This window comes from Enoplosus armatus, chromosome 3, assembly GCF_043641665.1.
Source record: "Enoplosus armatus isolate fEnoArm2 chromosome 3, fEnoArm2.hap1, whole genome shotgun sequence".
NCBI classification, from domain to species: domain Eukaryota; kingdom Metazoa; phylum Chordata; class Actinopteri; order Centrarchiformes; family Enoplosidae; genus Enoplosus; species Enoplosus armatus.
The window spans coordinates 24834395-24905708 of NC_092182.1; the positions used below are offsets into that span (position 1 = coordinate 24834395).

Below are 71314 nucleotides of genomic sequence, written 5' to 3' on the forward strand. Positions count from 1 at the left end.
TTATGGAAAAGGTCCTTACAGAGATGGAGCTTTTTGTTTAAGAGTAAGATCCTTTTTGTTTGTCATTTTTGTACGTACTACTGGCGTATTGAGTTTTTGCCGTTCTCCTGCCGTGCTTTTGTGTGTACTGATGCCAGGTCAACACAATAACTTAATAATAACATAACCTCCACTCTCAGAGCAGCATTGTTCTTTAGGAAAAGTCTGTCTGACTGTCTTACAGTTGGGTTTGTCTGTAAGACTGTCGTCTGCCTGTCTGTCTCTCTGATTAAATGACTAAATGCCTATCTCACTGTCTGATTGGACTGCTGTCTGTCTCACTGCCTCGCTGCCTGTCTTATTTACATCATACTTACTGTCTAAACTGTCTGCTTGTCCCTCAAAAGAAATGATCCTCTCTGCCTCACGGTTGATCCGTATCACCGTCTTTCTGTCTTGCTACCTGACTGCCTGTCTGCCTCTCCATAAATGACTGACTAAGTAAACCATTGACTGTTTCACGGCCTGTCTTACTTACATCATACTTTTATGTCCTGTTAATTGCTGTCTGTCTCTCTTACCGTCTAACTTTCTTGCTTACTCACTGCCTCTCTGATTGCCTGTCGTGCTGGCTGTCTCACCGCCTGTCTTAATCACATCTCTCTTTTCCTGGTTTCAATTATGAATACAGACAAACTGAGAATGTACTCACACACACACAAACATGCGTAGGAAGGTTTCTTTAGAAGTCAATATTGTTTTAGCAGATACAAAATATTCTTTCATCCTAAACAGCAAAGGAGGAAAAAAGTCCCATTTTAAAGGCTGAAACTGCTGCACTGGATAAGCCTATTACAGGCTGTGTGTGTGTGTGTGTGTGTGTGTGTGTGTGTGTGTGTGTCTGGGAGGTTTTTGGACTCGATGATCACTCATCATCAAGCTAAGACACACACACACAGTAAGTAAAGCCTGTGTGACTGATAGGGTTTCCTAACACAGCAGATCAGACAGTGTCTCTGTTCTGGCTCAGTGGTGTTTAGTCTGTGTGTGTGTGTGTGTGTGTGTGTGTGTGTGTGTGTGTCATGCTGGTTCCCTTTCGTCCTTTCTGCTCATTCATTCGTTAGATTTTTCTTTTCCCTTTTCATTTCTTTCTTTCTCCCCCCCCCCCCCTCCTCTCTGCCATCTCTTGTTTATTATTTCTATTTTTTTCATTTTCCTTTTTATCTCTTATGTTTGTTCCATCTCGCTTTTTTTCTGTCTTTTCTGTCTTTTCTGTCTGTCTGTCTTGTCCTCTCATTCTTTTTCTGTCCTGTTTCCTTCCATCCTTTTCTTCTCTCATCTCTAATCCCTTGCTCATTGCTTGTCCTCCTGTTTTTCCTCCTATCTGCTTCTCCTTCCTTCCTCCCCTTTACACCTCCCTCCCTCCCTCTCTCTCTCTCTCTCTCTCTCTGTCTGACACTACACTTCTCTTTCCTTCACATCACATCCTCCTCCCTCTCTCTCCCTTTTCATGCTCCGTCTATCCCCCCTCCCTCCCTCTCCCTCATTATTCGGTATAATCGGTTGTCTAGACAGAAACTCCCCACACAGATCACACCTGAGAGAGAGAGAGTGATGGAGGGAGCAGAGAAAAAGGAGACACAAGGAAATGAGACAGAGGAGAGGGAGAAAAGAAGTGATAAAATGATTTGCCTTTTTTTTTTTCCTCCCCTTAAATCCTCCAAGTGTTCGAGAAGAAAAGCTGCCTGAGACATAAAACACACTGATTGAAGGAGCGAGAGAGGGAGGAGGGAGAACGAGGGAGGGAGGGTAGAAAGGAGCAACAAGAAAGACTAAAGGGTCTGACAAACACACACATACACACACACACACACACACACACATATACACACACACACACACACACACACACAGTCCCTTGGAGAAACTGCAGCCTGACAACATGAAATACATTCATTAGTTTTGTTCACTACAGTCTAGACTGGTTGATTTTCTGATGAGTGCGTGTGTGTGTGTGTGTGTGTGCGCGCTCTTGTACTTCTATCTTTGTGAGGACCGCTTTGCTAGACCTTCAGAGTGGGGACATTTTTGGAAAGTCAGGACATTTTGACCATATTTACAGCTTATATTACGATAACATGTGATCTATATCCGGATATCTATATAGATGAAGAAAAATCATGGTAGAGGAATAGTTAAACATTTTAGAATATATCCTTATTCGCTTTCTTGCTTAGTTGGATGATAAAACCCACCCTCGTCACCCACTGGGGCCAACAGGAGGGGAGACTCCACGCACTACTACAACCTGCAAGGTGAGGGTCACTATAGAGAGCTGAAGTCATGACGTCATGCCCGGGCTAGCCTCTGTACCTCAATGCAATCTCTCATTTAGCATTTCTTTCATCTGTATTGAAGAAAATAAGCGTTCCTGGAATTTACTTTTCATATTCAAATCGGCGTTAAACAACTATTTCTGTGTGAAAACAGAAGAAAAAAACACAGCTCCCATGAAAAACTGCAACGTGGGTTTCTGCTGTCTAACAACGTCTCCAGATTTCAGTACACTCTGTCGTTGCTCGTGGACTGGATGGTACAATAGAATAATTTATAAGGAGCCGATTATTGCAGGTTGCAGTGGTCCATCAAGAGTCTCTCCTGGCAGATGATTAGCTTAGCTTACCAGAAAGAATGGACAGGGGGAAACAGCTAGCCTGGCTCTCTCTCTCAAACTCATAAATCCTCTACCAGCACCTCTAAAGCTCATTAATTAACATGCTGTATATCGGTTGTTTAATCTATACATAAACAGAAATGTAAAAACAAGACGTTGCTTTGCATTGTTTTGCATGGGGGTTATATGCAGTAACAATTTCGTAGTAACTTCCTGGAGTTTGCTCTGGTTTCCTGGCAACCTAACTGTGGCAACACGGCTCCAGGAAGTCACTGCTCTTGGCCGCTGTTCACTGAGGGAAATATGAGCTGTGTCCGAAATCACTCCCTATTTACTTTATAGTGCACTATATTAACCCTCCGCAATATCATTTGTGTGTGTCCAAATCTGAGTGTGAAATGTAAACACTATAACACTAAAAACTACAACCTAAAACATGAAGGAAGTGCTGACCCTTCTTCTTTCTCAAACAAACACACTTTTTCTGTTGACTTAACTCGCCCATGTGTCTCTGTGCAGTACATCTCTGCGTCCAACTAACGCTTTGATGACTTTGAACACGTCATCAGCCCCAGGTGGGTGTCTACATCAGTATCTGTTGAAAGAAATCCAGCATGGCACTGAAACCATAGGGGCACATTGCCTCCTAATGGTCTTTGGTTGTACTGCACAAACATTTTTAACTAAAAACCCAAAGCACCATTCTACTCATTTAAGAAAGACTGATCATGCAGCATGTTACTAATGCTAATATTACTACTGCTAACTACTCGTTTTTCTTGGGAAGGGAGTCTCAGGGATCCTGTGGTCCCTCATCTCTGGCTCCACAGTGACAGCTGACTGAAAACCACCCCTTTGACACCCCATGCTAGCTCTCACTAAAAAAGCACTTGTACTGCAGCACTGAGCACACTTTGTAGTTGTTTGTTTGGGAGGGATGCACTTACAATTGTTCATATGGAGGATTAATGCACTTACTGTAAGTCACTTGTGTCAATTGAATGCAAATGTAATGTATAATATAATGATGAACACCTCTGATATATTTTGTGCCTTAAAAATGCTGAAAAACAAATATTTGATTGTTCTGCAGAGGAAGCAGTGTGAGTCCTGCAGCTGGGTTCTTTGGTGCGAGCCTTGTTTTGTTCCTGTCAGGCGTTGCTACATGACCAACAATATATGTTTTTGTCCGATGGAAGGATGATAACATACATACACTATACTGCCAAAAGTATTCACTCACCCATCCAAATAATTGAAATCAGGTGTTCCAATCACTTCCATGGCCACAGGTGTATAAAATCATGCACCAAGGCATGCAGACTGTTTCTACAAACATTTGTGAAAGAATGGGTCGCTCTCAGGAGCTCAGTGAATTCCAGCGTGGTACTGTGATAGGATGCCACCTGTGCAACAAGTCCTTGCTCCTAAATATTCCACAGTCAACTGTCAGTGGTATTATAACAAAGTGGAAGCGATTGGGAACGACAGCAAAGTGGTAGGCCACGTAAAATGACGGAGCGGGGTCAGCGGATGCTGAGGAGTGCAGAGTCAATCGCTACAGACCTCCAAACTTCATGTGGCCTTCAGATTAGCTCAAGAACAGTGCGTAGAGAGCTTCATGGAATGGGTTTCCGTGGCCGAGCAGCTGCATCCAAGCCACACATCACCAAGTGCGATGCAAAGCGTCGGATGCAGTGATGTAAAGCACGCCGCCACTGGACTCTAGAGCAGTGGAGACGCGTTCTCTGGAGTGACGAATCGCGCTTCACCATCTGGCGATCTGATGGACGAGTCTGGGTTTGGCGGTTGCCAGGAGAACGGTACTTGTCTGACTGCATTGTGCCAAGTGTAAAGTTTGGTGGAGGGGGGATTATGGTGTGGGGTTGTTTTTCAGGAGCTGGGCTTGGCCCCTTATTTCCAGTGAAAGGAACTCTGAATGCTTCAGCATACCAAGAGATTTTGGACAATTCCATGCTCCCAACTTCGTGGGAACAGTTTGGGGATGGTCCCTTCCTGTTCCAACATGACTGTACACCAGTGCACAAAGCAAGGTCCATAAAGACATGGACGAGAGAGTTTGGTGTGGATGAACTTGACTGGCCTGCACAGAGTCCTGACCTTAACCCGATAGAACACCTTTGGGATGAATTAGAGCGGAGACTGAGAGCCAGGCCTTCTCGTCCAACATCAGTGTGTGACCTCACTAATGTGCTTCTGGAAGAATGGTCAAAAATTCCCATAAACACACTCCTAAACCTTGTGGAAAGCCTTCCCAGAAGAGTTGAAGCTGTTATAGCTGCAAAGGGTGGACCGACGTCATATTGAACCCCATGGATTAAGAATGGGATGTCACTTAGGTTCATATGCGAGTCAAGGCAGGTGAGCCAATACTTTTGGCAATATAGTGTATTTGGTTACCTTTCCCTTGAAATGTGGATGAAGGTGTTGAGGATATTTCTATAAACACAAGTTCATACTATTGTTGTGAAAACAAATTCCCGAGTACGTGGATTGGATATTTTGAATTTGAAACATTTTTTGAGTATGTGAGACAGATAAACTGTTAACTTACCTTCACTGTGCGATGAGAGAAATCACGATGAAAACAGTATTTTTTCTTCACTGACTGTGGTACTGAGCTGAATTCAGTGTGCGTTCAGGGAATTAAATGAGAAGAAAAATGTAAACTGAGCCACAAAACTCTGAATAAATGTTCTATTCGGAGTTCTAATATGTGACGTCACAACGACTGTGACTCATAACGGACGTTCTGAGGGTCAGAGAATACATGACTGTCAAGAACGTTCATGTTCAGTTTAAATAAAGCAACTTCAGTTTCAGCTGTCAGAGTTCATTCAGCCTGGCTGATGACGTCGGGTCATTTAGTTTTGTGTTAATTAGTCAGATCATTTTTAATCTGTCTTTGGGTAGAATATAACCTGCTGATATTAATACTAATATTAGCTAATAATGATAATGATATGCTGCAGATATCAATAACAAGAAAGGTATAAAAACAATAGAAATCAACAACAACAATAATAATAACAACACAACAATAATAATAATGGTAATAATAAACTTATCATTATAGAACCTTTCATACATAAAGTGCAGATCAAACATCTTTACATCAAATTGTAAAAAAAACAGTGAGACATTTTAGCAAATTAAAGGATGGCAAACATAAACATTAAAATGCAATAAATCAGGGTAGAGTCATACAAATATACAATATTTTATTTTAAATAATAATTTGAATAATAGAAAATATATAAATAGTAGTCTTTTTTATACAGTACATTACAATACAAAAAACTAACTCTAACTCTGGCACATTTACAATGTCTATTAATGTGCACCATCCCTGACACATGCATTAGAACACCAAATAATAGGAAAACAAAATCAATTAACATAGAAATGAATGAAATGGAATAGACAAAAACTAATAGACAAGTTTCTGCTGGAATAACCTCTTAGGGGGCTTTGGGCCCCTATTGATACATGATACATGATAATGTATTAACTGTTGAACGTGTGTCAACAAAAATAACATCAAACACAGTTGATCTGAGACAAAAATCATACATCACAATTGACAAGAATATGAAGTTATGTATTCAATCAAGTACATACATTCAGTGTTTCACTAAGAATGGTGGCCTTTGATTGGAGTCCTTAGAGCTGTGAAAGTGTTTTTTTCTAGCAATAAAATCAAATGAATAAAATAGTATGAATTTAGCAGAAGAATAATTAGTAAAAACCAGTATGCACTGACATTTTGCCAAAATAATGATGTTATTGTTGCCTACAAAATATTATTGCAGATATACTACGGAGAAAAAAAAATGTTAATAAATTAAGGACAAGGAAATAAGCATTTTCTTATGAAATATTTTTTCTAGTGTTACAATATACCAGGAGCCTATTCCAAATGTAGGTTGGTTGTTTTAAAACTACTTTATTCCAATGTATTTTATAAACAGATTTATTAACGTAGTGGTGTCGGTTTCTGCTTGCAATACTTAAGTTCGACCACAAGGCGTCACTAAAACGTGGCGTGTCGGTGCTACATTTATATTTGTCCCCGGTTCAACATCCCGCTCTTCTGTAGTTCCACAACACGCATGTAACTAGCTGTCGAAAAACTTTGGTGACATGAGTACTGATAATTGTGGTGGAAATGTGTCCGTGCCTTTACGAAATCTGCTGAACTCCATCCACTGTATTAGAGACCGAGTGAGAGGTAAATAAGACACATTACTTATGACGCAGTTAGCCTCCAACCGAGCTACACGCATGCTAGCGTATGGCAAGCTAAATGTGCTAACCTTAGCTAAACTAAAACAAACGTTTATTTCGTGTGTAAGTTAAACTGGGCTCGGTTTATTTTTATTCTACAGCGTCAATCAGCGTTATCCACTAACGACTTTTATGCAGTGCTATCTTCCTGTTTGTTTGCCAAACTGCTAAGCTTGTAAGTTGTCAAACTTCCGTCTAAAGTCTCCAACAAACTGACAAATACTTAACGTTAGCTGTTTAGTGGTCCGTTTCTTAACAAACCCAACGTTACACCCAGCTAAATCTAGCTTAGGCAACAGTTTGAGACTTGGCAGAGACGTGGATTTAAATTCATGGTCATCTTGGGGGCTGTACCGTTAGTTTGTGGTGCTGTTGAATTATATTGCGAGGTGTTTTACTATTTAGTCCTCCCCCAGGGATCTAAATGAAGTAGAAACACAGTAGAAATACCTCCAGTATACGGCTGAAAAGCACAAACTGCAGCCTCTAAAATGACCATGCAGTTGAATGAACACCTCGCTAAAGCTGTTTCTCTATTAACTGTTACTGAGTATACATTTAAATATATACTGGGTAAGTTGGTTAAAATCCAATATATCCAATGTATATTTAATTTTATATTACAGATAACAGAACAACACAAGTGATAATTGGTAATCAAAAGCAACAATTATACAGGGGGGTTATTTTAAATTAAAAGTAATTAAATTAAAATCTAGAAGGGGGAAGATTTTCCTAACCGACTGCTTATTTTCCCACACAGATGGGGAGTCCAATGAGTCAGATGGAGCGTTCAACCTCTCCAACTTCTGGGACACTCTGAGTTGAGTATAGTTTTTCATCACCATCCTTTTTCCTCCTCCTCCTGTTCCTTTTTCATCTTCTATCAAGGCCCCATCAATAGCAAACATGGCTGAAATTATACTTCATTCCTAAGAAGCACTATAACACCAAAAGGAATCGGTCACAAAAGACTACAGTGAATTATTTTGTTATGCTATACCTACTTATAAATTGGGAATTCTTGGGAAGTCATGTAACAACACACTAATTTCTGTGGCTTCTTTTTATTTATATGGATTTCCAACAAGTATTTTTTTCATTAGCATTAATTTTAAAATCAGGGCCCTTCGTATAATAATTGCCACCCCATCATCATCCTGTTCCATCATCATGCAGAAACACATCAAGCCACCATGGAATAAAATCACCATCTCAAAGCCATTTAGTGGGACGGTTAATGTGATGTAACTGTCTCCTCTTTACTCAGACCAGGCAGTGAAGGCGGTTTCCCAGGAAGCCACTAAACTCAGTCTGGCCTTCTCCAAACCCCCGCTGCCATCACAACAGGTCAGATTATTGTTTGCATTATAATGTTGCCGTGCTGAGCTCAAATTGTACCAGTTATGATCCACAACAAGACATCTCAATAAAAGTAACATGTTTAAAGCTCTGATAGATGAGTACATCAGTCACAAAACAAATAATATAAGGTCACTCAAAGAGGGAGACAAGAAATAAAATGATAAAACTATGAATAACAGAAATCTTTCACTTGAAAATGAACTAAAACTTGGATCATAGTCTAACTCTAATTATATACAAAGACAATGCTTGGTGTGCTGTACATTGGTAGTGCAAATCTAGCACATGATGTATATTGATGGCTTGAATTGGTATGGGCAAGTGCTTCACTGGAATCACATAGATGAGTATTGAAAGTAACTGTACAGTTATAAATAGACACAAGTATACTGGAATTCACAGGTATTTTTGTACATAGTGTATAACTAGATACAGGTATGTAATAATACATACATTTGTGACAAATTGTCAAATAATGCTAAACTTTACAGTTGTTGTTTGAAGGGAAACCAGACAGTAAACATTACTTAATGAACATGAGGAATGTAATAAATGTATGTCTACAGTTAATGCTAGTTAAAGCAAATAAAGTCTGAAGCTTCACTGTGAAAGGAGTCGACTGTCCCGACACAGAGGAGATTCATTATTATATAAAGTGCAGAAAGCTGGCAGGAATGACCTCTTGTATTGTGGAATAAGTATGTTGCTTAAATGCTCCAGTTTTTTAAGTAAATTGTGGAGGAAACGAGAGATGTTTCTCATGACCCTCCTCTTCTCTGCTACCGGCTCTCAGGGCTCCAGACTTCACCAGCGAAGAGCCAGCCCTCCTAATCACTTCATTCAGTTTGTGTCACCAGCTCTGCGGCAGCAGATGGCAGCAAAAGAATATTTCATATTTGATATGACAGTGCCAGCATTTGGTGACTTTATCACATTAGGGCTAGAAAGTTGTTAAAGAAATGATTCTGATATTTCCCAAGCTCTTCAGTCGTTACATAAACTTTGTTTTGTAATTGCCAACACATTTACGTGTTTTCTGTGTCCTCCTTCCTCTCTGCAGGATGTAGAGAAGTTATCAGAGTTGATCCTGAAGAGTGTCCTGTCTCTGTCTACAGTGTATTACTGGCTACCTAAGAGCCAAGGTAACGTCACCAGTCCAGGAATTGGCTAGTTGGCTGTGCTTTAGTCAAGACAACAGAAGAACTGTGTTTCCTCTGTTGTCATTTATATTTTATTTTGCTAACATTTGTCTTCTGTTTCTGCTTTTTCTATGACAATGACAAGTTGTTAAAACTCTCCAATGAAACTGTTAAATGACCAAGAGCATTCTGCCCAAAACTTGTTGCATTTGCCGTTTGCGAGTTTGTGAATAGATTTTAAATGGATGCAAGTCTTTGTCAGCATCTTGACGTCAGCCTGTCTCCGTGTTTCTGTCGTCTCTCCTCTCCGTGTCTCAGGTGTCAGTCTGCGCCGACAGGTGAGAGGCGCCACGGTCGAGGTTCTGGAGGGAGTCGCACAGCTGGTGGAGGTCGTACTGAGCTCCCCGCTACAGATGTACATGCACACACGAACACAAGATTTAATATTAGACATCATAAAGACACAAACACACTAGTGTTGTCATAACACCTTCAATTTCAATTAGTAGGTTGTTATTGTTGTGAAAAATTTAAATTGGTACTGAATTTTATAAACACAGACATCTGATCAGCAGGATTATTTCTCCTGTTAGATGTGGTATTGTATTGGTACGTACTAACTACATGAAAGCCTTTTGTATTAGGTGTATAAGTAAGAACAGATGAACAGACAAATATATTACAATTACGAAATAAATGTTTGCACAAGTATTAACCGCCTTTAATAGGACACACCTAAATCATCATGCCAGTTGGCTTTAGGAGGTGCATCTGCTAAATAATGACTTGGAGGGGGTGAATACTTATGCAAACATGTATTTTGTATTATTTGTAATGAATTTAGATAATTTTGTAGAGATCTATTATAAATTATCTTTTTTTGTCGATCAGTGTAAAAAAAAAAAGGCTGCGTTAAATCTATTTTGATAAAGTTCTTAAACAATAAAATATGAAAATTAAATACAGTTAATATTTATTTATAGGCACTACAGCTCATGCAGCACCTACAGTAAACTTTGTTCATGTTGTTCAGGTTCCATAGAGGAGTTCTGCATTTCTGCATTTCTGCTTTCAGCAAAACAACAGTGTGTTGTAAGTAATGTTCTTTTTCTCTTCCCTCTCTCTCTGTCTCTCTTTTCTTTTTATCCAACGTCCTCCACCTCTCTTCCTTCCTCTTCTTCTGCTCACCTCTAGTCTGACCCAGGAACAGTTGACATCAACAGGAGGTGTGTGGTCAGCCTGTGACCAGTTTGCCCAGTTACCACAAGGTCAGTAGACTTGACAGGAGTGTGTAAAGTGTAAAGAGTGGATTTGTTACTAGACTCACACACAATTAGCCGCTGTTCAATCCCAACCTCACACCCTGACCATATATTGTAGAGCTGCAGAATTGTGCCTGTCTGTACATTTTTGTGTCTGTTTTGTGTGTACAGCCAGTAAAATGCCCATAAATGTACACACATGCACACATAAATGAGGTTATGCGAATTTAATTTAACAATCTGTCGATCAATTGACAATTATATCAGATGCGGAGAGCTTTGTATTTTCCTCCTGGTGTGTGAACCAGCTTTTATTTCTAAGAGGATTTGATAAATGTGACGTGATGAAATAAAGGTGTTTGAGTATATTTTCCTTTTAGATCTTATTTCTGTTCTGTGAAAAACGTGTGTGTGTTCCACAGATAATAAAGCAGCAGTGTTGGTGGTTCTGTCCGCTCAGATTGGAGTTGTGAAAGACGCCATAGAAGAAATTGAGCAGGTACACACACTGTCTCAAATAGTGGCTGCAGCTCAACTGCAAATAGAACCAGGTTTTTATTTGACACAGGCTTATTTTAGAGACAGGCCTTTATTCCCAAATTTGTTGTGTTTAATAAGTGATATTTTAGTGAGAAGCCTCCCTGTTTCCTGATCTGTTATCTGTTCCTGATCAGTACAAAAACATAGTCACACTTACCGTACTGCTGCTCTGAGTTTCTCATCTCTAATAGCAATACAGAAGAAAGGATAAGGCTGGTGATATTCAGTGTTTATGTTAATGTCAATAAATCACATCTCCTACCCTGTCTGTGCCTCTCAGCCAGAAGCCCGCCCATTGGTTTGTATTGAAGCTGTTAAAAGTTGTTACTCAAACGACAGGAAATAGTGTGTGTGTGTGTGTGTGTGTGTTCAATGAAGGAACATGTCGCCCAGTACAACCGTGTGGCTCATTGATGTGTTTTTGGACAACAATGGAGCTCTATGGCCCAGAGGAGTAAGATATATCAGGCCTTGGATACACACAGTACTTGTTAGTAAAATACATTCATTGTTTTTTTTTTGGGGGGGGGTTCATGGGATTTATTGACAGTAAGGAAACTACAAAATATCGCCAGCCTGATGCTTTAATCCATAATGAAATTGATTAATAGTTGCAGCCCTGCCCATTTTCACAAAAAGTCTTAACTAATATGCTGAATATCGCACCCCCACCCAGGCGTTATCCGAGGCCAATGACCCGTTCAGTGACGTCCTCGATGGTGACCAGGAAGGGGACGAGCCTCGAGGCAACCAGGACACATATTGGTCGGAGAAGGACCGGCGCGTGATTGGTCCGTGCCAGGGGCTGATGAAAGCGTCGGCGGCGTGTCTGAGGAAGCTGACCTCGGCCGTCAGAGCGAACGGTAACGTTACCACGCCTCAGAACCTGGCACAGCTCGACGACCTGGCTGACATCACCAAGGAAATCAGCCCTGGGTAGGAACACACACACAACCACACACTTTGTTTTAACATGTCAAGAGTGGAAAGAAATAAGCTGTTTTTATTCTAATTTTTATGGACATTTTTACAGCAACTTTCAAAATGAACACAGTCATGAAAACAAATCTCTGTCTTTTCTCCTCAGTGTTGATGACCTGGCTCTCTGCCTCTACCCGCCCATGGACTACAGCGGAGTAGAGACCAACGTAAGACACACACACACACACACACACACACACCGTCATTAATAATGAAACTGTAGCTTGAGGGTTAAAACATGTCCTGAATGCTCTGATCAGCCCTTAATGAAGCAAGTCACCACAAAATTTTGTCAATAATCTGGAATTTGTTTTCCATATTTTGAGTTGCTTGATCTTCATGAAGTCTGCACACGTTCCTGTGCATCAGCGATAGTATCTTTTGAGTCCAGAATTTAAATGTCATGCTGATCTCAGGTCTGTGTTGGCAGTGTACTCATGCAGTTGCGTAAAAATGTGTTGGCGTGTATCTGAGATCTGTATACACCTTACATGGGCCAACCACGTGAATAATCAGTCATTTATTAATCCTTAAAATGCAATATTTATCGATCGAGGGCAGAATAACACAAGTAAATTAGGTATTTGACTCATAATATTGAATTTGAATTAAATACAACTAAATAAACCCAATATAGGTCACTCAATATAGGTTCTATCCTATTAAGGCCAAGTATTGTACTTCTTGTGGTTTGGAGTTGTGTGTGCAGTGTTGGTGGAAAGGGGTTCTCTGCGCTTCTTCAAGCAATGTCTTTGTCCATTTTGACTCTGATGAAGACCTGAGAGTGCTGAGATGTTGGTCTGTTTGCACTTTTAAAGGCTGCAAGTCTTTCACTGAGCTGGCACTCTTTCCTCAAGTAGTGTGTGTTAGCTTTAACTTGTCAAAAAGAAGCAGCATCAACAACAGTGCGCCGGTTAGAAGAAGAGCTTGAATTCGACAGTTGCTTTAAGTTTGTTAGTTGTTTTGTTGTTAAACCTCTAGCATGTCGTTATGGTTAAAGTTTGGCTGAGCTATTCCTGCTTTAAAGAGAACCATTCACTCTGCTGCATCACATTCACAAATACAGAATAACGTGATTTCTCGCTCTTCTCTGGTGGTGTCTAGACATGCAGATCACTTTGGTTTATTTGAGGTGAATGGAATTTCATTTGTGGTGCTCGGAAAAATGACTTTCAAAATATTCAATCAGCATAATTTTCCAGAAACAATGTCTACATTCATCAGGATCATCCACAGAATACACTGTCAACAGTTCGGTTGATTAGGATCAGCAGCAGCCGTCTGTATTCTCTGTGTCCTTCTCAAAGCCACAGAAGCCAAACCCCACCGGCCAAACGAGTGTTTAAAGCTCGAGTTTCACTGAAGGAAAGCCAGACGTCTGTTGCAGTCAGAGCAGGTGGAGTTGTGGTTGGTTGTATTGCTTCAGTTGTAGAACGATATCAAACGATTGTGCCAGCTGTTGGGAGTAATTCAGTTACATGTCCCAGTCTGTCACATAGACTGTCTACTATGCAGATTTAAAGGGAATATATTTAGAGCAGCTGAAAGTACTCACCACCAATCTTTACCATTTCAAAACAGAACTGTTTTGCTGCATGTAAGTTATTTTTACTTATTCAGCTCCCTTCTGTTTCAGCTGTTGTGTATATATAATTTTCCCAAACATATAAATAATAAATAAAAGTGTGTTTCTCTGCAGGTGTCTAAATTGGCAGCGCTGTTAAAGAAAGTTCTGCAGATCATCAGGTAAGATGGATTCGCCTGCAGTATTTAGGCAAAGCTGAAACAAACAGAATGACTGAAGTTGAGTTAAAGTGGATCGGTGAAGGAAAAGATCACAGTGCTCACAGAGTAAAATGACCTGGAATCAGTAGTGAAGGTGGGGAAAGCCAGATGTCCTCAGACAAGGTGGAGGGTGTGTTAGAGAAACATGTGGGTGGTGTAACTCTTGACAAGTCATCCTGTCAGTTCATCTTATCAGGTCAGATGAAAAACAAAAAGAATATAACCTGACATTCTTCCACTCTTTTCCTCCGTACAGGTCCAGTCATGTGTGTGGGGAATCACAGCTGACCTGGGTTCAGTTCTTAGATGGAGCCGTCGATCACAACCTGCAAAAAGCCAAACACCTTATACAGGAGGACAGCTAGTGTGTGTGTGTGTGTGTGTGTGTGTGTGTGTGTGTGTGTGTGTGTGTGTGTGTGTGTGTGTGTGTGTGTGTGTGTGTGTGTGTGGAGTACATATAAGAGATCTGGATTCCTAAAAGAGTATCAATGTGTTTCCAAGCACTTGTACAACATATAAGAAATAAAAGGAAGGACTTGTGTCCTTACATGAACTCTTCTGTGGAAAGACGCTTCATTATGTAACGCTACATGTCAATAATCTCGTCTGCACAGTTAATCTACACGTGGCTGCTTTGCCAAAAACACACACACACACACACACACACACACAACCTGCTCCAGGAACAGTTGTGTTACGGTGTACCGACTGGGTTAGTTAAGATCAGATTTTTACAGAACAACAAATTAAATGTTTTTTTAGTCCAATTTCCAAAGGAGAACAAGTGTCAGAAAGATTCTTTAAAACATATAAACCAATAAAGCTGATTTTGCGGTGTGTAAACTTTTATGTAACGTGACAATATAAATCACGTTTCTATGAAGAGAAGAACTTTTAAGAAATCCCATGTAATTATTTATGTGATCATTATTCAATAGAGGTAATGATGCCAACTAGTCAGCAGTTTCATCACCAACTCCTGAGATTTCTCCCTTGCAAAACTTTGAGTCACACTGTTTTGTAATTTAAGACCATCATCCCACACACACACACACACACACACACACACACACACACACAGACACACACCTATACACATATTCAAGACTAGAAACTGTCAGTTTGAAATGATGAAGAGATCAGAAAAGTTTCAAATTAGTTACCAAATAATATTCCATCACTTCATCACATAATGAGAGATGTTACATCATTCAAGCTGACCGAGATCTAACCGTTCAAAACACGCTAATGAAGCAGAATTACTTATTATGAACTGATTTATTCATTTTTAAACATTATTACAAGGAGACATCCAACCATCTCTGATGCAGGTGCGTTGGAAAATATCTCATCAGTCTTTAGAAAAGAAGATCCCACACAAATATGTTACATATCTCATGGTCTCAACTAGAAAAGGCTGCAGTTTCTGAAGGAAATGTACGTGTGCTTATTTCCCAATGACATGACGAGGCGGTTGCTAAGTGATTTTGTTTGTTTGTTTAGATCCCTATCAGTTGTTGTAACAACAACAACAACAAAAGCTATCTAACTCCATTTATGACACTTGAGTAAAACTGGTGCAGTACAAACATCTAACATCTAACAACACCAAGACAAATATGACGTGAAAACTTAAAATCAGACAAAGTCGCTCTCACCTCTTACAGAATTGAAGTAAACAATAATGCAACTTGCATCTACTAATCACAAAAGTGGGATGTATACCTGTATTAATATCACATCTTATGGTTATGGTTGCCATGGTGATAGATAGATAGATCACCTGATGCCTCTTTAAAGTAATAATCAACTCAGTTTTATTACTTGATGAATGGGTGCTTAAAGCAGCCATAATCTGTTTTGATAATAACAGTGTATCACGACAACAATGTTTTCACATTGAAAACAATGTGAAAGGTGTCGCTCGTAGTGACGAACCGTCACCTGAATCTGAAGCTCCACTGCAGCTGTTTTCAAAAAGCTCTACAGACCCTCTGTACGCTCCCTGCTCAGCACCAAACAGCAGACAGACACAGTCAGAGACTCGCTGGTGAACATAGTGGAGCATTTAGCAGCTAAAGAGACAGATATTTCCCTCAGGAGTTGTAGAGACCAAAAACAGAGCTAAAAGAGAGCGAATACTGGACTCACATTTATCAGGTGGACAGAAACACGACTCCAAATGAATGATAATGTTGTTCTTTAAAAAAGAAACGATGCATGCATATGTATGGGAACAAGTCAAAACAATTTAGGGACAAAGTAATGTTCATGTTTTATTGGTCCAGATTGTTTTCATTGTCTTTAATGTGTTTGTCCTCCCAGCCACTCCCTGTCCTTTCTGCACGGTGAGAGTTTCACATCAGTTCAGGATGAACCAGTTTAGTTAACTTACCACTTTGTTTGATTTGCCTCCTTCTTCTAATCAGTACTAATGGAAGATGGGAGCAACAATACAATTTATCCTACGGATCACAGACATTTGGAGTTGAGCTGCACACATCACACAGTGATCCCAAACCTGGATCGGATGTTTGCATGCCACAGTGGCTCAGAGGACTCCAAGCAGTATACAGCAGCCAGTGTAGTCTACAATGCAATCATTATACTGGGTGGATACGGTCTTCATGGCCTGATCGCAGCAGCCGCAGCGTTTAGACACACAGGAAATGGTTAACAACCCAGGTTGCAATATGTGTTTCACATTATTTTGAGGTTGGGCTTGGCAGGTGTTTTAAAACCAATCAGCACGGAAGTCACCTGCCAGTGTGCTGCTGAGGGCCTGCCAGTGGGAACTACTGTCTATACATCTACTATTGTAAGAAAGAAAGTTCTGCAGAGATGACAGCAGAGATGACAGCGGAGATGACAGAATCTAGTAAGAAGGCTACACTTGAGTTTTTAACATCTCTTTTAAGTAACTTTCTATTATCAGATCTTGTCCTGCGTGGGTCTCTGCGTCCAGCGAGACACCCCAAACCTGCTTGCATTGTATGTTGTGTTTGGTAGCATGTTATGTTTTGACAAAAGCAAACACTATTGCATTGTTAGCTTAGAATCAATATGTTGGGGGGTGATGCAGACAACTCAGTGTGGACTTAAAACAGTAGATTAAATTCTATTTAAATTAAAGATGCTGTTCGATCACATATAACTACATGTCAGCATGATTGATTTTGTTTAATTTCTATGCATTTATCTACTGTGTGTATTGTAATAAAAAGAAATCTCATCAAGTATGTGTCTATAATGTACATATAACATATAACATGACAAATAATCATTACAAAAGTGTTGTAATAACAGACAAAACTCTAATTAATCTCAAAAATTAATCATGTTTGATATGTTTTCCTTCTACATAACTTTTGGACATGAAAGAGATGGTCATCTTTTTTATAGACCTTTGCTTTTCCTACTTGGAGATTTACTCAATATGGAAAGTAATGAAGTTAAATATTACTTCCATCAAATGAATAAAAAAAAAAAAGAGTAGATGAACTTTTCAAAGCGTTCTATCTCTTTTAGAAACCTGATGTGCAGAGATTCTTTTAACTTGTTCATGTTTGTATGTTTCTAATCTCTCTCAGTCTATAAAGGAGTGGACCTCCACTGTACGACCAACAACACTGAACACCACACCAGTGCAATCTCAGTGGATCAGCTGATTGTGAGGCGAGGCCAGCCCTTCGCCCTGACCCTTAACCTGACGCAACCTTTCAACCCTGACCTTCACCCGCTCTACATCGTCGCAATGACAGGTTAGTCTTTCATTGAATGATTTGTTTTTAATAGTTTTTGGATGACAGCGGAGGTCGCTGGTGCCCTTCAAAGCCGAAACACAGTAAATAAATATTTTGAGTTATAAGACTAAAAAACCAAAAATATATAACCAAATTTACTTTATTTAACCCTATTTTTCCTAAGCTGTAATCTGTTATTATTATTATTATTATTATTATTATTACCATGATTATATCATGAAATATCATATATAATAATCTATAGTATTATAATATTATTCCACAATTCCATAACTAAATGAGGCATCAAACTCCTGCTAAACCCCTGCTAAGGGCAACTACCTTACCGTAGAGTACTGTACAATAAGATCTTCAACTCCCACCAAGATTTTCTTTGTGCATCCGAGGGGGACGTGGAATACGAGTTAGCCATATGCAAAGCCTCCATTTTGGAGGTGGCTGCAAGGAGTTGTGGCCAGAAGGTGGTCGGTGCCTATCGAGGCGGCAACCTGAAGGAAGCCTTCAAAGTTCAAGTTCAAAGTTTTTTATTGTTATTGTCATAAAAATGACGAAACAGCACAGCATCCACAGAGCCGTAGTCAATAAATAAATAACAATCTAAAAGTAATAAAAAAAAATAGCAATAAATAGTAATAGTTTCTCATTTCGAGGCACATCAGGCAGTTAACTGGGTGCAACAATGCAAAAAGTGGCTTTAGTCCTAAATCAGTTCATTTCACTTGACTGGGGGGGTGGGGGTGGTTGGTCATCCTGGTTGTTCTCGCTCAGATGGATCGGAACCTTTTCCCAGATGGTAACAGTTCATAACATGGGCGGGGTGGGAAGAGTCTCTGATGATCCGGTGTGAGCGTTGCAGGGAGCGGGTGGGGGAGATGGAGCTGATGTCCGGTAGCTGTACCCCAATGATTCTGCCAGCTGCTTTGATGACCCGCTCTGCCTTTGTGCAGCTGCTGAACCACACCGACACACAGTATGTCAGCACACTCTCAGTGGCACAACGGTAGAAATGTATCATCAGCTTCTGTGGCAGGTTCTCTCTCCTCAGCTTCCTCAGGTAGTAGAGGCGCTGTTGGGCTTTGCTGATGACGGAGGCTGTGTTGGTGTCCCAGGATAGATGTTCTGTCACTGTCAGGCCCAGAAACTTGAAGGTGGAGACCCCTGGGTGATCGTGCTGTCTTGTCCTGCGGAAGTCCACAATAACCTCCTTGGTCTTCTTGATGTTGAGGCTCAGGTTGTGGTCGGCACACCAGGCTGTCAAAGTCTGTACCTCCCTCCTGTATGCAGACTCATCGTTGCTAGTGATCAGTCCCAGCACTGTGGTGTCGTCTGCAAATTTCGCCATGTAATTAGATGGATAGGAGGGGGAACAGTCGTGTGTGCAGAGCGTGTAGAGGACTGAGCACACATCCTTGTGGGGATCTTTTCAAAGGATTTGTTGACAATAAGTAAAATATCACATTGCTGCTTTAATGGTTGATTCACTGAAAATCAATGGATGGATGCACATAGAGTATTCTTACAACAGCAAATGAAAGTCGTTGGCACTTCTCTACAGGAACACATCCGTCTGAAGACGTGGGGACACAGTCATTCTTCGGTGTCCCAGACAACGTGCAGCGTTCACCATCAGCAAAGGCGGTGTGGAAGATAGAGCTTCAGAGGAGCTCCTCCCCAATGATGGGCACCTTGAACCTGACCATTACCCCCCCGGCTGACACCCCCATAGGGGAGTACTTTATGTGTGTGACACACAGGGATGAAGAAACGTTGCTGGCAATGCCGGTTGTGCTCTTCAACCCCTGGTGTCCCGGTGGGTTCATCATCTATCTATCTATCTTTTACTATTGTAATATTGCTATCTATCTCTTACTTTTGGTGCTTAAAGTACATTTAGCTGATAATGCTGATGCACACAATACATCTAAAATGAATACATCTAAACTATCTAATCTATCGATCTATCATCTGTCTGTCTGTCTGTCTGTCTGTCTGTCTGTCTGTCTGCATGAATCCACTCTGTCTGCAGATGACTGGGTGTTTCTGGCTGATGAGGAGCAGAGAGAGGAATATGTGATGAATGAACAAGGAATCATCTTCAGAGGAAGTGCAGACTATAACTCCCCTATGCACTGGGACTTTGGACAGGTACTCACACACACACACACACACACACACACACACATATTATCAACTTTATGCTTCACATTTGCCACTTTCATCCCCTTAAACACTCCCCATCATGATGCACCGACAGTTTGATAATCCTGTGAGGCTTTATTGATGCGAATAATGGACACAAATAATTGAATCTTACAAGCAATTGGATAACTTATTGACCCCACTGAAAGATTTTACTTTGAAAACCATCTATTCTTATTTTATGTGGTCTGAATTCCCCTCTTTGAAATTTTCAGTAGCCAATGTAAAGTTGTGCAATTGTGCAACATTGAAGTAATGCGACCGTGGTGAAGTTCGTTGAAAATCCATGGCTTTTTGTCAAGGAAACCATCAACGTCTCTTCTACATTCATCATTCAGGCTTATCGTTGGTGTCCCAGATGTTCAGTTCGGAGTAAATAGCATATCTTGAATTTTAGGCCAATTTCAGGAACCAAATGTAGTTTTTAAGCTCATTGAATTTGAGCAATTTTTAATATACCATCGTAATTGAATGCTGGGTATTTGAATTTGATGATGTCTCTTTTAACGTTTAAATACTATATATTGCCCTAAACAGAATACAATTTGAGAGCAGCTCCTCTTATCCTGTCTCTTTCCATCCAGTTTGAGGACAACATGGTGGACATTTGTATAAAGATATTGGACCTCAACCATAAACACCTGAAGGACCCAGCCGACGATGTCTCTGCTCGCTGTAACCCCATCTACGTCAGCCGCGTGGTCAGCGCTATGGTAGGACATGCTCTGTTGGTTTTCATACCTCCACAAACCTTTTATAGCAGTAAAGCAGTGTTGCACTGACATCTATGGGCTTTATTTGTAGGACATTTTTGACTGTGTACCAAAAGCAAGCAGTGATGCGATGCAGGGTAATACCTTTTTTGGTCTGGGGACGGAGTGAGCATTATACCTGCTTTACACTTAGCATGTTAGCTTGCTGACATTCGCATTTAGATCATCTTTTGCTGTCATGCAGTGCCTTATATTGACAGTTGGTGGTGGTAATGTTCTGTAAACGTTAATGTATTTAAAGAGGTGAAGAAGAAGACAGCAGATGTAGAAATCTGACGGAATTACAAAGTTGTAATTTTGAGAAAAAAGTCACATTATGAGAATTTGAATTTCCTTGTGTGTCTGTTTTTCCCAGATCAACTGTGAAGACGACCATGGTGTCCTGGAGGGACGCTGGGGAGGTTCATATTGGGGTGGGGTCTTACCCTCTCACTGGAATGGCAGTCACGCCATCCTTAAGAAATGGATCAAATCCGACTGCCATCCGGTGAAGTACGGGCAGTGCTGGGTGTTCGCCGGTGTGATGTGCTCAGGTACATGAACGTCTGACTCTGCAGGTCCTCACACCTGGAACAACATCTGTGAAGAACTCAAAAAATCGATTTGCCAGTCATCACAAAATTTTGAAATTAATTGTTTAATTAAGCCATTCATTGAGGAAAAGTGCCAAACATTGGCTGTTGCCATCATGTCGCAATGCAAGTCATTTGAGGAGGTCAATTGGGGCATCGGGGAATTTCAATGTGTGCTATGTATATTCCCTGTAGTTGTGAATATTGTGTTATGATAGTTAGAATGTCACTAAGAATAGAGCACTACATTAAAAGTGTTTTATATTGTATTATATTGACTCATCATGATTCTTGCACATAGTAGCTTAAGTGTTTTAATAACAGCCGCCTCCCTTGTGTCTCTGCCAACATTGAAGTTTACATCACAAGGTGTGTTAGCACTGAAACAAAGTGTTCCCTGTGGTTCAACAAGGAATGCTATTGAATCTTAGTCAGCTTCAGCTACACTACCGAGCAGGAAAAAGCTGTATGGAGTCGTATCCAAAGGCACCCAAAGCTGCATGTGACTTTTATTTAAGTCTGAATTTGTCTGTGTTGCTCTGACAGTAAATTAAAACCTTTTCACTTGGGATGATGGTCCTGATTTCGGCTCCATGGCAGCTTAGCAAAGAATATAACAAGATGTAACACTAAAAAGAAAGACAAATTGATTTACATTTAGTCAAGTGTCTCATTCAATTTAAACAAACTAGGGTCGCATTTAACTACAAATAAATTGTCTTATTGTTTCTCTGCTCATTTTGTGCTGTGCCTGTAAAAAGAGTAAATATGAGTCGCTGCTGAGCGCTAATTGCTGCCTATTGGAGCTGCAGAATGGTGAGAAAGCAACACACTGATATGAACTTATTTGAATGACTAAAATCTCTGTGTTTGGTTCCAGTGATGCGCCTGCTTGGCATCCCCTGCCGCGTGGTCACCAACTTCGAGTCAGCCCACGACAACAACATGAATCTGTGTATCGACGTGTACCGCTCTGAAGACGGAGTCAGAGAGAAAACATCCGTTGACAGTATTTGGTGAGACACAGGCGCTATAACTTTGCCTGCTGCGGCTGGAAACGACGCTATGAGAGCGGTGAGAGTGAACCAAAACAGTGAGCTTAAAGGCACTAAAATGCTCCATGGAGCTCAGGTGATCATTTTCTGTGGGTTTATCACATAAAAGTAATCATGGGATCCACTGTTAATACAAAAAATCGATTAGAGCTGCTTAAAGAGTAAATAGATATTGTGAACTTGCAATGCCAACAAATGCAGGTCAGTGGTGTAAAGGTTTGAACTTGTTCACACTATAATTCCTCAGTTTGGCACACAGTGTTGTACGTTCCCGCGGGTGTGTAATGTACTGTTCAAGACCAGTGCCACTCCTGGTAAATAACTGTAGCCTGAAAATAAAACATGAAACTTAATAAACAAGAGCAATGTGCCAAACCGTCCTGGGAAGAAAGATTTTGCTTTTATAGGTCAGATCAGAGTAGGCGGGATGAGACACATTATCAATCATGTCAACATGTCAGTACTTGCTACGTAAATAGTCTGAAGACATTTGGCTTCTAAATGTCTCCATGTATCGCATTGTCTTTATGGACCTTTTACAGGATATACCTCAAAACATGAGCCAAAGAGTAACACAGTGTGGTGTATCGAGACTACACATGTGAGCATTGAGAACTGCATCTTTTGACAAAACAAAGAAAATTGAGTGAGTGGTTTATGTTGTACTTTATTCCAGGAATAACTTGATATTTATCAAGATTTATCAAGATATTTTTGTGTTAGAATCAACCTGTTAATTTGGCAAATTTCATAATCTGTATTTTTATAATAACAATATATAAAATGAGAGTGTGAAAGGGGTCACTCATAGTGGTGAACCTACAGAGAATCTGCTGCTCCTCTCGGCTTTAACGAGCTTCATACTGAGTTTCAGCTCATTGCTTAGCTGTCCAATCCACAACTTTACTGTTTGGTTCACTCTCACTGCTCTCATGGCATCGTTTTGGGAAAAGCTCTGAAAACCCTCTGTACACTACCTGCTCAGCACCAAACAGCAGACAGACACACTAGCTGGTGAACATAGTGGAGCGTTTAGCAGCTAAAGAGACAGATACGTCCCTCAGTAGATGATAGAGACTGAAAGAGAGAGTGAATGTTGGACATTCAGCAGAGCTAGAAGAGTTACAGTGATCTACAGTGTTGTACTTTGAGCAGATTGAGGTGCTACAGATAGATTTCACAGAATGTTCTGGTCCTTCTAAACCAGTTCCCTAGTGTTGTGTTTCAGTCCACTGCGCTGTCGCAGAATCTGAATGCTGCGTTGTGTTTTAGGAACTTCCATGTGTGGGTGGAGGCGTGGATGAGGCGGCCAGACCTGGCAGAAGACGGCAAATATGACGGCTGGCAAGTTTTGGATCCAACACCGCAGGAGAAGAGCGATGGTACAGACCCTCTTGTTTTTCTCCATCAACTTTAACTGGGACTCGTCTCCTTCCCCGCTCGGAGGACCTGGTTTCTTGTCCTAATTGTAAATTTGGACCTCGAAACTTCTCTGAGATTAATTTTGACATTGTTGCTTAATAATTCTAATGTCCTCTAAATGGGGATTTAGGGAAATATCTTCTGACTTCCTTCAACTCTTTTGTTTATGGATATTATTTTGATAATAATATTAAAAACACGATTTGTTTCCACAGAAGTATTAATGGTTAGCCTGGGAACCAGACGAATCTGCGAGCTCATGTTTTATGTGCTTTGGCAGATGCGTTGGCCCCCCCTCCCTTTCAGACAGATTTCCATCCGGCCTGATTCAGATTGAGCCAATCACAACCGTTTATTTAATATGCAGCGGATTTAACCGCCATTGAGGCATTTTTGTAAACAACCAAGATGGCTGCCACTGCTCAGTATTAAACGAACTGGACGATAGTTCATGTTACGTACAAATGGTAAACGTTGTCTTCTAAATCATGTCACGTATCTGTGCCCAGCAGATGAAAAGGGTTCATCCTCTGGAGTTCATAAAGGTGCTTAAAAATTCTTGTGCTCAAGAGGAAATCTTGACCAGATGGTGCTAGCAAGAACAGGAATTATCCAAAACATTAGGATGAATCCTCTGGGGGCCTTGAATGTCCTCTTTAGGAAAATGTGGGATAAGGACATCACATTCCTTATGGTGCTTTCATGTCTACAACTTTGTGTTTCTATGAGAATGAAACACTCCCACTTGCTTTCATCGCTGTGTCGTTTTAAATACGACCACCAGATGGCACCAAAAGTGAGAGTTTGTGACATACTACAGATTGCGGCTTTAAGTCGCATTACACAATAAATCGGAATGAAAAGTATTCTGTGGAAAAAACTCAATTGCCAGTCGAGAAGTTTGTTTCTCCATTTCATGATTTTAGTTGTGTCTCCTCCTGTAGGTGTTTACTGCTGCGGTCCAGCCTCGGTCAAAGCCATCCTGAACGGAGACACAGACCTCAAGTATGACATCCCATTTGTCTTCGCCGAGGTCAATGCCGACTGTGTGGACTGGCTGGTCAGTGAGCAGAGCTTTGGCCTAACCTCATCAGCATCACATTTATTGAATAATGGGGCCTTTAGTGAAAACAAAAGACCATTATCAAAAAAAGAGGGCCAGCAGTAGCTAGCTGCAGCAAATATAGGTTTCAAAAAGCTTATTTCATTTGATTTTGTTTAATGAATTGTTCATTTTTGTTGCTTTCTGTTGTCTGTGTTTGTGTGTCCTTTCAGGTCAAAGCTGATGGCTCACATGTGAAACTACAGTCTGATACTGAAAGAGTCGGGCAGAATATCTCCACCAAGGCTGTCGGCTCCGAAGATCAGCTGATCATCACCGACACCTACAAACATGAAGAGGGTGGGTTCACCTGACCGATCGCACATAAACAGCTGTTTAATGTCGTGGCTCTGGAAACTTACTGAATTACTACCCTCACAGGGTCAAAGAAGGAGAGGTCTGTCTTTAAATACGCCATTACCAGAGACTTCGCCAGAGCTGACGAGAATGCAGAGACGGAGGAGGATGTCGAGAATGAAGGGATGGAGGAGGAAGTTGAAAGTGGAGGGACCGAAGTGGCAGTCGAGAATGAAGGGACAGAGGAGGCAGTAGAGAATGAAGGGACAGAGGAGGCAGTCGAGAATGAAGGGACAGAGGGGACAGTCGAGAATGAAGGGACAGAGGAGGCAGTCGAGAATGAAGGGACAGAGGGGACAGTTGAGAATGAAGGGACGGAGGGGAACGAGGTGGTGAATGAGACCCCAAACAGCATCCCTCTACTGCCGGAAGTGTCCATACGATTTGAAGAGGCACGTCACAGAAACTACAGTCCCCAATGTTTCCCTTTAGAGCTATTGAACAGGATGTTTTGTATCTTTTTCGTTTTAGTCCATTTTCTTTCTTAGTGTGAGATTTTTCTTTTTCTGGATATTATAAATGTAATTTCAAAACAAAACGTAGGGGCATCCTGGTGGGGTTTAAGACGCTGAGCACGAGTCTGTGCAAGCCACTGCTAAAGTAAACAAAGCAGATCGGTATTCCCCACTATGTCCACCAGCTCCGTACTGCTATACTAAAGAAATGTCTCTCACAAGCTTTGGTTTCAAGTAAACATTGTTTATAGTACTGGATCACACAGAACATCCCTGTATGCAGGATAGTTCCATGTGTGAATCTCCTTCCATGTCTCACTTTTCTCAGGTGTCCAAACCGATGAACGGTAAGGATGTGAGCCTGCAGCTGGTGCTGCACAGTGAGATCAGTGATGCCAGGCCGCTGTCCATCAACGTCAGCGTCCAAGCCATGAGGTACACCGGCTCACCAGCTGCAACCATCCAGACCGAGGTGAAGGAGGAGACGCTGCAGCCCGGGAAAGGTGACTCTTTTGGAGGCAGAAATCGCAAAGGGTTCACAAATAAAAAAAACAATCTGCATAGATACAATGAGGGTGAGGTGAGAAAATACTGTGTATTTTGGGAATTTTGTTGAAGCGACTTTAAATTTCCCGTCTCTTCCTCTGTCTCTTGGAGAACTGTCCGTCCCTATCCTGGTCCCGTTCTCGGCCTACCATGAACACATGGTGGAGTGTGACAGCATGAAGGTTTCAGCTGTGGTCGTGGACAAACAGAACCCAGATGACACATACCTGGCTGAGGATGACGTCGTGCTGCTGGACCCTCCCATCTCCGTCACCGTCAGTAGAAAACCTGTCTGTCTCTAACAATCACCTGTCATCAGACTTTCTTCAGCTGTCCGTCTTTCTGGGTTATTGTTTTCTGTCCCATCAGAGTGATGCCCGTGGGTAGAAACTGTTCTTGTGTCTCGTCGTTTGGGGGTACAGAGCTCTGTAGCGCCTACCAGAGGAGACAAGTTGTAACAGGGTGTATCCAGGGTGTCATGGGTCGGCAGTGATGTTTCCTGACTTTCTTGTTTTCTGCAGGATGTCTGTTTTTCTCTCTCGTCTTGATGCATGATGGGTAGTGTTGTTGCAGTTTGGTGGCCTGACTGATTTAAATAATCTGTTAAAATGTGTCTGTTCCAGGTTCCCGGTGACATCAGACTGAACTGTCAGGCAAGCGGGGAAGTGGTTTTCATGAACCCGGTCAACGAGACACTGACGGAGTGCACTCTGACTCTCTCTGGAAGTGGTCTATGGAGAGAGGATCTTGAATACAAGTGAGTGTGTGTTTGTGTATGTGTGTCTAACATGACCTCATGGGGATGTCAAATGTTATACAAGGTTTTAGGCTGCTGACAGTGAAGGTGCAAATAATAAAAAGCCAAATCGTTTTTTTGGACACCTACTTTGAGAATTACATTTGATGCCAGCTTTTGGTACTTGACAGTTTTTTATACTTGGTGCTACAGACACATTTTAATCGGCTCCAAAATATTATTGTGGTTGAATACACGGAGTTTTACCCACAAACTAAGCCAGTTTTTTTATTGTCACTCTTTGTATCACACACAGGCTATCAGATCTGGAGCCAAACAACCGAATACGTGTCCAGTTCTTCTTTGTTCCCTACAAGGTCGGAAAGAAGACTCTCGTGGCCGACTTCGACTGCTGCACCTTCAGAGACATCAAGGGCAGCTGCACTGTCGACGTCAGGCCGTAAATTCTCAGTATCACTCAATAAGAGTGACGTACGTTTACTCAGAAACTAAATGTCAGATTTGGTGATCTTTGGTGCTCAATACATTCAGTACATTCCAGGATTTATTCCTTTCCTCTTATTACTTCTACATCTTCACTTGTAATTTACTTTTTTGATGAAACTTTAGATTCAGGTTCAGTGAAAGAGCATAAGCATGTTGTTTTCAATCAAATGTGGGTTCAGGGTGGGCAAAAATAGCCAGCTATATAACTATCAGCTGTGATTTTTAGTCAAAACAAAACATGTTTTCTCGACACATTACATAAGGGTCTATTTTCAGCTAATGCCGCTCCTTCTACTCCTTATGTGGTGTTAAATATTTGGGTAAAATGGGAGCTGTAGAAAGAAGCCATTGTGCCTTTAAAGTCATGGGTTGGACCATCACACCTGCGCCTGATACCTGGCAGGGATGAAAACGAGATGACCAGACTCACGAGCGGTAGAAGAGCACAAAGAAAGAGGTCTCGCTCCTCCTGTTTCGTGGTCCCCAAGAATAGTGGAGATATGAGACCCATCCTCCAGTACATCTTCAATGAGCTCAACCCCTGACAGTCGAGCAATCAGCATGCATTCAGATGGAGTACATCTGAAGGAATACGCCACCGAAAATCTAACTTTTGAGTATCAAACATTCGCTGCCTGTAAACCTGAAATATAAACCATTGAGATTTCTGGGGGGGGGGGGTATCTACTGAGAGGCAGGGGGACACTCAGGTCTATCACATCGCTCTCCAATAAATACATGTTCTTACACCTGACTCCAACCCTCAGACAGTCACATTTCTAAAGAGCTGTCTAGCCGACGAGTCTTTACTGGTGTTAAAGTGTCTCATTGTGGCCAAAAACATGAGAGGCTAAACGTTGTGTAAACTCAACTGTATTTGTATGATTTTATTGAATATGTCAGCAACAACCACTTCAGTGCACCACTGCCTCCTGGTGGTCTGGCAGCGCAACAACACTTCTCATTTCTAAACGAACAGGACTGTGGCTGCCCCCCTGAAATACTGAATGTCACCTCCTCAAAACTGATGAAAACATTTGGAAGCAATGCTGCACATGCAGAGGACATCATGTGTCGTGATCAGAACATTAATGCTGAACAACAATCAAACGCTTGTGTCAGTGTTCAAGTGAGTGTTTTTTATTGGAAATTAACTGGAAGTAATTCATTTTTTGTTGTGCAATTATGGTTTTATCACATTGAGATATTATAAACCGCATCTATTTTGAATACATTATTAGAAACAATAGCACCAAAGAAGAACTGAAGGGAGAACTGCATAGTATATACAGCAATAAAGGGTTATGTAAAACTAAAAAACTAGTATTAGTTTATTACACCTGTTGAGAAAGTTAAAAACCCATCAGGGTCTTTTGAATGTTCGCCGGACTGTGGACAAAATCATGCCACGCTTTGTATTTTGGTCGTGCCCCAGGTAAAAACCATTTTAGGTGAGCAATGAGCAAATTCGATGTATGGAACAAATATCAGATTAAAAAAAAACACAGCCTTTGTTTTTACTAAAAAGTCAACGCATAATGAAGAATAATCTGCTAATTCAGAAAACTGAGCTTGTCTCTATTTATACAGATATACATAAAGGAAACGTCACTCTGCTTCCTGTGTTCTTCTCATATATTGTCGCTTACATAATGGACACTTCAACCGAATAACAACTATGAGATACATACAAATGTGTCCAATAGAAACCAGGACATTTCATTTCCTAATAAAATGCTCCCTAACTGGACTGGACTTCCCAAAAACACGGCATGTTTTCTGGACTCACTCTGTTCACAATTCCAATCGAATAAATAAGGAAGTCAGTCAGATCAAAGCAACAAATTAAATGTATTTTTGATCTTGTCTTGATGTTTCATAGTGCAATATCTGTTAAACTACTTGTATTATGTAATATGGATTGCAGTTTTCTAGTCTTTACAGCAAGTTCTAGATCCAAAGGAGGAAAAAAAAAAAGGTTAGATAGGTATAGAGAGAAAGAGAGAAGAACCTTTAAAAAGTCCAAACGACTGAGTTTCCTCCCTTTTAAAACGTGCTGAGTCACACTTTTCTTCAGGGTTCAAAGCAATCAAACACCATCCCACACACACACACACACACACACACACACACACACACACATACGTATTCAACGTATTCAAGCCAGTTGAAATGATTCAGAGACGACGACTGTTACTGAATAATATTACATCACATCACAGCGTCACGTAATAGGAGATGTTACATCATTCACAGCTGACAGTCATCTCACCACTCAAAACGCTAATTTAATATGAAGCAGAATAACTTATTTATTCATTTTTAAACATTGTTATTATTATTATTATTATTATTATTATTATTATTACATCATCAGATAAAATACATATATCTCATGAGGTCATAACTAGAAAAGGCCTCATTTTCTGAAGGAAGTGAACGTGTGCCTGTTGCACAATCTAATGACTTGCTATGACATGACTGATGGTTGACGGTGGTTGTTTCCCATCAGCTGTTACAGCTGTAACAACAACATTAGCTACCGACATCCATCTACACTTGAATAAAAATGACACAGTGCATATCTAACATCCATACTCACAGTAAGACTTGACAATACTGGTAACAAACACCAAGACAAATATGACATGATAACTTAAAATCATTCAAAATGTTGCTCTATACAATATTCTCTTACAGAATTTAAATAATCAGTAATGTAACTTACTATCACAACTGATCACAAACCTGGATCAGATGTTTACTTGCCACAGTAGCCAGTATAGTCAATGCAATCATATTAGTGTCCACGTAAACACATTGTAAGTCGCTTTGGACAAAAACGAATGAATATAATGTATTATAATGTAATGGCTTCACGGTGAATGACATCTGTAACAAGTCTAAACTGCTAAACACAGTTTATGTTGTGTGGACTCTTCAGTCTTTATCGCCTGATTGCAGCCACAGCGTTTAAACTCCCAGGAAATGGTTAACAATGCAAGACGTGTTTCATGTTCATTTGAGACGGGGTTTGTCTTGGCAGGTGTTTTAAAACCAATCAGCGCTGAGTCGCTTACCTGTCAGTGTGCTGCTGACTGCCTGCCAACGTGCATTTTACTCACTTTACAAGAAAGTTTTGCAAGGATGGCAGCGGAGATGACAGGAACTAGTAAGTACACCAGAGTTTTAAACATGAATATCCGCTTTAAGTAACTTTTTATATTATCGTATCTTGTCCTGTGTGGGTCTCTGCATCCAGTGAGACACCCCAAACCTGCTTGAACGCATTGCATGTATACAAAGAAGTCTTTCAGTGTTGTGTTTGGTTGCATAATATGTTTGGACAAACCATTGCATAGCTGAAATTTGATATTTTGGGGCTGATGTACACATTCATTCATTCATTTTTTTCATTCAACCATTATTTAAGTCTCGAACAATCATTGAGGGCATGCCCTCATTTACAAAGATGTCGAGAGTACAACAGAATAAATACATACAAAAGAAAATTTAAAAAAACAGAATAAGAAAAAGAATAATAATAGTAATTAATGAGAAAACAAACAGACAGCAGAACACAATTAAAAAACAGTTACATTCAAGAGCAGAGTAGCTTGTAATCATGGTTTTAAATTGGAAGCATTGTGTTAAGTTTTAGTGAGTTCCAGGTGTGAGCAGCACAGAAACTAAAAGCAGTTTTCTCAAATGTTGTGTTTGCACGCGGGACTTTGAGCGTGGACTGAAAATAAATCTAAAACATGCTGTTAGACCACATGGCCACAGTCACCTTTCCAGTTTTCTAGAAATCTGCCTGGAAGCCACTGGAGACTAACAATAAAACCTTTGCTTCTATAGCACTTCAAAACAAGGTATAAGGTCCCCCCCCCCCACTGCCTGAAGGAAATATGTAGCTGCTAAATTGTCCACAATGTTCATCAGCTAGTTGCTAGCTTTATCTGTCTGTCGTTTGTTGTTGTTTACAGAAGGTTTATCGAAGCTTGTTCGCTGAGAGCAGCTGCCTGCTGCTGCTGGAAACAATGCAGATGATAGTGGTGCAGGCTGGAAAATCAAAACAATGAGTTAAAAGAGGCTAAAATGCTCCTGTAGAGCTGAGGGCAACTGTAAAGTCAGGTGATCTCTGGCAACATCTTTCATGCTACACATTGTCATTTGATCCGATGTTATTATAGAAATATTGATAAGTGCAGCTTCAAGGTTTAAATCAAGTTGGTTAAAAAGGAACAACGGAGCTAAACTCAAGCTTAAGCTTCGGACTTTGGCAAAAATCCTGGCACATGTCAGGATTTGACTCTAGTTCATTTGAGGCAAAGGCAACGGTATCTCCTCGTACTGTTTCGGACTTCCTGTGTTACGCTGTTGTCATCTCTTGTTACACAAACGTGTCTCTGTTTGAATCTGTTTGCCTCCTGCAGCTTAAACTGCTTTAATCAGCCTCAGGATTGCGTTTGTGTGCGACGTTCCCACATTCTGTCGAGGGTTAACACACTGTTCCAGGCCGTCGTCCAGAGACCCCCCCCCCCTCCCGATTGGGCTGATTCAAGCTGTTAGAGACTCTGAACTCTGGACGGCGTTACAGGGTGCCAAAAATATTTTAAAGAAGTCTTTTATTCCAAATGTATTTAAATATCATCGTTATCATGCTCATCAGTATCTTTGTGTGTTTCATGCTTTTATTTTTAGGTATGTTATCTATAATTCTTCTGGTGCATTGTCTCGGTCGATATGTTACTTGTTTTATACCTCACCTGTTCCTGTTTGGTGAGCCAAAGAAGAAGATAGTTTTAAACTGGATGTCAAGTTTTTTTTAACTGCAAATGATCAAAACCATGTTTACTAGGCACATTTTTGCATTATTTTATTACATAATGAGTTTCTACAAGTTCACTTTAAATGTAAAATAGACAACTGATCAATGGTGTGGTTTAGGGTTAGGGTTAGGGGTTAGGCTAAGTCAGTCCCAGGCAGACGGATACTGAGTTGCCCCTGGAAATGACCCAGGTGTGGGTGAGAGACGCCTCAGCAGACTGGCTGAGCGTGTGAAAAGTTTCTGTTATCTCGCAATAGTGGCAGAAACTAGGGCAGGGCGGGATGTGGGCGGTTAGAATATATAAACATACTCAGCAGAGTGTAAAACATCACTGATGTGGTGAAGAAATATGTGTGGATAAGGCAAGACACAACAGGACGTAATAAGAAAAGCAGAAAAAGCTGGCCTCCACATTAAGCTCACTGGACGACGGCCAGTAACAGTGTGTTAACCCTCGACATCATACGGGAACGTCGCTGTCACACACACAACCCTGTTTGTATCATCATCGAATAAAAACTCAAAATGTAATGTGTATGTGCCCATAATGTAATAAAAGGTCTGAATGTATAAGAAATCTTTTCAAAAGTGTTGTAATAACAGACAAAACTCTGAAGTGTTTTGATGTGTTTCCCTTGTACACAAGTCTTGGATATGAAAGTACAAACGTTTAATTTGATCGATGCATATTAATTAAATGATCTCTCTTATTGTCACGGATGAACGACATCTTTTGCTTTTCTTAGAGATTTACGTGGATAGTTTTAAAGAGTTGATGAACTTTTCAAAGCGTTCTATCTCTTTTAGAAACCTGATGTGCAGAGATTCTTTTAACTTGTTCATGTTTGTATGTTTCTAATCTCTCTCAGTCTATAAAGGAGTGGACCTCCACTGTACGACCAACAACACTGAACACCACACCAGTGCAATCTCAGTGGATCAGCTGATTGTGAGGCGAGGCCAGCCCTTCGCCCTGACCCTTAACCTGACGCAACCTTTCAACCCTGACCTTCACCCGCTCTACATCGTCGCAATGACAGGTTAGTCTTTCATTGAATGATTTGTTTTTAATAGCTTTTGGACGACAAGAGTATGGAGAACTTGTATAGCACTCAAAATCAATGGATGGATGCACATAGAGTATTCTTACAACAGCAAATGAAAGTCGTTGGCACTTCTCTACAGGAACACATCCGTCTGAAGACGTGGGGACACAGTCATCCTTCGGTGTCCCAGACAACGTGCAGCGTTCACCATCAGCAAAGGCGGTGTGGAAGATAGAGCTTCACAGGAGCTCCTCCCCAATGATGGGCACCTTGAACCTGACCATTACCCCCCCGGCTGACACCCCCATAGGGGAGTACTTAATGTGTGTGACACACAGGGATGAAGAAACGTTGCTGGCAATGCCGGTTGTGCTCTTCAACCCCTGGTGTCCCGGTGGGTTGAGTGTCTATCTATCTGTCTTACTTTTGATACTTTAAGTATCTTAAGTTAATTATATGAATCTAAACTATGTAATCTATCAACCTATCATCTGTCTGTCTGTCTGTCTGTCTGTCTGCATGAATCCACTCTCTCTGCAGATGACTGGGTGTTTCTGGCTGATGAGGAGCAGAGAGAGGAATATGTGATGAATGAACGAGGAATCATCTACAAAGGAAGTGGAAACTATATCTCCCCTATGCACTGGGACTTTGGACAGGTACTCACACACTCATGCACATACACAACATAAAAGAAGGGGGCGTAGCCACCGTGACGTCGACCATTGATTTGTGGACTACCGTTTAGAAGACTCGAGTTTGGTATTTTGGCCGTTGCCATCATGATTTTTAGGGTCTCTCGGATGGAGCTGGGGATCTGAGAACCCGAAGACAATATGCACCCCCACCTATACTGGCAACCTGACTTCACCTGGCTTCTGGCTACGCCGAGCGAAGTAGCTGCTAATAAAGTTAACTAGCCACACCCTAAAGCAGACCCTGCTTTATTGTCTATTTCACTCTAAATGAACATCATGCTGTATTGAAGAAGACTTGAAACTCGCGATTGAGACCATAAATCAAGTGAGAAGTAGGGTCATTTTCTCATAGACTTCTATACAATCTGACTTATTTTTGCTACCAGTGGAGTCGCCCCCTGCTGTAGATGATGTCTCTTTTAAACCTTGAATACTTTTACCTTTAAATACTAATTTTTGCAGTTTAAATGCCACTATGTTGCTGAAAATAAGATAACATTTAAGAGCAGCTCCTCTCTTCCTGTCTACTTCTGTCCAGTTTGAGGACAACATGGTGAACATTTGTATAAAGATATTGGACCTCAACCATAAACACCTGAAGGACCCAGCTGACGATGTTTCTGCTCGCTGTAACCCCATCTACGTCAGCCGCGTGGTCAGCGCTATGGTAGGACATGCTCTGTTGGTTTTCATACCTCCACAAACCTTTTATAGCAGTAAAGCAGTGTTGCACTGACATCTATGGGCTTTATTTGTGGGATATTTTTGACTGTGGTGTACCAAAAGCAAGCAGTGATGCGATGCTTTACACTTAGCATGTTAGCTTGCTGACATTCGCATTTAGATCATCTTTTGCTGTCATGCAGTGCCTTATATTGACAGTTGGTGGTGGTAATGTTCTGTAAACGTTAATGTATTTAAAGAGGTGAAGAAGAAGACAGCAGATGTAGAAATCTGACGGAATTACAAAGTTGTAATTTTGAGAAAAAAGTCACATTATGAGAATTTGAATTTCCTTGTGTGTCTGTTTTTCCCAGATCAACTGTGAAGACGACCGTGGTGTCCTGGAGGGACGCTGGGAAGGTTCATTTTGGGGTGGGGTCTTACCCTCTCACTGGAATGGCAGTCACGCCATCCTTAAGAAATGGATCAAATCCGACTGCCATCCGGTGAAGTACGGGCAGTGCTGGGTGTTCGCCGGTGTGATGTGCTCAGGTACATGAACGTCTGACTCTGCAGGTCCTCACACCTGGAACAACATCTGTAAAGATAAATATTAGTTCAGAAACAATTACTCAAATCATCGATTCGTCAGTTGATTAATTCTTGTAGTAGTTGATTAAGCTATTCATTAAGGACAAATGCCATCTTCTCATACGTGAGCATTTGCTACTTTCCTCCATGTTATATCACTGTTTGGGGCAATGCAAGTAATTTGAAGAGGTCATTTTGGGCACTGGGAATTGCAATGAGCAGTTTTCTCTATTTTCTAAACACAAACATTTTATAAATTGAAGTGATAAAATAAAATACCTCACAATATAATTATCATTATTATTAATCATGCTAATTATCTTTCGTTGCAGCCCCAATAGAAATACGTTCTCAAGTGTCTCCCCTGCTTTTCTAAAACTTTAATTTGATTGAAATTAATATTCATTTTCTAAAATAATGCTAATATGCTGTGTGCATTATATATGACTGAGAATAGAGAGAAAAGAGCTCTGCAGCGTGTTGTATTTCTCACATCTAATTAAAACATATGATCTGACTCATCATGTTGTCATTGATCACATGACTCTTCACATGGATTCTTGATTATAGTAGCTTAAGTCTATTAATAACAGTCGCCTCCCTTGTTTCTCTGCCAACACTATAGTTTCCCTCACAAGGTGTGTTAGCACTGCAACACAGTCTTCCTATTGTTCAACAAGGAATGCTATTGAATCTTAGTTAGCTTCAGTTTATGCACATTGTGATCTTGTATGTGTTAAGTAAACCACACTAGCGAGCAGGAAAAGGCTGTTGTTTTTCGTTGATTTCGGCTCCATGGCAGCTTAGCAAAGAAGATAACAAGATGCAACAATAAAAAGAAAGACAAACTGATTTACATTTAGCCAAGCGTCTCATTCAATTTAAACAAACTAGGGTAGCGTTTAATTAGCGTCTTATTGTTTCTCTGCTCATTTTGTGCTGCACATGTAGAGTAAATATGAGTAGCTGCTGAGCGCTAATTGCTGCCTATTGGAGCTGCAGAATGGTGAGAAAGCAACACACTGATATGAACTTATTTGAATGACTAAAATCTTTGTGTTTGGTTCCAGTGATGCGCCTGCTTGGCATCCCCTGCCGCGTGGTCACCAACTACCAGTCAGCCCACGACAACAACAAGAATCTGACCATCGATGTGTACCACGCCGACTACGGAGTCAGACAGAAAACATCCGTTGACAGTATTTGGTGAGACACAGACGCTATAACTGGAAACGACACTATGAGAGCGGTGAGAGTGAACCAAAACAGTGAGCTTAAAGGCACTAAAATGCTCCATGGAGCTCAGGTGATCATTTTCTGTGGGTTTATCACATAAAAGTAATCATGGGATCCACTGTTAATACAAAAATCGATTAGAGCTGCTTAAAGAGTAAATAGATATTGTGAACTTGCAATGCCAACAAATGCAGGTCAGTGGTGTAAAGGTTTGAACTCCTCAGTTTGGCACACACTTGTGTACATTCCTGCGGGTGTGTAATGTACTGTTCCAGACCAGTGCCACTCCTTAGAGGTAAGTAAATAACTTCAACCTAAAAAAAATGAAACTAAAGCAATGTGCCAAACCTTCCTGGGAGGAAAAGTGTTGCCAGCTTTTATAGGTCAAATCAGAGTAAAATCATGTCAACATGTCAATACTTGCTGTCCGCAGTTACAGAGACAATGACTCACCCTAAGCCACCACACCCAAGAGTTTTTCATCTGCCAATGTCATTATGATAACATGTGTGTAAATGAGCAACTGTTTGCTTCACCATATCAACTTAAAAGGAGGTGATGTGTTAATGTTGTGTTCACATGTTTCTGCTGCCCCCAAGGGGCCAAAAATATTTGTTACACTCCCCTTGACCCTAAAAATGTGTTTTTCTTATTGTTACTTTACTTGGATGTTTGAGCTTCACTGTGCAGAATGATGTGTGTGCAGAGTTTGACACTAGAACACTGTTTTCACCTTCATCTGCTGATCTGTGCTCAACTTAAATCTGACTTTAACGCGTGGATGTACGAGAGTTGACTTTGTGACATCACTAGTAGTTTGGAAGCCAATCGTAGTCCAGCATGCAACTTACACACATGTGATATGAAAACTTGAAGCCTACAGTGCAGATACACTGAAAATGGACTCTTCAGTGACATTTTGTGTCCAGCCGTTAAACTTTTAGAGTACATGAGTACATGTAAATTTAAGACATAACAAGGTAACTTGAACTTTTTTGTGGAAAACATATCAGACACAACGTTTCTTCTAAGTATTTTCATTTGTTTTAAAATGTCTGGAGGGGATCAGAAAAGAAAGAGTTTTCAGTGTAATGAGTAATGTAATTCCAATTCAATGTAATTCCAGGTGCTGTAGTATGTATGTTGTTTTCAGAGCTAGAAGAGTTACAGTGATCTACAGTGTTGTACTTTGAGCAGACTGAGGTGCTACAGATAGATTTCACAGAATGTTCTGGTCCTTCTAAACCAGTTCTCTCGTGTTGTGTTTCAGTCCGCTGCGCTGTCACAGAATCTGAATGCTGCGTTGTGTTTTAGGAACTTCCATGTGTGGGTGGAGGCGTGGATGAGGCGGCCAGACCTGGCAGAAGACGGCAAATATGACGGCTGGCAAGTTTTGGATCCAACACCGCAGGAGAAGAGCGATGGTACAGACCCTCTTGTTTTTTTCCACTGGGACTCGTCTCCTTCCCCGCTCGGAGGACCTTGTTTCTTGTCCTAATTGTAAATGTGGACCTCGTACTTCTCTGAAATTGTTCTAATGTCCTCCAAACATCAGAATTATCTTCTGACTTCCTTCAACTCTTTTGCTCATTGATATTATTTTGAAAATAATATAAAAAACGTAATTTGTTTTAACGGTATCTCTGCAGTGAAATAATCACTTTGATGCTGAGAATATGAACCACCTCCTGAACATGAATTTCTAGATGCATGTTCTTATTATTGAATAATAATTCAACTTATACCAAGACTGAAATACTGGTGATTTTTCTGTTCGTAAAGTTATATCAGTAGTGGTGCGAAAAAGAAATATAAAATAAAAATGTTCTGAATAATGTTTGCCCTGAGGAAAAAAAGAGATTCGAGGGAAGGTCAGGGGGTTTATCCCATTGAAAACATATCTGGGCCCAGAAGCAGATGTCCTCGGTCATCCGTTGAACATTGGTGGCACAAGCAGAAAGCTTATAGAGATGAATGAAAAGGGTCCATCCTCTTACTTCTTAATGCACTTCTTAAGGACACTTAAGAGAGCAAAAGTCCCACACCCAGTTCTTGTCAACTTTTACAGAGGAGCGAAAGAAAGCATACTGACTGGAAACATCAAAAACTGGCATGGTACGGCCCTGGACAGGAGGGCTCTGCAGCGGCTGATTAAAACCGCCCAGAACATCATTGGTTCGCATCTACTGAGCATCACTGATGTCTGGGAGGTGTGGTGCCTGCGCAGAGCCTGAGGGATACTAAGAGACAATACCCACCCCAGCCACAGCCTGTTCACCTGGCTGCTGCCATACCACCAGACTCCAGAGCAGCTTCTTTTTTCTCCGGCTGTGAGACTTTTAAATTCACACATTTTGATATACAACCTTGTGTTGTAAAATGACCATCGACCCTTGAACCCTTTAACCTCCTTATGGTCCTCTCATGCCTCCAACATCGCTGCGGCAAAACTCACAGGCTTCCTTACAACTTTTAATGAACATCCACATAATCCTGCAACAAAGCGGTTATTTGCATTATTGATTAATCTGCTGATTAATCATTTTCTTAGAAAATAGTGAAAAATGCCCATTACAGTTTCCTAGAAGGCGAAATCCTCTTGTTTTGTCCCACTAAGATATTCAGTTCACTAAGAAAAGCTGCAAATCTTCGCATTTGAGAAGCTGGAACTAACAAATGTTTGACGTTTGACTAAAACAATTATTCAGCTATCAAAATAGCGGATTTATTTTCGGTCGATGGACTAATCAACTATTCGCTTCGGCCCTACGCCTGCACTACCGTAGCCCCTTGAATTGATCTGCCACAGTGCTCTTGTTGTGAAAGCTGCTTTAAGATCAAGCAAAGTTTTGTTTGTGCGAAAATGAAACACTCCCAGTTGCTTTCATCACGGTGTCATTTTTTTTATAGGCCACCGGACGGCACAGGAATGAAAAGTATTCTGTGGGAACTAAATTGCCAGTCGAGAAGTTTGTTTCTCCATTTCATGATTTTAGTTGTGTCTCCTCCTGTAGGTGTTTACTGCTGCGGTCCAGCCCCGGTCAAAGCCATCCTGGACGGAGACACAGACCTCAAATATGACATCCCATTTGTCTTCGCCGAGGTCAATGCCGACTGTGTGGACTGGCTGGTCAGTGAGCATAGCTTTAGCCTAACCTCATCAGCATCACATTTATTGAATACTGGGGCCTTAATAAAGTGGGCAAGCATATTCAAGTTTTAAAAAGCATTTTATTTTGTTTAATGAATTGTTTATTTTTGTTGCTTTCTGTTGTCTGTGTTTGTGTGTCCTTTCAGGTCAAAGCTGACGGTTCACATGTGAATATCTGGTCTGAATCTAATAGAGTCGGTCAGAATATCTCCACCAAGTCTGTCGGCTCCACAAAGAGGCTGAACATCACCGACGCCTACAAACACAGAGAGGGTGGGTTCACCTGACAAACAGATCACACGCTAACTTCAGCTGTAGGCCAATGTGCTGAACAACAGTGGCTCTGGAAACTGTCTGAATTACTACCCTCACAGGAACAGAGGAGGAGAGGTCTGTCTTTAACTACGCCATCAGCAGAGGCATCACCACGGCGGAGGCAGTCGAGAATGGGGGGACGGAGGTGAACGAGGCGGTGAATGAGACCACAGGAAGTACGGATGAAGCGACCCCAAGCAGCATCCCTCCGCTGCCCGAAGTGTCCATACGATTTGAAGAGGTACAGTCACAGAAACTACAGTCCCTGTCGACCGAAGTTTTTCTTTTTGGCTGCTGGGAACCATTGTTATCGTTTTCAGTTTCTCTCCCCTCTTTATTTATGACGAGCATATTCACGAAGCTCAGAACCACTGCTTGATTTCAGATTCAATTTGTACTTAAGGGCAATGTGTGCTTTGAGCAGCACTTTTGACTTACAGTCAAGTCACTATGAAGAATCTGCATATGTATATACAGTATACATATATATGTATATAGTGAGCTGTACTACTAAATCAGGCTGATATCCCTGTGTGCAGTATTATTATTAACATCCTTATGTCTTTCACTGTGTGGTGCTGCAGGTGTCCAAACCGATGAACGGTAAGGATGTGAGCCTGCAGCTGGTGCTGCACAGTGAGATCAGTGATGCCAGGCCGCTGTCCATCAACGTCAGCGTCCAAGCCATGAGGTACAACGGCTCACCAGCTGCAACCATCCAGACCGAGGTGAAGGAGGAGACGCTGCAGCCCGGGAAAGGTGACTCTTCTTCATCTGGACAGAGATGTTTTGGAAGCAGAAATCTCAAAGGGTTGACAAAATAAAACTATGTACTAATGTTTTTGTTTAAATTTCCCGTCTCTTCCTCTGTCTCTTGGAGAACTGTCCGTCCCTATCCTGGTCCCGTTCTCGGCCTACCATGAACACATGGTGGAGTGTGACAGCATGAAGGTTTCAGCTGTGGTCATGGACAAACAGAACCCAGATAACACATACCTGGCTGAGGATGACGTCGTGCTGCTGCACCCTCCCATCTCCGTCACCGTCAGTAGAAAACCTGTCTGTCTCTAACAATCACCTGTCATCAGACTTTCTTCAGCTGCCCGTCACATTAGTTGACAGCTGTTGGTATCTCTTCTCATACTCAAAGTCTGGGATAAAAGAAACCCAATCTCAAAATTAACAAAATGATAATAATATATATAACAAGACTAAGAGTCTACCACGCTATCGGCTCTGTGACGCCATACTTAATGCTACCCTAACCATGTTAGTACCATCTTAGCATGGTGTGTTAGCATGCTAAGAGTCTGATGGGAATGTCATTCGTTTTACAATTAGTTTTATTCTGTCATAAAATGAAGTATTGGACAAATTGACTTTTCATCTAGTGTCATCATCAGGATAGAATTTCAGTGGATCACCAAAGTTATTACCATTCATCCTGAAAAATGTCAATGTGCTGGTGGAGTCAGAAGACTTCATCCTCTGGGGACCATAAATGTCTGCACAAAGTTACACGGCAATCCCTCGAACTGACTGAGTGTACCTGAATAAGCTGTTAAAATGTTCCAGGTTCCCCGTGAGACCAGACTGAACAGTGAGACATGTGGGGAAGTGGTTTTCATGAACCCGGCCAACGAGACACTGAGGGAGTGCACTCTGACTCTCTCTGGAAGTGGTCTATGGAAAGAGGATTTTGAATACAAGTGAGTGTGTGTTTGTGTATGTGTGTCTAACATGACCTCATGGGGATGTCGAGCGCTATACAAGGTTTTAGGCTGCTGACAGTAAAGGTGCAAATAATTGGTGCAAATTGTTTTTACAATTGATGAATCTGTAGGTTAACTCTAGCAGGTAATCCATTAATGTTGCAGTCTATAAAATGTCACCAATAATTACAAAGTGATGACTTAATTATTTTTATTTTATTTTTTTCTCACAAGTAACCACAATTTCCCAAAGTATTTTTAATGACATAAAAACAAATTAAAGCTGCAACCTTTATTGATAAACGTCTAAAACAATTAAGATCAAAATGTATATATCTCACTTTCTGTCAGTTGACCAATCATTTGTTTCAGTGATGTGTGTTTGTGTGATCGTGTGTATATGTGTATTGGGGTTGTGATTAGGGCTGAGTTGAAATGTTTCAATTCTAGTGCCAGCGACAGTGATATATATATTTATATATATATATATATATATAGTGCTTCAGAAATTCATTAGACCACCTGTCATAGAAATAAGAAAACACAAATATTTGAGAAATCTGTCAAAAACTTGTTTCAAACTAAAAATTGTATTGTTATTTATTGGGCAAATAACAAACTGGAACAACTAAATAGTCCTTATTCACATACTGTATATTAACCAAAAATCTTAATATTTTGTACGACCTCCTTTGGCCCTGATGACAGCTTTCATTCTTGCAACCACAAAACAAATTTTTCTGTTCAGGAATGCAAGTAAATAACTGTAATTTGGCATCTCAATCAAAAAATAATAATGTGCTTTACTATTTTTTTCTGCTTTTTTGTGAAACAGTAAATTTGAGAATTCATGGATAACAACAATAATTATATTTTACCATTAAAGAGCTTGGCTTGCACATACTGGTGGATTAACCATTACAGAAACATAAAATATTTTGGTAATCAGCAATACTGTTAATTTAGGGCAGCGGTGGCAAACCCCTTACACTGGGTGGTGGTCTAATAAATGTGTTAAGCACTGTATATATATATACCGACTATTTACTACAAGAAACATAAACGTGTTTTTCTACAAACCCCTTTTTTCTTTTCACAAAACCAAAATATTTGGTGCCAAATATCCACCAAAATGTTATTGTGGTTCAATACACAGCCCTAGTTGGGATATTGGGACATTTTACTGCACAACACTGCATCAATTAAACGTGGTGTCACCCATCCAAAATCTGGATAACACCAGGCATTTTACCCACAAACAAAACTGAGTTTTTTCTCATTACTCTTTGTTGTTATACACAGGCTTCAAGATCTGAATCCAAACACCCGAATACGTATCAGGTTCTTCTTTGCTCCCTACAAGATCGGAGAGAAGACTCTCGTGGCTGACTTTGACTGCTCCACCTTCAGAGACATCAGGGTCAGCTGCACTGTCGATGTCAGGCTGTAAAAGCTCAGTATCACTGAATATGGGTCACGTACGTCCACTCAGAAGCAAAATATCAGACTCTCTTTGACTCTTTATGACGCATATATTTCAAAATGTTTACAGTTGCTTATGTATGAAGAAATCTTTGCTGGCTTAAGAAATCACGCTTTACAGGATCGAAGATAAAAGTACGAAAACTTTTTTTCCACCTGTTTCACAAACAAAAATTTAAGGAAAGATTATCCTGGCAAAAACTTTTTCTCACTTGACCTCTCAGGGCTTCCGTAGTATTTGCTTAAATCTTCACATTTTGAAGAACAAATCGGATCTTTTTGAGGTTGTTAATATGTGTGGCTGTTTCTTTAAGGTCTGAGTTAGAGACCAGCTGACACTAAATGGCTGACACTGATGACTATTATACATTATAGTGGCTAAAAAAATAAGAGACCAAATGCAGTGTAAGCTGGATTGCATATCTCGTCAGTTTTTGTTTGCGCTGTTTATGGTTTTACTGAGTATGTCAGCTACTCACACAAATAAAATGTTTATTGAAAGCCCTGTTCCTTTTTTGTCTTTAATAGTGATGCTGCTGCAGATCTTTCTGTAATCACATGCCTGTAATAATTAGAATAAATGTTTTGCTTTATACAACAACATAAATCAGAGGGGAAGATTAAAGGGACAAGAAAGACAAAATGTATTTAATTTCTGTAACAAAATATTAGGTTTATTTATACAGATTTCTCTAATTTTTGCAGTTGCCCTGTAAAACATTAGTTACTTTTACCATGTCAGGCCTCTATAAACCCTTCACATGAAACAATCCAACAAGGAAAAATAGCTCTGGCTTCACAACTCATGTCCACACTAAGGACCTGTGGTGAGGGTTCACACAAATCTTAAGTCCCTGCGAGACAAAATAATAATAATTACCTTCACCTTATGTTGGAAATACAGAGTGATAGGGAAACATATAATTATGTAAAGGCTCTTCAGTGCAGCTAATTACACAACAGGGCAAGGCAAATTGATTTTTATAGCACCTATAAAACACAGAGGCAAGTCAAAGGGATTTGCTAGCAAAGTATTTGCATCAGCAACATTTAAGAACTCAATGAAAGAAAAAATAACACTAAATATATGCAGCAAAGTAGGCAAAAATAATTGACAGGAAATGCAGACGTTCCCAAATTTAATAAATTACATAAAAGTGCAGAAGAGAAATGAATCAAAGTCAGATGAGAACAGCAGTTTTTGCTTTCGATTTGAAAGATCAAACTGGAACAACGCGAGATTTGCTTCTAAGCATTTGCTATCCTTCACTTCTCTAAAATAGAAACTAAACAACTGCTGCTATCTGTCTAATGATGCGTTCAATGCTGTGGGAAATACTGTAAAAACGCGATTTCATCTAGAAAATAAAACAGTCAACTCTCAACTAAATAAACTACCGTATAAAGGCTCATCTATGTGTTCAACCGGGGAACACTGCTTGATGATGGAATCTAATTCTTCCATATCGTGGATGTTTTTTTTTTAAAGCAATTACAAATGTATACTTTATTATTATCTCTTTCCACTGGTCCACTGTAGCTAAGTACATTTACTCAAGTACTTCACTTAAGTAAGGGTACTTTACATTTTATGCTACTTTATATCTGCTCCACCACATTTCAGTTGTAAATAACATGCTCTTTACTTACAGTTACTAGTTACATGGCAGACAATAACTTTACATACATAACATGAGACATCAAACATCAAAGATCTGTTTACAACACACGGTATGATACATTAAAATAAGCTGAGCTGTGAATCTGTATATAAAGTCATCAATTTGACAGGAGTGATTTTGTTGTATGATGACTTACCTACTTTTATTTGTGATACTTTAAGTACAGTTTTCTAATAATGGCTTACTTCTGTACTTTTACTTGAGTGACATTTTCAGTGCAGGACTTCTGCTTGTAATGAAGTATTTTTTGCATTGTATTATTACTACTTTAACTTGAGTAAAGGATTTTTTGTAGTTCCGTCACCATTGACTCTTGCTGTAGTCTCTCAACAAATGGGCTATGCATTTGGCCACCAGAGGGCGCACTACACTCCTACAGAGTCCTACAGTTTCCAACGGACTTGAACGCAGCGTGAAAATCGAAGCGAAACCGATACAGTACTGAAGCCCCCCCCCCCTCCCTAACAAGCAAACTGAGAAGTTACTAGAGCCAATCGGCAAGTTCCTTACCTCGCCTTGTACTGGAAGACCAGCACAGGCAAAGGAAAACCGCGTGGGTCTGAACAACCGGGAGATACACACAGTATTAATAACGTACACAAGGGGCACAGATAGTGTCAGGTGCCGGTAGTTGCTCGGACGTTTCGGCCAAGTCACTTGTGTTGAGAAGAGGAGCACTTCTTTGCTGCGTTGTTATCTCTCAGAACCATCAGCCGGTAAGAAGTGTGAGCTTCCTAACATTAGCATAGCTAGCGGTGGCAGTGTGGTTAGCTTGCTAAGTTAGCTGTCTGAAAACACCATTCGAATGCCACTCATATTAGCATAACTGAGCTAGCGAGCTAACTTAGCAATTAACCAACAAAAGAGCGTAAAGTCACGCTATTTAAAACAAACAAAAGACAACTCTGGTACATACGCCGTAATCCAGACGTGCCTCTTTTTATAGTAAACTTTTCGTGTTAGTTTCGACAAACTGACAAAAACATAAACTGCTAGCGCAACTAGCAGCTAGGTACCAGGCGACTGCACCACTAGTTAGTTAAGCTAACATAAGCTAATATTTAGGATAAGCTGATATGTCTGTACGGCATGAAGGTAATCTGGGGTTAAATTGACAAGATAAAAGCCTAAAGTATAAGGGGGACAACATGCGCAAACATTACGTCTCTATTTTATACTGACAGTAGCGAGTTTATTGGGTCCACCTAGCCAAAACTAATTCAATCTAATGCAGCAACCTAGCTAGAAATTCTGCCTTAATGAATTCAGTTTAATGTTGAAACATTAATAGAGAGCTGTTGATTCAACCACAGCGTTTATATTGTGGAGGGTGTACTAACTATTGGACTATTATAACATCTCAGTAACGCAATGCAATTGAATAGTAGCTCAAACTACAGCCTTCAAAATGACCATAAAGGTGAAATGAACACCTCTGTAAAGCAGTGTCCACGAAGGCCTAAAAAACTGCACCCAACGTGTGTAATGTGAACTGCATATTTGATCAGGAGTCCGGGTTTTCCTCAACCACCATTTCTTGTATTGTGTCGATGGAGGTACAACTCAGAAAGTCAGAATGACTTGCAGTTTCCACGTTGAGATGTAGTTATTTATGGTGATCCAGAGCAGTTTAAACGGAGTGAGCAGGTAGGGGTTCAGTGTGTAGATCAAGAGCACTGATGGACACAACATTTGTCACAGCTGAAGTTCTTGTGAGTACAAAACATTTGGCCTATTAGTAACATGGCAGCTGATGTACCTTGTTGTCACCTCATAAAGCGCCCTGGGTGTTGCGGTTTATTTAAATCTGACTCATAGTATGTTTATATATATATATTTATATATTTTTTTAACATATTCATTGTTTATTACACACAGGTTGTGATGCACCCACACACTTCAGATGTTTTAAGATGTGTCTATCGTTTTCTAGGAATGCACAGATCCAATCCACCGGATCAGATCATATTTAGTACATTTTCATAAGCCTTAAAAGAATGTAGAAACATCTCCACGTGTAGCAAGTAAGTTATGTGAAGTTAAGTGAAGTCTTATATTATCGTACATAGGTATGACCCAAAGGAGTTCCACATTGTGAGGTAGCGGTATGTACGTTTAAAATATGGAAAGAGGAAAGCACCAGTGTTGTAACTGTACTGTGGCAGATATTCAAAGTTGTCTGTAGAGAAAAAGATTGATGCATCCCAAACATTTTTTCAGCTTCTTACGGACATACCTGAGAAATTCTTCTCAGTACAGTTCGGATGCTTGAGTGCAGAAGTGTATGGAAGCAAAAGGAGGATATCAAATTCTCAGGAGTAGTTTGCAACCAATGAGACTGAATCCTTGACAAACACTTAAAGAAGATCCAAGATCCTCTTTGCTGGGAGCCAGAACATGGCTTGTTGTAGAGACACTGAATACTTAAACAATACCACAGTATGACACTACACATACAGTGAAAAGATGCATGTGAGCAGTGAAGGACATACTTTGAAAGCAGGATATACAGTACAGCAGTATGGGAGGTGTGTTTGTAATCTGTTGTTCAGTCACTTATATAGAGGCAGTGTGGCATACATCATGTCTTTAGTTTAGAGGAGGTATGTGAAGTTTCCTCTGGTAAATGTCTGTCAATTGAACACAGTGCCAAGTGAATCCAAAAATGATTTTCATGCACAGATGGTAACCAGTGTTTCTTTTCAGATAACTGTCAAAGAGGAGAGATGCCTCAGAAACAGAAGTCCAAGTCCTGGACGGAGTTGAAACAAACTGGAAATGAATGTTTCAAGACGGGCCAGTATGGAGAGGCCACCAATCTTTACAGCCAGGCGATCACAGAGCTGGAGAAGTCCAGTAAGTGAAAATGTGGATACATGTAGTGTATAATGTAGAAATAATATAAACACAACCATGTTTGTTTACAGTGGAAGCAGCACATGAATCTTGTCAAACAGTGATCTAATTTTCAGAAGTACACGCAACCCATGGTCAGGCTTTTGAACAGCTACATCAATGAAAAATCTTTTTAAATGTTTTCAAAAGTGGTTACCACAACAATATGTATGCCGATATGTTTTGAGCTCTGAGGATGGATAGTCCCCTGAGAAAATGATAAATATAAGTAAGTAGTAAAGAATATTAGAACAAAGAAAATAGTACATGAAACACAGAACAGAGGGCTACGTGAAAGAGAGAGAAAAGATTAAAATAAACTTAAAAAATACATATATACACATTACAAAATCCCACACATATCCATCACATTTCGTGTTAAAACATTTGTATTTTGCATACTTTTTTCTTTTGTACTAGTATTTTCTCAGGACCTCTGTAGTAGTCTGCATCTCAAAGCTGTGTGGTATTTTTTTCCACAAAAATTGTTTTTTTTATAAAGCAAAATAAGGAGCTGAAAAATCTGAAGATGTTATCAAAATGTAATGTTTCTTCGAAAATTTTCTCTAAATAGTGTGAAGGCTCAATTCACCCAAACAAACCCTCAAAAACATTTCTCACTAGCCATGAATCCACTTCACATCTCTCTCTTCTATTATAATGACTGTCCATCTTATCATTTGGTCCTCTCTGTTCTTTGTCTTTGTTTCTTCTAAATGGACGTAGCTGAATGATTTTTGTCTTATTTCCTCTTAAGGTAAAAAGAACCCAGAGGATTTGGGCATTTTGTACTCAAACCGTGCAGCCAGCTACCTGAAAGATGGCAACTGTGGGGAATGTGTGAAAGACTGCAATATGTAAGTGTTTTTATTTGCAATTAATTTCCTTTTTTTTTTACCATTTACACAGTGTTATTTGGAGTCTGTGATTCTGTGCAGTTGTCTTATTTTTTGTTTTCGTTGTTTGGCGTTCAAATATCACTTTGTTTTAGTTATACCACATTTTCATCTGTAAGAGTTTTTGTTTTTGGCACTTGGCTTTTATATTCTAGTGTAGCTCAGATTTCATAAAAAGCTAAACATATGAAAGAGCCAGACCTTTTAAAAAGAGCTCAGATTGACACACATACATACACTAGAGCTCAAATGTGTGTGTGTGTGTCAGTCAGTCTGTTTTAATTAATAAAGTGATTATCAATCATGAACATGTTTAGCTTCATGCTAGCAGCTTTGACTCTTGACCTTGTTGATATTGGGGATTAAGCCTATTCTGCTGTCTTAACCAAATGTGTAACTTGTAAACTGTACATATTTTCTCTCAGGTCTCTGGAGTTGTTCCCGTTCAATGTGAAGTCTCTGCTTCGTCGTGCTGCTGCCTACGAAGCTCTGGAGCGTTACAGACAGGCTTACGTAGACTATAAGACTGCCCTGCTGATCGACTGCAACATAGCGGCTGCTCACGACGGCACCAACAGGTACCTGGGCCGTAGACTGGCCGAGTGCTGATGGCATGTTCATGTCAAATATCAGCCAAAACAAACATGGATCCAGATCTGTGACTTTGACATAGCTGGGCTTCCTGTTCGCACAGAGAGCTGTTAAGGTGGTCAGTTTTATGATGGTGAAAGCACACAGGATGTTGTATCGTTCCAGGCATCTTTCAATGCATTTAAACCCAATGGAAAGTCAGTTACTGACTAGTGAACCAGGTGTTTCGGATTCCATTTTTCTTCCTTTTTTACGTTCTTTCCACTGTGTTTTTTTTTATTGTCTCTCAGGATGACGAAGGTGCTCACAGAGACAGACGGTCTGTCATGGAGAGAAAAGCTTCCTCCCATCCCAGCCGTTCCTCTGTCTGTTAGAGAGAAACTAGCCCAGAAAACTACAGCCAACGCTGCGCAACTAAACCCTACACCGAAACAGAACGGCACCAATGACACAAAGAAACCTGGTAAGAAGATTTCTGTTTTCTGACTAGTGCCCAAAGTAATTTAGATTATTACTAACCAGATTTGTCATTTTTATTTAGCTAAAAAGACCTAATTTGTGTCAGCAAATTAACTTTGATGATAACCAGTTTGAAAGTGAAGCATTATGTCTTTAGCCCTATTTACATGGAACTGGCATCATGTGGAAACATTATCTTCAAAATCGTAATAAATGACCCACAAGCAGTTTTCATATTTAAACTGGTCACCTGGAGAAACCAAGCAGTCCGATCATTGACCAGTTGCATTTAAACACATTCTCTGACTTCCTGCCTCATCTCCCAATAACGCGGTTCCTTCTGTGGATGCCGTCGGAGTCAGGAGCAACTTCACACTCCTCCTCTTCCCCATCACATTCTTCTCTTCTCCCTGCTTCTCGTCTCCACAGCTCCCAGCGATAAAGACATAAAGAAAGCCCAAACCCTGAAAGAAGAAGGCAACGCCCTGGTGAAGAAAGGAGAGCATAAGAAGGCCATAGAGAAGTACAGCCAGAGCATCAAACTCAACCCCACTGAGGTCACAGCCTTCACCAACCGGTGGGTCACATCTTCATTCACACATCCTCATTTTCATCCCTTTAGTGGCCTGTAGAACGGTGGTTAAGATATGTCCTTTTTTTAATATATATAATATTTAGGAAATTGCGATATTGTATATTGTATTGTAATTAAAAAATGGGAACGGGATAAACATATTGAGAATGCAGTGCAGAGATGTTATGTAACACATGGATTTTTCAAGGCCAATATCTATTTTTGGAACTAAAATCACAGCTTAAGTCCAGAAAATAAATATTCAGTGTTTGTTTTCAGGGTAGACATTTTGTGACATAAATCAAATTCAATTTTGTATTCATCCATAGGCAACCATTTATACAGTATCATGTCATATATCATAGCAACACTATTGACAGCCAATGAGATATTAAATAAAAATGATTTTTAAATTGTTAAAGTTGTAATACTGATTTGTATTTGCAATCATTTTGTGTATTTAGAGAGTTTCTTTGGGTTAACTGTAGAAATCCCTCACATAAGCTCAGTGATGTTTGATTACTTATTTTTCTGTGTGTGTGTGTGTGTGTGTGTGATCAGGGCGCTGTGTTACCTGTCAGTGAAGCAGTACAGAGACGCTGTCAGAGACTGTGACGAGTCCCTGATGATTGACAGCGGCAACATCAAGGCTCTCTACAGGAGGGCTCAGGCTCACAAGGAGCTCAAGGTGAGAGCCTGAATCTTCATCACTGTGCTTCAGCTCCTGATTCTCACACAGAGCAATCATACGCTAGCTTCATTGTCTGTCTGTAGCTTTTCAAGGCGGGTGACAAAATAAAAAGCATTTCCTGCCTTGATAATTGCTGATGTTTCCCCTGGCAGCATCTCCTCATCAGTATTCCTCACACAGAGAGGAGACGGGTTAGCTCGGCGCCCACAGCTCCGTACAGTGCAACGGTCGACTCTGTTTGGAGCTTTGAGTTGTGTGAAAAATGTCCAGTAATCTGTATGCTGGTTTATATTTATTCAAAGCACGATGGTCTATAGACCATATAAAGCTAACCTCTGTTTTTCAGCCCATTTCCACGTGGCATCCTTATCTGGATATCTTACCTGAATCAGAAAAAGAGCGTAGAAACGTCATGAAGGTTCAGCTTTTGCCAAAAATGTTGATTTTGGAGGCTGTAGTTATGAAATAATATTGATAGGTGTGTCTTAATATTTTCTCTACCCCCTTTATATCAACGACGGTAAAGGTCTAAGTAGAACCGATCCAGCAACATAATTTCCATTAACCTGGGACACGCCGTGTTTTTTGGCTCTAGCTCTGCCTACCTAATTTGCATATTGAGATTAGTGTAAATGATCAGATGTCCTGATCTAGATAACATATCAAGATACAGATCACATGTTAATACCAGTGGGATCAGTATTTTGCTCACCGTTCACTGAGCAGTTAAGTATCCAAGAGCCGTCACGAAAGAGTTGATTTTCCAACATTGTCCATAAATGTAATCCTTTGCTTTTTATTTTCTCTGAGAATAAATCATAAAGCACAACCCTGATCCACCCGTTTCCACTTCCAAATTCAGCCTGTAAATTTACCGTTCGCTCCCCTGAGCCTCGTTCAGTTTTCGACTCTAAATTGTCGTTGTGATTCCTGCAGGACATCAAAGCTTGTGTGGACGACCTGAACAACCTGCTTAAAGTGGAACCAAAGAACACGGCTGCCCTGAAGATGCTGCAGGAGGTGCAGAAGAAAAAGTGACGACACATCAGGGACTCTTGAGACGGTGGTAAGGATCTGTCACTGCACTGCGTACAGAAGGGAGGAGATGAAGAATAACTGATGTTTCTATAAGAAAACAGCAGAGCAGTGACACAATTCAACCGCTTTAAGTCAAAGACTGGGCCTGTGTTTCCCAAAAGCTCCCTCACACTGAGCACGTGTTTGATCCGTTCAATCTCACTGAACAAACATGAGCTTGGTCTCGAGACGCTTCTGGAAAACGCAGCTCTGGTTGGTGAGAACTGAGGGTGTACGAGGAAGAAGAGGCTCCTCCATTTTCAGCTTTGGGAATGTTTGTATTTCACCAGTTTTAGTGTCACTGTCATTTTCAAGTCACTGAGTATTTATGGTTATTTATAAGAGCTGAAATTATTGACACAGATATCATAATTGTAACTGAGAATAAGCCTTTACTGTCAGTGAAGTTCAGCAGGTAATCGGCCATCGTGTGGAGCCTCCTGCTGGACGCTTCAGTTTGTTAGAGCGTGGAAGTTCATTCAAAATAATCTCAACTCGAGGTCCTCTCACTAGCTTTTCTGAGCAGTCACCCACACGTTGCCGTCTTCCTCATCGGATTGAACATTCACATCCATCACCAAAGATCATCTTTGAAAAGAGGCGATCATACACACAACCACCTGTTGTCACATGACTGATACTTAGGTCATGTGAGCCACTTCCATACACTGATGAAGAGGCGTCAAAATGTTCAGACATCAGAAAGCTTCTATTAATGGAAACAAACGGTTTTTGTTCGATTCCAGGTATGAGTGGGTGATATGGATAAAACCATCTACATAGTATATCATGGTATATATAATTATATCTCTATATATTATGATACAGTAGGATTTATGGTTAATCAGTTAATGATGTACCACAGTACAGAAAAATCTCTAATGGTTGACAAATTTACATTGTCTCACGGTATATACTGTCATATTTAGCCACCCATGTTCTCGTTGCAATACTTAGAGCTACAGCTAGTAATTACTTTCATTATTTATCATTTGTTCTATAAAATGTCGGAAAACAGTGAAAAAAATGCCCATCAAAACATCCTGGAAACCCTTGGTAATATTTTCAAATTGATATTTTTTTTTCTGACCAACGGTCCAAAACCCAAAGATATCAATTTTTATTATCGCATAAAACAGAGAAAAACAGCAAATCCTCACATTTGAGAGGCTGGAACCAGAGAATAATGGAGATTTACGCTTGAAAAAATGACTTAATTAACCAAATATCAAAATAGTTGCAGATAATTCTTTTGTTGCAGCTCCCCCCCTACGTTTAAAAGTCGGTGTTGAGGCCCAGTTCACCGGGTAAATCGGGCCACCTACCTGTCGAAACATTGGTGATTGTAAAGGTTTATTCTGCATTTGAATTACAAGTAAACAGCTATTTTTCACGTAATGTTCTACACTCAGGTAGTTTACTTATTTATCCTATATTTGGTTTTTCTGAGGTTTTGAGTATGTGTGAACATTTGTCTTTCTCAGTTGATAGTTATGGTGTTCATGCTCACGTCATATGGGATGGGTGGTACCGTGAAAGATTCCCATGTTTTCGACTTGCAAGTGTTCATGTCATCAAGCAACTCGGGATGGTTGTATGACTGCAGAGTTGGACTCGTTAGTGTTAAAAATACCATGCCATGGCAGTATAGCACAATATAAATATCATTTTTATAAATAAAACGACATTTCAATGTAGTTTTTCCCTAATGAAACGTAGTATTTGGGTTTGCCTGTGAGATACCACTTGCTCTGCCACATGATCAGTATATTTTTCCCCCTCATTAGATTCATTTAAGCTGACACAAGACGTCCATATTTCCTGGATTTTTCCCACTGAACCCTATTTACAAGGCGAACTGGTAGCTGCGTTAGCTCCCATATGACATGAGCGTAGCATCAGTCTCAAGTCATCTGCCTATTTTGTACGTCAGTTTATAAGTTTGGTCACAACAGCGGCATCCTGAAATCCAGAGCCTGTTGGATACAACGTGACGTGTTCTTACCTTCTTTCCTGCCTCGCTTCAGACGTCTGAAATATATCTGTCTCTCCACTGAGGGCTGTGTTTGTGTTGGTGTCCCACTTTTAGAATCAGAGCATCAGTTTGTTCCCTTGCTACAAATATGTGAACCATGTGAAACTATCCTGACACGGGTCATCATTTACAAAGTACTGTCCCATTCTATGACATTTATTTTTTTTTTCATTTCGTTGTATTATTGTGAAACAAGTAAAATCTCCCATCAGTGATCCTGCTGTAGCTTGGTAACCTCCATCTTGCCTGAAGTGCCTGTCTTCATCCTCCATGTGCTGCTCTGGATTAGTTTCTGCTTAACAGCTACAATATAAAACATTAGTTCCTGGTTTAAATCAAACCTCCAGTTAGCTGTATCATGCAAGGAAAGTTAGTGAAACGCTTCAACACTTGTTTGCACAGTCGGGCCAAGAAGCTGCACAGTGCGACCACAGCCTGACACTCTTGGAAACAGAGATCCTTTGTTTTATCGCACTATTATCACATTTCTGCAATTTTTTGTCAACCTGCATCTGTTTTAACTGCAAATAAACGTGAGAAATAAACAGACCTATATCAACCGTGTGTTTTCTACGTCTTTAAAGCAAAAGTTCTACATTTTGGGAAATGGCTTATTTGCTTTCTGGTGGCGACACTGTTCGGGTAATATGATGCTACAGCCAGAAACTGGTTAGCTTAGCATAAAGACTGGAAACAAGGGGAAACAGCTAGCCTGGTTCTGGCCAAAGAGAACTACATCTGAGTACTAGCACCTCTTAAGCTCACTAATGAACCTGTTTCAGAGTAAAAACAACAATTGACCGTTTTATGAGGTAATATGTGCCGGACTATTCCTTGGCTCTGAGCAGTTGCCAGGCAACCAGTGGAGACTAGGAAGTTATTGTGCCAGACCAAGAAATAGTCCAGAAGATATCGCCCTGTTAAATAGCACATTTTTGTGTTAATACTTAAATGTCTGTACGTAATAAACAAGACATAACATGTCTGAGGTTCTACACCCAGCCCAAAAATTAAGATTTTTAGCTATAAAAGCAGCACAGTAGTATAGAAGCAGCATCCTGTTTAAGGACATTTCTGCACTGGCTCTGAACTGCACTCTGAGCCCTCCCACTGGTCCTGGGGATGTAGATTTTAGGAAGGTTGTCATGTTTCGTAGCTTAACTTTACACTAGAAAAACCATCACTGTGTTATTCCAAACTCTTGTTTAACGATTACAACAGGTTGTCTTTAGTCAGAACTACAGTCAAACGTTTTGTCTTTGTGGTAAGTCAGATTAATTTACATTCATTGAACCCAACCCCTCTTCCTGCGGAATATGCATACAATACAGTTGAAAAGACAACGCTTCAGTCAGCCTTGATGTGAGAAGAAACCAATGACATGAAGCAAGTAACAGCAGCTAAATCCACAAACAACTGAACCCCCAGAATCTCAGACTGGTGACTGTTGGAAAGAATTTGTGCACGAAATGTTGAAAAATGTCTGAGAAATCTAACGCAGCTCTCCGCCCTCAGACCATAAAATCCAGAGAATAAGAGTGGAGAGCGAAGAGGATAAAGGCAAATAAACATGACTCGTAGCAGCAAGATTCCAGTCTCATCGAAGCCTGAGTGATGTCCAAATGAAAAATAGCATCTTGCTGTATTTGCATTTCTGTCCAAAATGTCATGGCTTGTTGAGACTGGAGGAGAAACCTAAACCTTTGAAGAACTCGACACACGTCCATGGATTCGCTGGATTTCAACACCTGAAATGTGTTTTATATGTTATTCAAGTGCTTTAAACTTGTTTTCCATTCTTTCCAGACAAGCTCAGACTTCCTGCATGCCATGCATCTTCAATCAGGAAACTCAGTATGAGATAAAGGCAAAAAAAACCAAACATGCGGCATTAACAGGCTAGAGGTGATAATAAACAGAACAGGGCTGATTCGGAACTGATAAAACCTTTATTTCACTTTAAATTGTCCTTTACATTTTGTCCTGTTTATAACATGTAAGGTGAAACTAGTTGGAATTTTTTTTAAAAGACATACACAAATCTATTATTACGTCAATAACCAGGGTGGGGGGGAAGGTGTTGAGGGGTTTCTTTTTTTTGTCATTTTCTCATTTTTATTGGTGTCCTTAAGCTAAGTCTAAATTTTCACAACCACGTGCGCGCTAAGCAATAAAACCGTCACAGAAGCAAACTTTTTTTTTTTGTTTTTTTGGGTTATTTTTTTTCCTTTTTATTTTAAGCAGAATACTGGTCAGTAAAAACAAAATGATTTGAGATACCAGATATACAGACAGGCTCGGTGCCACATTCACTACTGCATGGGATCATTTTTTTCCTTATAAAGCGTAGAATAACTGCCTTTTTGTTCAGCTAACGAGAAAAGAGCGGCAGGGAGGAATAATCTTTTTTTTTTTTTTTTTACTTTTAAACTTAAGTGCATGAAAACATTTGTCTCCAGCAAAAGAAAAAAAAACATTGAGACACATGACTTTTCTACACCTACAGAGTGGAATGTCGAGATGGTTAATGACAAGGTTATTGTGACACTGAGTGGAGAAGAAAGAAACATTTACTCAACTATTTCTACTTTTGAAGAAAACAAGAGGCTTCTGACAGACTCGCGAGTCGGCTGACGTCCCCCGATACTTCTCAAAGTTTGGGACAAAAGACTAGTTTAGTTTGGGATTTGAAAAGCGTTTGAACACGTACAGTATCTTGCGGTTGGCAGGGCGCAGCCGTTTAAACAAGATCACATGGAGCCAGATTTTTGCCAGTCAAATATACACACTGTAAAAGATCAGGTCCGAAAATGAGCCAGAAAATGTACCGTTGACTGCTGATCGAGCATTTTCTCTTTATTAACTGCAGTCGAAAGATAATCTAAAACTCGACACGTAAGTATGTTTATCAACTCTAGCCTGAATACATTAACCGTGATCCAAACTACAGGTTCTCCCTTCCACAAACAGATGATTGGCTGATCGGCTGCCGGGAGATTTGGCTCCTTCAACACTCGTACCTGTTGTGGACTCAAACTGCGCCAACTGTGACACTTAAAATAACTGCTTCCTTGTTTTTTTTCTAATGCGAAATTTCACAGTTAAACAAGCTAGCTGGGTTTAACCCTGACTTGCAAAGTACTGAATCGAATTGTTGGATTTGGTTACACCTTTCTTGCTGTTATTACTCAAATAAACAACTTTTGGACAAAACATCTTAACTCAAGGTCCGCTTACTAGCTTTTTCCAGAGCTTTGAACGGATTCTCGCGGTTCAAAGCTCTGGCTGGTAAGTGAACCTTGAGTTTAGATCGTTAAACCTGTTTGAGGTCAAGAATGCATTTTGACGCTCAACTCAACTTTAGCTTTTAAGGCTGTTACCCTCATCTTCATCAGTTTAGATGGAACAATCAGGTTGCAGAAAAACACCTGACCTCACTGCCACAGCTGCCGTTCATTAGGGTTAGGGTTGAGAAAGCAGGAAGTTTAAGTGTCGATGCACAGATTGTACACTTCCCCACTCGATGCTTGGTAGATTAACATGGTGATTAATGACGGCATGCATTCTTGTTGGCAGATCACACCATTCAGCAGCGATTGGAAACTTAGGACTTGTCTAGACTTGTCAGTACAAGCAGTCAAGGGGCATAAAGAGGGAAAAAAAAGTACCAAAAAATGATCTGGTCAAAAATTCCAAAGCATAAAACAGCAGCTGACTGTAACGGCTTCAAGGTTTTCAGTGCAAGCAGGTGTTAACGAACAACATCGACAAACCGTTTTGTTTTCCAAAAGACAGATTTACAGTTAAGCTCTAAAAATGTTTTACAATTTTACAGTTTTCAAAAACCGGAAAGAAGGGTTTGAGTTGTTATACACACACAAAAAAAAGAGAAAAGCGATCACGAAGGGAAATGAACATGTTAAGGAATTAACTTTAGGGACGGCTGTACTGATGTTCGACAGCACCTTGACAGGAGGTGGATCCAAGGAAGCAGGCAGGTCCCAATTTGTTGTGAAAATGTCTAAAATCTTCTCAAACATTAAGATGGAATGTATGCTTAATTAGCCTTTAATCATTTTTCCTAATTAGTTTTTAGCTCCGAACTGGAAATATGCAGAATGGCATCAAATAAAACTCCGGGTCCTGGTTAGAAAATAAAAAAAATGAACGGTGAGTGTTGGATTACACAGCAGGTAGAACGCTTTTGTTTTTAGATTTGTCAGTGTCACAATACAGCCTTGTAGGAGGACCCTTCTGTATAAACCTCAGCAGAATTGCACTGCTGTTCAAACACACCCCCTCCCAGCTGAATATTGTTTTTGCCATCAAACGAGGATTTGGTGGCAAGGTGGAGGAAAAACTAAGCATCACAGTGTTTGTTGAAAATAAACGGACAGTTTAATAACCTTTTTTTGTTTTGTTTAAAGTGGAATAAAACCAGCCATTCGCCAGTACACTAAGAAAAGCCAAAAGAGAAGGGATGGACAACTATATAAATGCATTAACTCGCTAGAGAGAGGAGGGGGGGGAGGGTAAGAGAACATACTGAGATGTTAGGAAGGAGGGAAGAGGAGTGAGGGAAGAACAGAAGGAATGGAGAAGAAAGATTAAACGAGGAGGGTAAAAATGGGGAAATGTGGGCTTTAAGAGACATTAATTTATTTTGTGGTTTTGGCTAAAAACCCTCCCTGCGTGCTATAAGACTAGACTGGCCAGTGGTTTTAGTCTGCTGGCCTGCCTTGGAGTGCCATGATCAAGGGAGAGTGGGAGGGATAGTGGGGTGATGGAGTAGTTTCTCTTTTTTCCCCCCTCCTTTTCTTTTCTTTAATATCTGTTTGTGAAGGTCAGGTACTATTCATGCTGTTGGTTATACAGAAGGGAAGTCGGGAGGCTGGGCTTGAAAAAGTGGGACGAGGGAATGAACGGGCTGTTTATGTGTACGAAGAGAGGAAGAAGAGAAGAAAGAGGAAGAGAGATAAAAGGAGGAGGAAGAGAGTGGGGATGGGTTAACAGTGAAGTGCGCTCTAATTCTCTCCATCGCCGGTTTCGCCTTCGTCTCCCTGGTTTTCTGATGTCCACAGCTGCAGAAAAAGAGAAGAAGAAATATCTTTCGGTTAGGATGAAAAGACCAAAACTAACAACGAATGCATCTACAAGTATTGCCTGTTTATCCAAAGCCTGATATATCGTCTTCCTCTGTGCCATGGAGCTCCATTGTTGTCCAAAAATGATTAAAAACACATCATTGAGCCACACTGTTGCACTGAGTGACTTGTTGCTTCATTACCATGAACACACACACACACACACACAATGTAGTTCATTTTGACTCAACACAGCTACACACAGATTCTGAACAAAATGTTTTGAAGTGGTTCAATTCCTCACTTGCATTAAATGAAGATTATCGTATTGAAAGACTCCATGTGAAACATTTTCCAGGCTTGAAGCTTCAAATACACCCACATTGGAATAAAAGTATAGGCATGGTTGCTATATATATATATTGTAGTGAATGTAGGATGGCAGCGATGCATTCTGGTCAATTTGTCTGCTACTATGGTTGTAGAAATGTGTCTGTCAGCCTCCCTGTATGACTGATACATAGGCGGAAAGAAGCCTTCACTTTTGACTGATACCAAAACTCAACATCTACCGCCAACTGTTTTGGATCGCTACACGTTTTTCTATTATTATACTTAATTCTAGCTGCTGGAAAGAACTACAGTAGAAGGACTCAGGAGCCCAATTAGTAATTAAAAAAAAGTTTACATGTATATTTACATGTGCAGCAACACTAATTACCAAGAGTGATCAACTCAAGAAGATACATGATGTAAATGTGGACGTGGTTTAACGTTAACACAGTTTTTCGACCAAAAATCATTAAAAAAAAAAAAGCCTGATGCTGGTAAATATTAAATATACTGTAGTTACTGCATGAAATACTCATTGCGGGTTCAAGTCGTGTTCACCGTTGTTGGCTGATACCTACATTAATGTGAGGCAAGATTCGTTGTGAGCATGCTACATGTCTGATGCATTTTGGAGTCGGTTAATAGTGAAATACTGAGGGGAACAAATTTGCCTCCTTTTAGCTTTGGCAGGATCTGTCCCTCCCACACCCGACGGGAATTATACCCACGGCTGTGTGTGTTTAATGTTCTGTTATGTGTGTAGCTTAACACAGCAGAAATAAAATGTGCAGTCGAACTCATTACTCCACATCAATAGTTTACAAATGAAACGGTGATACAATTGCACGTGACCCCTACAACACATGTCCCTGCATTTTCACCTACTTTAGATTATGATCAACTTTAGGATGCAACGCAGCAAATACAGACGTTTGCAGATCATTTTTGGTGTACAAATTGTGTCGGAGTGCATACTCACAGTCAGGTTGTCCCTTAGTAGTTGCATGATCAGCGTGCTGTCTTTGTACGAGTCCTCGTTCAAGGTGTCGAGCTCGGCGATCGCCTCGTCGAAAGCCTGCGGGGAGGAACAGAGAGGTTCACTGATGTAAATCCTTCTGCAAACGTATTTACACACACAGACTAGGTTTGTCTCACTCCAAGTTACATTTCTGTGCTTACTCTGGCGTGCTCGGGGTACCCTTTGAGCTATTTTTACATCACTCTTAGTTTTTGTTCGATCAAGTTGGGTTCCTGTTTAAGCTTTCATTTCAGATGTGCTTGACTTTTGTTACTCCACGACTCGATTGGTTCTGTCAGGTCCTGACCATGGGCACAGCCTGCACATTTTTCAAATAGGCCTCAGGTCTCTGGGGACTTCTGAGTCTCATGGTTTTGATTTCTGACAATCGTGTCCAAAAAACGGCTGTCAGATGCGTGAGGACTGCTGGGATGCCAGGAGCAAGAGCTCAGCAGCTGGCGAGACACTGCTCCATCTTGACTGTTAACTGGCAGACTGTTCTGTGGAAGAGGGGCCACCTGTCCATAACCTGTATTACCATAAAACATTGAAATTCAGTGCTCTTACATGAATAAACAAAGTGTTATGCACCCACCTGCTTGGCCAGAGCGCAGGCCTGCTCGGGCGAGTTGAGGATTTCGTAGTAGAAGACGGAGAAGTTGAGGGCCAGGCCCAGCCGGATGGGGTGTGTTGGCTGCATGTCCTTCTTGCTGATGTCGAAGGCTTGCTGGTAGGCCTGCTGAGAGTTCTCCACCGTGTCTTCACAAAAGAAAGAACCAACACTTTTATTTTACTACACGCTGTGATCCTGAACTTTACTCTTAATGACACAACTTAGTCTTTGTACAGTTTGTTGATTGTGTTCACAAGAGGACCCCGTTCACTGTGACCTGCAGTGAGTATTGTCCTCATAGCATCAACCAACCACTTTTTGGTATATGAGAGCTAAATCAGCAGCTATAAACTTTATCACGTTCACCATCTTAGTTTGATGCGTTAGCATGCTCATTAGCACTAAACACAAAGTACAGCTGAGGCTGAGGTCATTAGTTTTACAGGTATTTGGTCATAAGTGTCAATTCGTATTGGACAAATTAAAATTCAGACCTGGTGATGGTGCGAGATGAAAAGTCAGAGGATCACATAAGTTATTATAATTTATCCTGAAGGGAACATGATTGTCTGTACCAAATGTTGTGCCAATCCATCTTGTAGATGCGGAACGATTTCACTTTGACCAGCTGGTGGCGCCTTTGAAAAGTCATGTGATCAACAAAGATCTACGGATTCATGCTCTAGGGACCATGAATGCTGTACAACATTTCATGGCCATTGGCCCAATTAATTGTTGAAAAATAAACCAGTCCAATAAAAAACCTGGTGTTAATTCCATGTTAGAATTAGCTGTATGAAACCTTTGTTTCAGGACAATTAGTGTACATGTCAGGGTCAACCTGCCATCAGTAAACCCAGTAGTTGTAACCCAGTCCCTTGTTAACCATGTCACCATCTAGTCACTTCCTATACAGTGGGTGCTTTGGCTCATTGCCATGACGACCAGAGTCAGATGATTGATAACCTTGGCAACAAAGCATTATGGGTGCCGGTCTCTTGGCAACAGTCTGAATGAGTCTGGCTCATCATTAAAATCAAAGTTTTAGCAAAAGGATATAAATAGTCAAGAATTGCATGATGAAATGATTGGGTAATTCTTCTGTAATCTCTATCTGATGAGTTGTATGTGACCTTTTGAAGGTGTTACAAATGCAATTTCTATATCTCAGTGTCGCCATCACTGACTTGTAAAACCTTGGTATGACTAATGTGAACAAATGACATCATGGCTGTGACTGTTCCCATAAACCCTGATGCTTCATGTGTCATCTAACCCCTCTCTGCCATCTTGGACGAGGACACATATGATGAAACATGTTTTCAATCAGTTTTTTCTTTCTTTTTGCTAGAGATAGACAATCTTCTCAGTAATTGCTTTATTTGTTTACAGTAATTTAATTACTGCCTCAAACTTAATACAATATTTACAGACAATTTAAGAACATAATCAAGTCTGGCATGTGGTTGAAGAAACAACTCTTTATGTGCCCCTGAATTCCATGGTATTTTTGGAGAATTTAAGCGTCTACCACTGATTGCGGTTGGTATGGACTCAATAGCAGCATCAGTGGATCACCACTACTACTACTACTACTACTACTACTACTACTACTACTACTACTACTACTACTACTACTACTAGGAAGCTTCTAGCTCTGAGCAATAAAAGGGTATCTTTACTGCAAGCAATAAAAAGGTTTACCAAGTTATGTTTATTAAAAAGGGAGTATTTACTCTGCAAACAGCAACTGACTTTTGTTTGAGCAATAAAAAGAACGCTCTGGTTAGGCTCTGATTAGCTTGGTGCCACACTGAGTAAATCCTCCCTTTAATTGGGTTCACGCCCCCGAGTCAACAAACATCACTCTGCTCAACTGTCCATTAGCAAGACACTGAATCTCTTTGAACACCAGGGCAGCTGCACTGTAGTTCAAGTGAGTACCCACTTGCTCCTCCTTTAATAAGGGAATAACGCCTTGCTTCTGTCCCTTACAAAATTGGTAAAAGAACAATGAAAGAAAAGTTCAATTTCTAATGGTTCAAACCCAGATACTCACCCTTCTTTGAATCCCCAGAGGCCACCTCTGACAGGTATCTGAAATAGTCTCCTTTCATTTTGAGGTAGAACACCTTGCTCTCCGCCTGAGATGCATTGACAATGAGGAATTTGTCGAGCAGATTCTGAAACACACAGACAACCAGAAGGGTTCATAAACAGAAATATAAAAACAGGCCAGCATATTCTGTATTTATACAGCAATGGCAGGATTACACACAAAGAAACCAGTGTCAGTGTACAAGTAGTTTTACCAATACATGTCTTTGCACTGCAGCCTTTGCTAAATGAACACAAGGAACACCGTAACCGCTCAGTATAACTAGCATGGTTAGCGACATGTATGCCTGCAGTGCTGGTAGTCAGACTAAACCAGTCATGAGCAGCTATTGTTGGGCTTCAGAGTCTCTGGCGGAAAGGGGTGGAAGCTGGCAGTCACTAAAAGTACATTTAAGCTGTCAGTATGCTTCTTCAGAAGTGCTTGTCAGATGGTCCAATAGCTTTGGAAACTCTCACCTTTTTGATGCTGTATTAAGGGGGACGACTGTGTCCAACCGTTTCTGTAACTTTCTGAAACTAAAAATTTGACCTTCACACCCACTTCAAGCCTGGATTGGTCAGCTGTGTGGAGGTGAGAAACGAGCCAGGGTTTGAATTTCTCTCGCAAGCCCATGAATGTGTTCCAGGAGAGACTGACTGAAAATGTGTGCCTTAATCCTCATATTTAAACAATACAGCAACCCCCCCTCTCTATGATAGTCTGCTTTTCACTCCTCCTTCCAGTGTGAACGTTCGGAACAACTCTACCACTGTTTGTCCCTTATGCCCCTATAGAGTCACTGTGTGGGTACCTGTGTTGGGTAGCTTCTCTCCTGTGAGAGGATCTCCCAGTGTGTGTGGAAAGGCCTGTACACAAACGTAGCCCTGCTGTTTAGAGTGGTTAACATTACTGTTGAGTTTAGGATATAAACAGGAGTTACCACAGTCTCAGTCTCTGAAGGTTTGTCAACGAGTGCGTGCACACGTTACGCGCCACACTAGAGTATGGAGGCAACGAGGAAACAACACATTCACAATTTCTGCAGGATCAAGGTGATGACCTGCCATTATTTGCGAGGCAAACAAATGTGTGGGCAAAACATCCACTAGGGACGCGAGGACATGCCCTCCCCCACTTTTTTTTAATTCAGCAAAACGCTGCAGTAGCTCTCTAGCGTCTGATATTCTTATGTTGGGTCCCCTTGATTAGGCCTTTCTGTATGAGTTTGCATGTTTTCCCCGTGTCTGCGTGGGTTCTCTCCAGGTTCCCTTGCCTTCCTCCCACAATCCAAAGACTTGCAGGGTAGGTTAGATGACGACCCTAACGTGCCCGTAGGCGTGTCATATTTAGATTTTCTCTATGCGTCAGCCCTGTGATTGACTGGCGACTTGTCCAGGGTGTACCCCGCCTCTTGCCCAATGTCAGCTGGGATCAGCTCCAGCCTCCCATGACCTTCCAAGGACAAGAGTTTTTTTTATAGATAATGGTCCACCTGATTTCTTTACAACCCCGCTGTACACAGTTAATTTGATGACAAACTCCGCCCAGCTGGTGCAACACCAGTGTACGTGGGATAGTCATCAAGTGGACCCACTCTCACGCTGTGAGATGTTTTCCTCATATTTTGATACATTTCAAATATATATTAGTATATAATGGGGAAGAAAATTAGATTTTTGCTATTGGTGATATCTTCTACATCAAGGTTACTGACATATTTTTTGTCCTGTGGATGCATCAAAGCTTTCCCCTTCCATGCTTCCTGCTGCTTTAAGGACAGCATGTCTCCACCCGTCCTTCCCTCCCTTCATTCCTACAGCACCACATCACTGCAGAGGCTTCTAGTTTGACCTTGAAGATATTATTAGAAGTCTGCTCAGGCACTAAAAATTTGAGTCTGGTTTGACCTTGAGCGGTTTCTGTTCTAACCCCGTCAGGACCTGGAAGTGTGAGGGTTGTTCATGATGCCTCAATCATATCAAAAGGCCTTAACTGTTCAAAAACTACAGATGATGTATTTTACAGAACACTTGGAGCATCTTTGAACTCCAAATTTGAGCAGCTGAGTGAGACTTTCAACGTGGCCTAGCTTGCCTCTTTCAGGTTGTATTATTTTCAGGCAAATTTACTGAGCTTCACCTCAGCCATTGTTTAGCTGATGCTCTTAACTAGAGCGACTGACCATAAACCAACAGGTGGGGATTCACTGTTTAAAGACCAATAAACAATCACACGTTGGGTTCCTGAGACTGAACATAAAGCCTTTGGTTACAGAGCACTCTAAATCATTTCTTTTCCTGCTGTTTTTTACCATCTGTGATCACACTGACTGACCACAAACACAACCAAACACACAACTTGGGTTAGTAAATATTAAAAATATACTTCTGGCAAGTATTTCAGGTTGCAGTGGCACATGGTGAAGGTGGAGTGCTAACCTGTGTGGAGCTTAGGTAGGCAACTGCGTTGGTTGACGTTTGTTCTGACAGATATGAAAGACGAAAACATGGAAGAGTCACATCCAATCCAGACAAGGGGTTACTAGGCATTCTGACCAAGAGCAGCACTGCATTAAAAAACATGGGGTGCCCTGGTGGCCTGGGATTTAGGTTTTTTTGCCAAGGGTACCCATTGCATCACCCCCCCCCCCACAGTGGCCTCACTGAAATGAATGAGTAGGCTGTGTTTTTCAAGCAATGGTAATGTCTGCTGAACACGATCTTATCCTTTAGACAAAAGCAGGCCATGAGCATAAAGGCGGACGTATGCCTTAACAGAACAGAACAGAGCACGTCAGAAGCAAAACCTGCTTTTAGCTGTTCTACATGGCCACACTCGAAGGCCGGGTGAAAAGCCATCATAGAAGAAAGTAAGCAAAGTTTATTTAGTATAGCACCTTTCACAGAGTAAGGTCACAGTGCTTAGCAAGTGTAACATTGCTAAAAGCAAGACCATAAAACAGTAAAAAGAAACAATAACGCATAAGCAACAACAGACCTTAAAAACTCAAAAAATGACAAACACTAGACAGCACGAGGCGAGACAAGGGCCAGTGTGAATAAATGAGCCTTTAGCTGCTTTTTAAAAAGGTGTCAATAGAAAGGGGTGAGATGCAAGAGTTGTTTAAACTGGGATAATGGTGCACACTTTCAGCATTCTTTCATGGAACGTGTATGGAATAGTGTTACACTTTTGTATGCACAAAAAAGGACGGAAAGTGACCAGCAATTTGGTTGGAGTATACTGATGCCTTAAGGGTGTGTCCACACCAACAGCAGTGCTCTATCAGAAATCGCAGCCTCCTCATTCATTTTAAATCAGACGCAGAGTCATCCAGCACCTGGCTTGACTGTTGCCACAATGCAATGCAACCTCACCCGGCAGCGCTGTGTGTTGACCAATCAAATGCACACACATTCCAGGTGGATTACTTTGCAATGACATCAGAGTAATTCTACTGTTTACATAAGGGTTAGGGTTAGGTAAGTGATGCAACGCAAAAGTAAAATGATTGTTGCTGTGGTAACATCCCATAGCTGTAAAATCCTGTCTCATGCTCTTATAACCCACATTGTTTTGTCATCTGATAAACCTTAAAACTCACAGATATTTTACTCAAACTGGACTTCCTGGATCATATTTCATCCTCTCACCCCGTACCCGTAGCAACACACCCACAACGCAGTTGTTATTTACGGTCTGAACACCTGATCAGGCCTCAGCCGACAGAGCCCACTTCTTACTTACTATGTAAGAAGTAGTAACAACAGGTTCATAAAATATATTCATTTAAAAACATCCCGTGTGAATCTTGATAGAGGCAGTCCACCCCACGCTTTGCACACACGCAAACTATAGGCGACTGCACATCACTTCTGGCGCAGCGTGACCTTTCCAGTCAAGCACTCTTCTGCCTCTGTACCAAGAAAAACTGAAGCAAAGATACCCAAGTGGGGTAGAAAGACAAAAAACTGAGAGGAAAATTAAAGCTTTGTTTGACATCTCTTAACAGCTGCCGGTGCTGCTCCTAGCAACATTATTACTGTATCCACGAGTAACACCATGTGACTGTTATTCTTTCCTCAGCCAGGAGGGATCAGCTCCAGTGTGCTTTCTTCCACCATCTTTCCCTCTTTATACCTTCTGTCCCACTCCTCCCGCCCATCACCACCACCACCACCACCCATCTTGTTCTCTCTCTCGCTCTCTCTCTATCTTCACACCCCCTCGCTCCCTGCCTGCCCTTTCCCATCCCTCTTCGTACCAGCACGTCGTGGCAGATTTCTTGGAGTTCAGACTCGATCTTCACACGGTAATCGCGAGCCATCTGCTGTTTCTTCTCGTTCCCCTCCGTCTTCTGCTCGATGCTGGAGATGACGCGCCAGGATGAACGGCGGGCCCCCACCTAATGGCAGCAACAACAACCAAAAAAACTGACATTAAAACAACATCTTATATACATGAGACACAGCTGAAATAACACATACTACATATTTAGTATGATAGAGTAAACATGATTAAAACCACATTTAATGGTGTAATTCTGAAATGATTTAACTGCATACTTTGCAGAGACTCGAGGGTGTAAGGACACAGGGTGTTGTATGCTGTACAGACTGTAAAGCCCCTTGAGGAAAATTTGATTTGTGATATTGGGCTCTATAAATAAAATTAACTTGACTTGCATTGCATTGCACATGAGCATCATAATGATTTTCTAACAGATCAACAACATACAGAATCAGAAATACTTTATTGATCCCCGGGGGGGAATTAGACACTTTACAGGTGCACCCATTCAAGAGTAGAAAAGTAGCATAGAGTTAGAAAAAAATAAATAAATTGGAAAAAAAATGTAAATAATATATATACATTTACAATATTTAAGTGAAAAATAAAGAAATATATACAATAACAATGTATATGTATGCATATATGTATTGAACTGGTGGTCATACAAGGACAATATTGTAACGTTATTTAATACTTGAGGAAAATGTGGCTGTTTCCTCGTCATATAACCTAATAATGCTGAAATGATGATGAGCAATGAAATAGAAGGCTAACATTAAAGAAGACTTAAAATAGTTAATGTTTCAAATTTGAAAAATATTAATGTCTGACCTTGTTATTCAAGATGATGTTCAACTAAATTTGCTCTGTAAAACCAAATACTAAGTCTATCTTGCTCCTAGCATTAGAACATGACAGTGCATTAAATTCTGCTTCCCTGTCATGTGAGATAAGTGTGGCTTATGCTATTCCCTATGCCCTAACTCAACACACTGACATACTATCCTCCTGGCTGGGTACAGCTAGTATTGAAACATGCAATACATAAAGTACTGAGTGGTACTCAATGCTGGCAAGCTTAAATCAAGCAAACCTCTATGATAAATAGAGCAGCAGCGCTGGAAAACCTGAGGCTGCTCTTACATAATTTGTGCTTTTATAGTTGGGACTACAAAATCTTCATGAAAAACACAAAAATGAAAGCAGCGCAGCGAGTGATGGACTACACATTATACAAAAAGAAGCTAAATGCAAGGATTTTAACTGTCACCGTCAATACTATAAATAAACATCAGGGGAAAGCAGATTGTTTTGTAAGATGCATTACTCTGGCTGTGCATCCTTTAAAAGGACATACTAAAGAGTACAACTCTGCCTTCAAAAATGGCATTTTGACAAGTGATTCCAAGATAGGAGAAGCTACAGTTTGTGTCCAGAGATGTTCCCAACTGCCATATGTGTTAAATCATCATGTTGAAAGGCACCATAGGTGTTTATTATGGGTGTAACACTATATTGTGGCGCAATGTTTGGCAATAAATATATAATATATTAAACTGTGACAATACACATGATAAAGCCGACAAATGGATCACAACATACATTTTATTCCATCAACAAGCTATATGTGGGGTGAAAAGCGGGAGTGGTGAACCACAGAGTGGATTTTCACATCACTGTGCTCTTTCTGTCTGTTTTTTAGGCAACGAGCAGTCCGTGGTCAGTTTCCTTTAATGACATTTGTTGTGACAACAAGCAGCGACTAAGTGAGACAGCTCAGACAGGCTGATTTCTAAAACTGAACACAGACTTCAGGGTCTCTTGATTTCCTCTAGACCCTGTCCCCTGCTCCTGTATCTATTTATTCATGGAGCTGTACAACTAAAAAAAAAAGCAATTCTTTACTCAAGATGAAACACTCAACTAGATATGGATGCAGAGTTGTCTTCGCCTCAATTTGTGCTTCCTTGAGTGAACCTGCTTCTGTTTGTGATCGTTTCCGTGGACTTTGGTTGCGTTCATGCGACCTCTTAATATTGGTCGCGTTGTAAAATCCAACTGAACAACAGCGTTAACCACGATTAGTGCAATGTTAAGTCATCCAAGTCGATACATTTATTCTTTATCTTCATGAGGACATTTGTAATTTTAAGCTTAGTTTCATGGAGAACATTTACCTGTGAAGCAAGTCTATTATTTGCATTTCGTAGTAAAATCTGGGAAAAACTGGTACTTAAAAGCTAATGATGATGAACGTGAAAACATTTTTGCACGTTGTATGTTTTTGTCTACTGTCAGTTTATTTTCAAACTAAAAAGTATCATGAGCTATGAGCTCTATATTGTGATTTGAACCAAATCTTTAGCTGACTGTAGAGTTACATCCTGGGCATCTATAGATTTGAGGAGAAACAAAAAAATGTGTTAGATGGATGCCATACCACGTTCTTGTAGGCGACAGAGAGCAGGTTGCGCTCCTCGTTGCTGAGCTCCTGGCCCTGCTCCGTCACGGACTTCATGGCAGCCGCCATGTCGTCGTAGCGCTCAGCCTGTTCTGCCAGCTTGGCTTTCTGCACCAGGTCGTTCTTATCCATTTTTAGGCTACAGGGAGAAGCACAGGGGACAGAAAGACAGAGTTAGTGTTTGGACTTAAGCATTAGGACTCTCCATTTACCAGCTGGAACAGGCAAAAAAAAGGAAGACGGGCAGGGAAAGAGTCAACTGTGAGAAATACAGGTGTGCAAGATCTGAGGGCCCATGATATAAGTAGAGCATGGTGAAGAAGGGGAAAGAAATTACAGAGGGAAGACCACTAGAGTGGGATAGCTAGAGCACTGGGCTTGTGTCACTTTTTAAAAGCTGAGTATGTATGAACATGCTCAACAGTTCCACAATCAAACCACTGGCACTGACTTCTAGACAAACGCTAATTAATAAACTGCCAATGACTGGATCCTAATATCACATTTTAAAAATGTGACAAAAAAAATATACCAGCAAAGACCAACAGAACTTCATAAACTGTCAAAACCCCTTTCCAGCAAAATGGCTGCTCCCAGTTATTTCATCCCTGAGGGCTTTCTGCTCTCCAGATGAATCTGTAGGTCTAAGTAGGCCACAGCCTCGCCTCCATCTCGTTTATATCTACACATCACATTATAAACTCTCCACAAATCGGCGTTAACCAGCTTTAAGAGTCTTCATTTGCATGTCATTTATCTTAATAACTTGCAAATCCTTTATTGCTACATTTAAATTACTTAAGAATAAACTAACACACAAGAAGTAAAATATCTTAATAAACCCACACTAAAATCCAGCTTTACCCTCACATCTGCACACTAACAAGTTTCCCACTTCCCAGTTCAGATGCTTAGCCTAGTGACAACCCATCCACCAGAGGGAAATTCAAACATCACCCTGTTGTGTTCAAGTGTCCTTGAAGCTTACCTGACCTCTGACCTCCCTGTGGAAGCAGGGGGTTGAGGATGGGGTTTCCCTACGGAGGGCAAAAGAGGTATAAGCCATGATAAATACCACAACAATAAAGTATCATTTCTTGGACTTGTATAGTTCAACTGAACTATTTTTCCTGTTTCAATTACATCTCAGTTTTCAACCAAAGCTGTTCAAGTATTTTGTTTTTTTCCAGGAGATTTTAGTGGCAGAATCAGATTTAAGGGGAACTGTTTCAACGAACATGGTCTCCAGTCTGACCGGAGTTATTTAA

At 40.6% G+C, this 71314-nt stretch overlaps 5 protein-coding genes across 5 annotated transcripts in view; 4 read left to right on the forward strand and 1 right to left on the reverse strand.

Annotated features, from left to right (window-relative positions):
- The first annotated feature begins 6772 nt into the window (after positions 1-6772).
- Positions 6773-14586, forward strand: ccndbp1 (cyclin D-type binding-protein 1). Its single transcript, XM_070902744.1, has 11 exons — positions 6773-6905; positions 7725-7784; positions 8232-8311; positions 9387-9468; positions 9784-9880; positions 10660-10733; positions 11150-11226; positions 11944-12203; positions 12355-12415; positions 13948-13994; positions 14290-14586. Exons 1-11 carry the CDS (start codon positions 6818-6820, stop codon positions 14396-14398), a joined length of 1035 nt encoding a protein of 344 aa, XP_070758845.1. The 5' UTR covers positions 6773-6817; the 3' UTR covers positions 14399-14586.
- A 2300-nt stretch (positions 14587-16886) lies between these two features.
- Positions 16887-27478, forward strand: LOC139283132 (protein-glutamine gamma-glutamyltransferase 2-like). The gene is made up of 16 exons (XM_070903091.1): positions 16887-16911; positions 17624-17794; positions 19353-19607; positions 19824-19942; positions 20581-20709; positions 21125-21302; positions 22222-22357; positions 23669-23778; positions 24763-24878; positions 25094-25220; positions 25302-25387; positions 25598-25669; positions 26061-26235; positions 26390-26553; positions 26902-27035; positions 27331-27478. Exons 1-16 carry the CDS (start codon positions 16887-16889, stop codon positions 27476-27478), a joined length of 2145 nt encoding a protein of 714 aa, XP_070759192.1.
- A 3128-nt stretch (positions 27479-30606) lies between these two features.
- On the forward strand, positions 30607-43747 carry LOC139282623 (protein-glutamine gamma-glutamyltransferase E-like). The gene is made up of 15 exons (XM_070902422.1): positions 30607-30693; positions 33222-33392; positions 33538-33792; positions 33939-34057; positions 34635-34763; positions 35134-35311; positions 36421-36556; positions 37901-38010; positions 39601-39716; positions 39884-40010; positions 40112-40293; positions 40637-40811; positions 40933-41096; positions 41628-41761; positions 43067-43747. Exons 1-15 carry the CDS (start codon positions 30669-30671, stop codon positions 43212-43214), a joined length of 2169 nt encoding a protein of 722 aa, XP_070758523.1. The 5' UTR covers positions 30607-30668; the 3' UTR covers positions 43215-43747.
- A 1678-nt stretch (positions 43748-45425) lies between these two features.
- On the forward strand, positions 45426-52937 carry tomm34 (translocase of outer mitochondrial membrane 34). The gene is made up of 8 exons (XM_070902490.1): positions 45426-45644; positions 47635-47784; positions 48581-48680; positions 49145-49297; positions 49601-49773; positions 50199-50346; positions 50905-51031; positions 51971-52937. Exons 2-8 carry the CDS (start codon positions 47655-47657, stop codon positions 52070-52072), a joined length of 933 nt encoding a protein of 310 aa, XP_070758591.1. The 5' UTR covers positions 45426-45644; positions 47635-47654; the 3' UTR covers positions 52073-52937.
- Positions 52938-56073: 3136 nt separating this feature from the next.
- ywhaba (tyrosine 3-monooxygenase/tryptophan 5-monooxygenase activation protein, beta polypeptide a) overlaps positions 56074-71314 on the reverse strand; it is a 19625-nt gene continuing 4384 nt past the window's right edge. The window contains exons 2-7 of the mRNA XM_070903192.1: positions 70026-70185; positions 67557-67697; positions 63254-63377; positions 61177-61340; positions 60543-60638; positions 56074-59227 (exon numbers count right to left, since the gene is read on the reverse strand). Coding sequence (XP_070759293.1) covers positions 59171-59227; positions 60543-60638; positions 61177-61340; positions 63254-63377; positions 67557-67697; positions 70026-70178 — 735 coding nt within the window. The 5' untranslated portion in view covers positions 70179-70185 and the 3' untranslated portion in view covers positions 56074-59170. The remainder of the gene's footprint in view (positions 59228-60542; positions 60639-61176; positions 61341-63253; positions 63378-67556; positions 67698-70025; positions 70186-71314) is intronic.

Bases quoted from the DNA above. Each gene is read 5' to 3' on its own strand.
- ccndbp1 (XM_070902744.1), top strand. From the start codon at position 6,818: ATGAGTACTGATAATTGTGGTGGAAATGTGTCCGTGCCTTTACGAAAT. The intron at 10,734-11,149 runs GTCAGTAGACTT...TGTGTTCCACAG, and splicing joins GTTTGCCCAGTTACCACAAG to ATAATAAAGCAGCAGTGTTG. The intron at 12,416-13,947 runs GTAAGACACACA...GTTTCTCTGCAG, and splicing joins ACAGCGGAGTAGAGACCAAC to GTGTCTAAATTGGCAGCGCT.
- LOC139283132 (XM_070903091.1), top strand. From the start codon at position 16,887: ATGACAGCGGAGATGACAGAATCTA. The intron at 23,779-24,762 runs GTACAGACCCTC...CTCCTCCTGTAG, and splicing joins ACCGCAGGAGAAGAGCGATG to GTGTTTACTGCTGCGGTCCA. The intron at 26,554-26,901 runs GTCAGTAGAAAA...TGTCTGTTCCAG, and splicing joins ACCCTCCCATCTCCGTCACC to GTTCCCGGTGACATCAGACT.
- LOC139282623 (XM_070902422.1), top strand. From the start codon at position 30,669: ATGGCAGCGGAGATGACAGGAACTA. The intron at 35,312-36,420 runs GTACATGAACGT...GTTTGGTTCCAG, and splicing joins CGCCGGTGTGATGTGCTCAG to TGATGCGCCTGCTTGGCATC. The intron at 38,011-39,600 runs GTACAGACCCTC...CTCCTCCTGTAG, and splicing joins ACCGCAGGAGAAGAGCGATG to GTGTTTACTGCTGCGGTCCA.
- tomm34 (XM_070902490.1), top strand. From the start codon at position 47,655: ATGCCTCAGAAACAGAAGTCCAAGTCCTGGACGGAGTTGAAACAAACT. The intron at 50,347-50,904 runs GTGGGTCACATC...GTGTGTGATCAG, and splicing joins GTCACAGCCTTCACCAACCG to GGCGCTGTGTTACCTGTCAG. The intron at 51,032-51,970 runs GTGAGAGCCTGA...TGATTCCTGCAG, and splicing joins AGGCTCACAAGGAGCTCAAG to GACATCAAAGCTTGTGTGGA.